Source organism: Thalia democratica, chromosome 3, assembly GCF_965202585.1.
Source record: "Thalia democratica chromosome 3, ktThaDemo2.hap1.1, whole genome shotgun sequence".
In the NCBI taxonomy this organism is placed as follows: domain Eukaryota; kingdom Metazoa; phylum Chordata; class Thaliacea; order Salpida; family Salpidae; genus Thalia; species Thalia democratica.
In genome coordinates, this window is record NC_139167.1 from 18,938,687 (window position 1) to 19,010,775 (window position 72,089).

Here is a 72,089-nt window from a genome sequence, read left to right on the forward strand (position 1 = left end):
ACCTAGAAGAAATATAGGAAATCTGTAAGAAATTTCTCAAAAAAGTTTGACAACCTTAAATATGGCTTGTTTCATTATTTTATTAAACTTAGTATAGTTTAGATATTTTTAAACAACTTAGCGTAGTTTTCAACTTCGGTTTTGTGTTTTGAGTAAGTCCTTATTGTGTTATTCTAATTTATATGATAAAAAAAATTAATAGTTTGCTCATTCTAATTTTTCTTTAATTTCCTAAGTCAGATTAGAGTGATATAACTTAATTTTTGCTCTTTAAGTTGGCTTTTTTCCTTAAAATCTTTCAATCATAATATTACTTTCCTCTTTAATAATGATGAGAAATTTCTTTCAAAAATATATACAAAATGTAACATACAAGTATAAGCTTGAAGTTTTAAATTCAAACAAATAACAGTTTTGCTATTTACTCAGGATACTCATAATATTTTGATTTTTTCTAACTTAAGCTGAATAAGGATAGTTTTTTTTTTTCAAAAATATAAGGGTAGTTTTAAGATTTTTAAAAATTTGACAACAAATCATTTTCAGATTTTGAATGAGATTTAGTTAATTTATTTTTTTTTTTAAAGTTTTTAACCAGTTTTTGTAAGTTTTAACTTAGGTCATTTTGAAAGGTTTAAAAAACATTGTTAGAGTTTAAAAACATCATAATGTGTAAGGATAGTTTTTTTGACTAAAAGAGTGTCAACCCTAAAATATTGATTTTCAAGCATTAAAGCATTACTTAACAGGGTTGCCACTTTACATGTAAATCTGGAAAATCTTATAAAAACCTGGAATTTAGTACAAAAGTTACTTAAAATTAGGAAAAACTGGAATTTTAACTACTTTCACATATTCAGTAGTAAATTTCGATTTGACTCAAAAAATCTATCATATAAATAAAAAAATTTTGTCATTACCAAATTTTGTTTTTTGATAGAAAACATATTTAAAGTAGCTTTACAGTATCTTTCAATTTTTTTATACTTTTCAAAATTTTTTTTTACCTTAAACTTAACTTTGAAGTAAAAATAGACCCAAAGTTGTGTACTTTTAAAAACCTGGAAGAAATTTGGAACACCTGGAAAAAACCTTGAAAAAACGAGTGGCAATCTGCTAAAACAATGAGTTTTATTCTTAAAAAAAAAACCCGTAATCATTTTTGCTCTTATCAAGTCTGTTATAAGTATTTTGTTTTTCTTATTTTAAATGTGAATATAAATGTTTGTTTGCCATTTTATTTCATAATAAACAACTTTCAGCTTTTATGAAAAAATAATGTAATATGCAATTACTTTATTTTTATTATATTTAAAGATTTTGCATATTTTTGTAACTTTTACATTCTTGTTTGTAACAAGAACTTATTGTACTTTCAAGACCAATCAGTCTTACTTTGTACATGCAAAAATATCATTGTATAAAAGTGTACCTTTGTGCATTACAGTCATCTACCAATTTTTGTACTTAGTCTTAGTTTTTTATGTTAAATCCAAAATGTTAGAAATATAAATTATTAAATTATTTTACACAAAATGTAAAAGTATCTGATTGTTCTGTCTATTTCTTTATATGCTTAGAATTTTGGCTATTTTGTTGAGATACTATCATTGGTTAATAAATTGTAATTGTTGATAGTTAATACATAAAGGGTTGCCAAAAACCTGGAATCCTGAATTTGACAATTTAGGATAAAAAAACCTTAAAAAAACAAAAATGTTTATAAAAATGTGTAGTTTTGAACAAAATCACAAAGTAATTTTAACCTGTAATTTTAAACAATTTTTACATGTACAACAATATTTGAATTTGAGACAAAAATTGTATCAAATAGATAACAAATTTTTGAAGTCATTAATTAAAATTATTTATAAAAAACACATTTAATGTAGCTTTACATGTATTTTTAATGATGTTATAGTAAATAAGACAGATTTTTATCTTCAACTTAATTCTAAAATAAAAATAGACCCAAAAATTTGTGAAACCTTGAAAAAACTACTGAAAAACATTTGACAACCCTGTTGATAAAATTTTAAAATAATCATACTTTTAAGTAGGTTGATAACATTTGGTTTGCTGTAACTCACTTAATACAGTTATATTTCTAAAAAAGTTCTACACTACAAAAAACAAGTTTGTTAAAAAGTTATGAATCAAACTTTGACTAAGATTAACAGGATAGTTTTTTTTTTAATTATCTAAAAAAAATTGTTTGAAAGTAATTGATTTTAATTCTAAAAAAATAAATAAAATGCTGAAAAACTGAGAAAGAGATTGTTAATGAAACATTATGTTTTTGCCTTTTTGTTTTGCATTGTCAATAAGGGACCTAATAAAATTAAATTTATTCTTATACATTTTAAAATCATTTTTGGTTAAAACAAAATAAAAGATAACTGTTAATTTTCTTATTATTAAAATAAATGTTTTACTTTAAAAAAAGTCAATAACCCCTTAACCATAGCAGAACAAAAATTTCATTTGTTGTAAATTTCTTTCCATTAAACATATTATTAATTTTTGTAAGTACTCAAAAAGTTTATTTTAAAACTTAATGCTTTTAATACTTTGTGTTAACAAGTCAGTGCCGTTTATTTAGGATTAACAAATTTTTCAACAAAATTTTGTAAACATTCATAAGTATTGATAATTTATTTGCATTAATTAAAAACTTTAGTACTAAACAAGTTACAGATTACTTTATTATGATATATTCTATGAGTAAAATTTGATCCATAAAGTATAGACACATATATAAAACCTTAGAAAATTGTAAGAAAATATATTTCTATTTTGAAGCTAACTAACGTTTTGAAAAAAAAAAAATGAAAAAAAATACAAAAAGCTATTTTCTGGTTTTATAAACTAATGCAAAATTAAGCATTCTTTTAAACCTGTTAAACAAATTTATTTTGAGGATTTTTATATTTTTTCTGATAATTAGTATAAAGTAGACACTAACAACTTAATAACCATTGTAGTTAATTTAATAATTTAATTTAATATGTTTTACATATTTTGTTAACAAATATTGTATTTTAAGAACTCATGCAAGTTTAAAAATTTGTTCAAATCTGTTAATAAAATTTATTAAGGTAATTTGTACAAAGTAGATATTGACAACTTATAACCATAGTAGTAATTTAATGACTAAATGATTAGTTTTTTTCAAGTTCTGTTAAGAAATAATGCTAGTGTATAGGGTACATTTAAGTTAAAATGTTTAAAATTCTAAATAATTTTTATTTTAAGTAAAAAGATTAATTGATAATTTAAAATCGATTAAACAATCAACAAGATCAATAGCTATTTTTTTTAAATACTCAAAAACATATTTTATCAGATAAAAAATAATGCATGCTCCTCAAAGTAAATTACCATTTAGTATTATTTCTGGTAGTATAATTGTTTTAAGGTGCTCAGAAACAATATGATTATAACTATGTAATAAATAAATATATATATATATAAATATGTAAACATATGTTAATTATGATAAAATCTATTTGATTTTAGAAAACCTTAACATAATCCATTATAACTTACAAAATTTACAGTTATATACATTTAAAAAGATAAATTTAAGTTCTTTTAAAGTTTGTTTACTAAAGCTTCAATGTTTTCCTAATTAGGTGATTTTCTATGCTTTAAATTGTCATTTTATATTATAACCTTAAAAAATATGTTAATGTTATCAAGTCACTAAAAATTGTTAACTTCATCAATTGTATACATAATTTTTAGTATATTATCAATTATAGGAGTTTGTTTTTAGTCTTCTTCAACTTACTTTTTGTTTTTAAAGTTACAAAAAAAAACATGTAATGTTTCCAAATAGATTTAAGTGTTTTTTTTAACTTATGCAAAAGTTTGTTTTTAAAACAAAACTAACTTGTTATAAAAGTCCATTGCATTTCACATAAACTAAAATAAATTAAAACAGCTGAATTCCATACATAAATTAAAAAAAATAGTAAAAATATTTTAATTTAAGTTACAGTTTCTTGTTATATTTAGAATAAAGTAAGAGTAAGAAATGATGTGAACTTATTTACATACAATTTTTTTCATTTTCTTTAAAGCTAAAAAATTTTAATTATATAAAGTAAGTTTACATTAACTAAAATAAAAACATATAAAACTATTATAGTAATAATTTTAATTTTAAAAGAAGAAAAAATCAAATAAAACTGCTTTAAAAGCTTATTTTTATTATTATTTTTTTTTAAGAATATTTATTTTGAATTATCCTTTTAGACAAGTTTTCACAATACACCACTTAATTAAGTTTATTTTATATATCATAGAAAATAAATAATTCAATTAAGTATACTTACTTCAAAGTATTTCAATTATATACATCATTTTATGTCTATTTTGTTAAACTCAACTTACACAATGAAAAAAAGCTTAATAAGTAAAATTAAAACCATGAAAAAACTATTGTAAAGTATGCTATTGATTTTTTTAAAGCCAAAAATGTATGTTAAAATTGTAAATAAAAATTTATTAGAATTTTATCTCCACCCAAATTTAAGATAAAATAGTACTATATAGACTTTTTACTAAAATAAAAATAAATGTAGTTGTGCTAATAAAAAATTTCAAAACACTCAGATTAGTATAGTTTTTTTTATAAAAATTGTATAAATTACAATTTTAAAGTTTTTCAATGCGAAATTATTATGTAAAATTTAAAGCTTTAATCTTGGCTTTTTTAAAATAAAAAGTAATTATTCTAAGTTAAGCTTTTTTTTTTAAGTTATGAATATATCATATATGAATAAGCAGAAATAAATGTATTAAGAAACAAAGTATATCTTTTTAAGTATTTTGTATTTAGGGTTTAACGGTTTTTTTTCAATCGCTTTTATTTAAAGTCTGTATTTTAACATATTTATACCATGATAAAAATTAATGTTTTTTTATTTTTACTATAAATCTCAATTACATTGTAAAATAAATTAATGTATTTTAAATTATAGAAAACAAGATTAATTTTTAACTAAAATAAATAACACAAAGTGACTAATCTTGATTATACTTCCAAGGGTTACTGTGTTTTTTGATAAATAAGAATATAATTTTCAATTGAATTTTCTATGTCAACAGATGTAAAATCATTGTTGGTGCCATCAAGTTTTTGCAGATGGTAAGATGAATGCTGAAACTATGAACTATGGAAATTAGAATTATTGATTTTTGTTTAGGCTCAACAACTAACCAGTGGACTTGTTTTTTATTTGCTAAAAGTAAGAAATGTTATATAACAACACTTCAATTAACAAAATTTTACAGAACAACTCATGTTTTTTATCTAAATTCTACACATTTTAAACTTTTTCACTTATTATAAAAAAATTAAAAAATAAGTAGTAAATGACATTGAACAATTTGCAAATTAGATGAAATTTAGTTACTTAAACCTATAAATATAATTAAAAAAAATATATATATTATAACTAGACATAACTGATAACTAATAACTTATTATTTTTGAGAATAAACAATTACTCATTTTCACCGCAGAGCGGATTTTCAAATTGTAAATCTGTAGTAAAATAATAATGTTAAAAATGACAAATAATTAAAAATTGGTTTGAGTTTAGTTTTTAAACAAAAAAAAATAAATAAAGATTAAAAATTGTATTGATCCTAAACAACCTTTAATTTAAAAACTATCAAATTATAGTCTACAAACGGTACAATTAAACCATGGTATACAGTGGGGTATTGATATCTAATGGATATAAAAAGATAAAAACTTTTACAGAGTTAGAAGTTATGGAGTAGTATATACATATTATTAAGCACACGGTTCTATTAATAAATTAATAATGTAATAATGTTCAAAATAAAACCAGAGAGTAAACATTAAAAAAATTTATGAAAGTTTAATCAATTGGGTTATATTAATAATGTTAATGTTTTATGTCTTATTTACGTGGTCTCCAGTAACTTACTGACTGCTATACTTACGAGAAGTAAATAATATACAAACAGTATAAGTTACAAAACTATTTCCTAAGTTATGAATTAAACACACTTTGAATAAATGCAATTTACTTTATTTTCAATAATAATTCTTAGTTCTGAAGAAAGAAACTATTAAATCACGACACAAATAAAATCTATAAAAAGTATCAACAATCGTAAAGTTACATAAATACTAACATCAACTCCGCTATGTAGACGTTTTCTTGATTTCAATAATTGAAGTAAAACGTTACTTGATCGTACCGCGTAATAACTTTGCAACTAACTTTAACGCGTATTTGAAAGACAAAACGCCGATATATACTCGTCGGAATGAAATTAACTCCTTGAAATAATAAAAATGTTTGTTTTTAATACTGGAAGCACGTCACGAAATCTGCGTAAAACAGTTTACAACATCCGCTTTAAAATACGAAAATGAGATGTTAAATATCATTACAAAAGCATTGTTGTTGTTGTTAACGCAGTTATATTATGATGACAAAGGATAAAATGGCTTTTTGTGAAAAATATTAGATAAGCAAAACATAGAATGAGGGTTAGATTTCAGATCTTAATTTTAAAAAATAAGATAAAAAACTAAATATATTTAGTTGAGAGATAATCAAAGAGAGTATAAACTACTAATAATGCAACTCAAAAAATATACTAATTCTCTAATAATTATGACTTACAACAGGAAATGGGTATGTTATAAAGCATGCACAATTTATCTTATATCTTAATGAAATATAGTTAACTAATAAACAGACTTGAAAAAAAGAAAAAAAGGAAAAATAAAATAGTTTTAACAATTTAAGACTGAAAATGGGAATAAAATTATAATACATGTACAAATAATAAAATATCTTAATAAAATTTACACATATGTGAGATATAAACTATAAATATTCGTTTAAGTAATGTGGGCATTGGGTTATCAGTTCATTTCTCTTGTTTAAGGTTTTTCTTTTGTCTGCTAGGTCTATATGGAGTCTTTCTAGGTTACATAAAGTACACATGTTAGTATGGTTTGTGTTAGATTTTACTGATTCTACTATTTTCCATTCAATTGAGTATTTTATATGGTTACTCCATAGATCTCATAGTTGATTTGTAAGTTGGGTACAATTTTTGGGTTTGCTTTTAAAAAGTTTGGGGAAAGAGGTTTTGTGTTCATTATATCTAGCTTTGAATAAAAACTAAATATATTTAATTCTTTATCTTATTTTTTAAATTTAACATCTGAAATCTAACTCTCATTCTATTTTTCGCTTATCTAATGTTTTTCACCAAAAGCTATTTTATCCTTTGTCATCATAATATAACTGTGTTAACAACAACAACAACAATGCTTTCATAAAATTTTGTAATGTTAACTCCCTGGTTTTATTTTGAACATAATTACATTATTAATTTATTATTAGAACTGTGTGCTTAATAATATGTATATACTACTCCATAACTTCTAACTCTGTAAAAGTTTTTATCTTTTTAAATCCATTAGATATCAATACCCCACTGTATACCATGGTTTAATTGTATCGTTTGTAGACTATAATTAGATAGTTTTTGAAATTAAAGGTTGTTTAGCATCAATACAATTTTTAATCTTTATTTATTTTTTTTTGTTTAAAAACTAAACTCAAACCAATTTTTAATTATTTGTCATTTTTAACATTATTATTTTACTTCAGATTTACAATTTCAAAATCCGCTCTGCGGTGAAACTGAGTAATTGTTTATTCTCAAAAATAATAAGTTATTATTTATCAATCTCCTATTAGTGGATAGATTACTGTGTCCTATTTATTTGTTATAAACTCTATAGTTAAATCACAGCTCACTGTAAAGTTGAAGCACTCTCTCAAATAGAATGACAAAAATTGACAAATTAAAATTAATTGACTTTGAAAATTCTCTCAAAAATATTCCTGTATGTAACAAAAAGTATTTCATGACAAAAACTTTTGACCAAACATCCAAATTTATTTATAGACTCAGATGGAAAGCATTTTTTCGATTTACAAGACCCCCATTATTATCTAGACACTCTCACACAAGAAGACATTAACAAATTATTTGCCTCTAGAAGATCAGCCCCTGAAATAAAAGATTTAAAAGCTTTTGAGGATGATTTATTTGACATGATTAAGAATATCAAATTTTATAACTTTAAATCAAAATACCAAATAAAACTGTCAAAGGATATAAAAAAATGTTAAACACTAAAATGGTAATTGTCAAATCCGACAAAACTTCCAACCTGTATTATGCTAGCCCTCAACTTTACAAAAAACTAATTATTAATAATTTAACAAGTGAATACTCAATAAAACCTAATGATCCAACAATTAAAATTAATGAAGAAGCTACTAAAATATTATCCAACTATAATACAAAAAATAGAAAGATTCCCAAGTTCCTCAAAGCTGAAGCATTCATAACTATCAAGGACCACAGACCTAATTTCCACCATAAAATTAGTTGCAGAACAATCAAATTATCAAAATATTTTCTTGGTAAAATTGCTAAAATAAATTTACAAACTCACATTGACAAAATAAGATCAAAATCAAATCTTACCCAATGGTTAAATTCTGAAGAAGTTATAAAGTGGTTCAATAGTTTTAATGACAAATCCCATAAATGCTTCATTAATTTTGATATAAAACAATTTTACCCTTCAATAAAAAAAGAACACCTTACCAAAGCTATTAAATTTGCCGAAAAATACACAACCTTCAACAAAAAAGAAATAGACACCCTTATGCACACTTGCCAAACCATTATATTTTATGACAACAGAATCTGGACCAAAAAAACAAATAACAATAACTTTGATAGAGCTATGGGTTCATTCCAGGGCGCCGAGGTCTGTGATTTTATAGGCTTATACATTCTAAGCAAAATATCCCCAATCACAGGTCCATCAAATATAGGCTTATATAGAGATGATGGTCTTGCAATTATAAAACATTTCTCTGGAACCACCCTTGAAAAAATTAAAAAGTCCCTTTAAAAAAAAATGTATTCAATAGACTTTGAAATAACAATTGATTTTGGCAACACTAGCACAGAATTTCTTGACGTCTCCCTGGACCTATCCCTAAACAACTACCGTCCCTACCGTAAACCTAATTCCAAAACTAGCTACATCAACAACAATTCCAACCATCCTATAAATATATGTAACAATATACCAAAAATGATTGAAAAAAGATTATGCAAACTATCTAAAAATGAAGAAGTTTTTAATAACATCAAATGCTTATACCAAAATGCATTAAACAAAAGTAATTTTAAATATAATTTAACTTACAAACAATTTAATAGTACAAACATTAACAAAATTAGAAAAAGAAATTGCATTTATTACAATCCCCCCTTTTGTAAATCTGTACAGACTTAAATTGGCAAACTTTTCCTGGATTTAGTAGATAAACATTTTAAGAAAGACAGCATCTATCACAAAATAATCAACAGAAATTGTATAAAAATATCATACTGCTGCACACCAAATGTTATAGCCCTTATAAATTCACACAACAAAAAACTCACAAAAAAATCAGATAAAAACAAAAAACTTTGTAATTATTGATCAAAAACAAACTGCCCTGTAGATAACAAGTGTTGCCTAAGTAATGTCATATATCAAGCTAAAGTTTCCACATCCATAAATGACCACAAATTTATATTTGTTCAACCAAAAGAACATTTAAGTCTAGATATAATGAACACAAAACCTCTTACCCCAAACCTTTTAAAAGCAAACCCAAAACTTGTACCCAACTTGCAAATCACCTGTGGGATTTATACAGTAACCATATAAAATACTCAGTTGATGGAAAATAGTAGAATCAGTAAAATCTAACACAAACCATACTAACATGTGCACTTTATGTAACCTAGAAAGACTGCATATAGCCCTAGCAGACAAAAGAAAAACCTTAAACAAGAGAAACGAACTGATAACCCAATGCCTACATTACTTAAACGAATATTTATAGTTTATTTCTCACATATGTATAAATTTTATTGAGATATTTTATTATTTGTACATGTATTATAATATTATTCCCATTCTCAGTCTTAAATTGTTAAAACTATTTTATTTTCATTTTTTCTCTTTTTCAAGTCTGTTTATTAGTTAAATATATTTCATTAAGATATAAGATAAATTGTACATGCATTATAATATACCCATTTCCAGTTGTAAATCATAAATATTGGAGTATAACATCAATAAAATTAGTATATTTTTTTTTGAGTTGGATTATTAGTAGTTTATACTCTTTTTGATTATCTCTCAACTAAATATATTTAATTTTCTATCTTATTGTTTAAATTTAACATCTGAAATCTAACCCTCATTCTATTTTTCGCTTATCTAATATTTTTCACAAAAAGCCATTTTATCCTTGTCATCATAATATAACTGTGTTAACAACAACAACAATGCTTTCATAAAATTTATAATGTTTACTCCCTGGTTTTATTTTGAATATTATTACATTATCAATTTATTATTAGAACTGTGTGCTTAATATTATGTATATACTACTCCATAACTTCTAACTCTGTAAAAGTTTTTATCTTTTTAAATCCATTAGATATCAATACCCCACTGTATACTATGGTTTAATTGTATTGTTTGTAGACTATAATTAGATAGTTTTTAAATTAAAGGTTGTTTAGCATCAATATAACTTTTAATTTATTTATTAATATTTTTTTTTGTTTAAAAACTTAACTCAAATCAATTTTTAACTATTTATCATTTTTAACATTATTATTTTACTACAGATTTACAATTTGAAAATCCGCTCTGCGGTGAAACTGAGTAATTGTTTATTCTCAAAAATAATAAAATATTAAAATAATAACTAGTCATTTGATATCCACAATCAACAACTAAACTATTCAATGTACTAGCTATAGTCTCTTATATTAAAAAATAAGTTTTTAGTTTGTTAATAAATAAGAATATGAAGTTGCTTTTACAACAATTAAAATCATTATCAAAAGCAAAGTTGTTTCCCCAATATATGACCTTAATTTATAAAATTATTCTTTAAAGCAGTATGTACCAATAAAGTATGATTAAATGCAATTTTCTATCCAACAACTGTTTAAGCATGAAATTGAATGAACAAATATTTTTATATAAAATCTAAAATATTTGTTTGTTATCTATAAATGTTACTGCCTGATAAAATTATTTTTAATTAATGTTAATTTTGTTTAGTAATCCTGATACTGTCGAATGAAGTAAAATTTATATTCGAATTTTTTCATTTCTTTTACTATAAAGTTTAATTGAAACTAAAAAATCATAAAAAAGTGTTTGGTTAATTCATCTATATTCATCATGTCTTTATATCACTAGCTTAAATAATTATACTATCACATGAAGAGTTTAAAATAATTACTTATTAAACTGTTGCTTTAACTTCCCAAGATTTATTTTCTAATTTTTATCAATACAACTTAATTAGTTATCCAATTAACTGACAATAGATACAAGTATGATTTTTTAAATACATTTTTTTTCATTTGTTACTAAAATTGTAGCAATGATAATATTTATATACTAAATAGTTAGCTGGCTGGTACAAAAAAAAATATTCCTTCTGCAATTTTATTTTTTGACTTATAGAACTTCTCAGTATGTACTTAAGAATAGAAAAAAAAAAGTTGTAAAAAAAATCAATCTCACTAATATTTATGCAAGTTTATTTCAAAAGTTTACTATTTTCAAAAAGCACAAAAACAAACACCATGTATAAGCACCTAACTTAAATATATCAAATCTTTGTCATTACTTTATTTTAATACAATTGGTTAAAATTTCAAATGTTAGCAGAATGGTAGACTTTACATAAATTATTGTGAAAAAATACTACTTCATAAATCAATTGTTTTAACTAAAATGTTTTGACACATAAACTATAACTTTTCTATAAAATATATAATCAACTAGTAATGTTTAAAAACACTTGAAATTTAAAAGGTTGATAAAAATACCAAATATTTATTCATACAAGCTCTTAATATACTTGTCCATGATAAATTCTTTTATGTACAAATACATGAAGGAATGAACCAACAAAACGCACTGTTGGTAATTGTATGCATAGAAGATGTTCAAAGTAATTGAAATATCTTCTTCCAGGTCACTGATCTTCACATGGTTGGGAAGATTGTGTTCTGTGTGGTTTTCAGAGTGGCGATTCACGTCGGTTGAAATGTTGACCAGTCCGATACCTGAGTATGTAAGGTTTGATTGAAACTAAGTTAAAATAATTACCATGTAGTTACTTATTTTTTAACTTGGTTCTAAAAATAAATTTTGTTAGTTTTTCTGTAACAATGGTTTAATTGCATTATTGACCATTTGATACCTATATTTGAAAGTAAAAGGTTTGTATAAAACTAGATAAAATAGAGTGTCATATTAACTCCCCTGACATATAAGATTAGTTTCAAACTTGTCCCATTAGTTTTATGTAAACATTAGTAGGTTTTATAATTGTTTGAAGTCGGTTTTCAGTTTATAAAAGTATTTTTTTGAAATCGCAGCTTTCAATAAGATTTAGTCCTATTGAATAAACAGTCTGGTTCAAAAATTGATTAGAAACTTAAAATGTTTGCAACAACAAACTAAAATATTCAGCAGACAGCTATACTATTACGTCACAAATTATTTTTGACACTTAATAAAAACATGTTGTGTTGTGTTTTTGGTGTAAAAAAAACATTCATTCTTGATCAATGTAAAAGTCAAATATACTTTTTAAAGGTATAAAGTAAACTATTGTTTAATTTTTATGACGTCATAAAACTAACCAATAGGTATGCAAAGTTGCCTCATATATTGTGTTTTGAATTTTTTGTTGTTTTTTATTATGATAATAAATTATATTACTTATTATAGTGTGTAAAACACCAACCAAAAGGAATGCAAAGTTGTTTCATGTAGTGCGTTTTAATTTCCCCCATTGTAGTTTTTTGACCAACCAGCTCTATTCTTTTCTCCAATTTTAACTGTTGTACCTAATTAAAAAAAAGTCTAATAATTAAAATCAAAATTAATAAAAAAATATTGTTGTAATATTTCTTTACTATTAATATTTTATTATTAATTGATTTCTAGCTAATCTAAAAGCTTTATATGGTAATGTTTTCTAAAGCATTAATTTTTTACTGCATTTAGGGGATTAAATACTTTGTTTAAATCAATCTAGATTGGCTAAACAAAAAACTAATGAACCTATTATTATTTTTATTATTGTTAGAAAAGACTAATTTGTGTTAACTGTTAACTTTTATTTGTTAACAAGTTTGTAATTTTATTGTTAGTTTATACCAGCTTATTAAAAAAAAGTAATTTTTATGTTAATAACTATAATTTTATTTACTAATTCACCAATTAAAGATAACAAAAAAACTAATATTGAAATAAATTGCACTCTATAATATTTGATTTTAGATATAGGGGGTCCACCTTACCTGGAGTTAACTTAAAAAAATTTAAGTGCATTTTTATTAGTACAAATAGTTTATTTAGTTCCTTATAGATTTTTTAATGCTAACATAACTTAAATTGTTATAGTTTATCAAACTTTGAAACTTGTTAAACACATTTCACAATTTTATGCCCATAAATATGTAGACGTAATTAACCAATAATAATTTTGCACAAAACAAAAACTCACTACATTTTGGCTATCAGGACTGTACAGGAGATACTTTATGAAAATTTGCATTTTAATGAAAATTTTTGTGATAAAACCTGTGAATAATAATGAGTTAATGTTTTTGTAATTAAATTTCATGAGTTTATAAACCAATTATAATTAAGTTATATTCAAACCAAGAATAAACCAAAACTGTTTGTATTTTACAAACAGTCAAATTATTTTTTGTTTACATATAAATAAGTATACATACGCTTGAATTATTTTACTAAACTATCAAAACTTTAAGTATTGTTATACGTATCTTTAATATATTTTGCTGCCATATATCTAATTTTTTATAAAATTTTTGTTTTTATTTAATACTACTAAACATAATAAACTAGCACATTTTTACAGGTGTGCCAGTATGTTCGAAGAAAAATAACAGAAATTATCAATGAAAATATATTTTTGAATGTTAGTTTCGAATACATAATTTCAAGTTTGAAATTCTAATTACTACCACAATTTTAAATTTTCTCATTTTTAGTAGAAGCGTTGTTTAAAGATTTTAATTTCTCAAATTTTAATACAATTTAATGCTTTAAAACAAAAAATTTGTTACAATGAAAAACTATTGAAAAGCTTAAAAAACATGCATTATTTTAATGGTTCGAAATTCGTTATCACAACTTTCTTTTTACATTGATTGTGATAACTTACATGCATTTTTTTTACAAATATTATCTCTATTATTTTCATGTCTATATTTAACCGAAATTTTTTCTTTGTATAAGAAAATAAAAACTACTAAAGTTTATTTAAACAGCAGACAATTTATAAAGATTAACTTTCTATTGCATTTATCTTTTAAAAATTTGAAAATAAAACAAAAAAATATTGTTATAACATTTGAGTTTGGCTATGAATATTTTCATTGTTGTTAAAATGTTCCAAACAGTTGTTTTTATAGATTCAAATACTACTTTGTTTTATGTTACATTTCAATCATGAAATTTTACACTAAATGCTTAAAAATTGATTTATTTATAATACAAGTTTAAAATATAAGAAAGCTTAATATTAAACTTAATCTTTTAAATTTATGCACATTTTTTTAATCTTATTTTGACATCACAGCTTTATTGTTACGTTATAGTCAAGTAAAAACACTCAACCGTTATAAGATTTAAGTGAAAAACTTTTTTGTTTTAGTAAAAAAAAATCATTTCGCTTTTTTTCTCTTAAAAAATTACTGAAATTGTCAAAGCTTTGAAATTGTTTTTTAAATTAAAAACTTGATTGTATCTTTTGTAAGCCTGATAATTTTTAAAGCATTGAATTAATTTTTTCACAACTTGTTTGAAGTCTTAAAACAATTTTTTTAATTATTGAGAAATTTTTGTACAATTTAATACTGCAGTTTACATAATACATGTGTAATATCTTTCATAAAATGTTTCTAAAACTAAACATTTATACCTTATTAATATATCGTGTAATAAAATATTATGTTTAAATTTTTATACTACTAAATGAAACAAATTCTTACTTTCTGCTATAATTATTTTACTAAGCTTGTTAAAGGTATCTCTCTATTATTTTCAAACTAAATATTTCTGCATCTAACTTAAATAAATTTTCAAACAAAATTAACTAAGTTTGCTACTAGCTAAAAAAAAATTTGTCACAGAAATCTTTTCAAATCATTTTTAGTGTTTAATAGTATACAAATTAAAACATATAAAACTTAAATTAATTTTAATGTGCATCAAAATGTATTGCTTAATTTATTATAATTAGCCAACTGCTAAATTAACTTGATCAAAATGTTTTTCAGCATTAATAATGTCCATTTAATTAGATAATTTTTTTTTGATAACTGCTTCTTGGAAGTGTTGCTGTAAATGCTATGCTTTTGAATTTAAAAGTAAGATAAAAAAAAATAATTTTTCTTTTACATTTTTGTAAGCGACTTATAAGTTAATTTTTACATTTTGTTGAAAAAAAAAATAAGGTTCTAACTTTTTCATTAACCGATATTTGTAATTCTTAAACTTGTATTTCAAAGCTTTATTTTTAAACTTTTACTTATAAGAGTCTATAAAAATCTGTTTAAATTTTTTTATATAAAAAAAAAGTTTTCAAGCAATAATAGATACTTGCGTATTCATCAACTTATTCATAAACAAGTTGCTACGAAAATAATGTTTAAAATAAAAACTGTTTGAAATTATAGAAATATCCTGAAATTTCCTTTTAGCAATGTTGTTTTAAAAATATGTTTAAAAATCACAACATATTTTAAAATGTCCAAGTTTTTTAACTTAAAACAATACAAACAATTTTCAGCTACAAAAATCTAAGAAAATCTTATAAGTTTTAATAGCATGCATGTATATTGAAACTTCCAAGCCTACTGACTATTCAAACTATTTTTTTGCTTATAAACACACAAAAGTTCAAAAAAAAATCATTTTTAACAGTTTTTAAAATGGTTAAAATATATTTGTAACTTTATGAACATATGTAAGAAGCTTTAAAAGTTTAAAATATTAAGTTTCATCCGCTTAGTTTAAAAGCTAGATTTGGATTAAAATTAAGAAATTGTTTATAATTTAAAACTTTTATAAGAAATGTAACTAGAAAAATTTTAAACTCTGTTAAAAAATACTTTTTACAGAAACTAACATTTTAAGAAGCTGGAATAAGGAAAAAACTTTAAGTTATATTTATGCTTTTTAAAAACAGAGCGTGCTAAATAAAATGCATCTTAGTACAAAATATATAACTAATTACTTGTGCTTATAATACTTTTGTTGTCAAGTAAAAAATGTCTTGAATAACTTTATGCTTTGCCTTGTATTATTTTTCATAAGACCTAGATTTGGTGCTCATAACATTTTAAATGTTTAAAAATATCATAATTTAATTTTTGCATTTTATAATATTTTACTTAGGATAAAGTATATTTTACCAAAAAGACAATTTAATCAAAGTTTTAGTGATTTTATAACGTATAAAAGTTTTCTTTTCTAAAATAAACTTTTTTTTTATCAACTGTTTAAAGCTATTATTAACTATAAAAGTATACATTTTAAAACTGAGTTACCATTTTTATATTCGTAACAGTAAAGTTGTTTCTTTAAAAAACTTTTAATGAAAAATTACTTGAAAAAAGCTAGTTTCTACCCAGTATGGAACTTATATCTTTTATCTAAGCTTGTTTCGCACAACAAACATGATTCGCACGTTTTAAACAAGTCAACTGTTGATTGCAAACAAGTTTTCTTGTTTGGGACAAATTAGTCAAGTTATTTAGTCAGTTCGTTATAAAAATAATTAATTTAATTTAAGTTGTAAAAAAGTTGTGTTTGACTTGAAATAAAACATTTACTTACAAACAAATTATTTTAATTAAACGTCTTTAACATTTATTTTATATCAGTTAATTTTAAAAAATCGAAACAAAAAAAACAGTAAGTGTGATAAAACAAAATATATTTTGCTTTCTCTAAAACTCCTAAAAATTAGTCAGATTTTTTTTTAATATTAAATTTATAAGTTTCTTTTCTATACCAGTGTTCTTTAACTGTCTACTAATGGGTAGCTATCAAATTTGCACGAGCGTACAAAATTGCACGAATATACATTTGCACGAGTTGTATGTTTTATTAAAATAATTTTTATTTATTTTTTATTCTTTTTATTATCACTGTTACTCCTTGCCCTCCGTCGTTAACTTTTTTTTACTATCACTGTTACTCCTATCCCTTACACTGGATTGGTAACTTTTTATTTATTTTATGCTATTACTGTTAATCTTTACCCTCAGTCGGTAGCTTTTTTTTAGTTAATTTTTTTTTTTTATAAAAATTTTTGCTAGTTATTTTTTTTACGTTCACTGTTACCCTAACCATTACCTTCGGTCAGTAATTTTTTTCTCTTTTTTCATTTATAAATATACCTTCGAGTTCTTTTTTTAAAACATTTTACTTCTGTTTTTTTTACTGTCGTGCAAAAATGTATCTCGTGACAAAAGTTTTTCGTACAATTTTGTGCACTTTTTCAATTGAGTCCCTAGTGCAATTAAGTAACCTCATGAATTTTTGTCTTCGTGCAATTTTGACCCGTTCCCCTACCAGTAGCTTCTATAGGCAACTAAAAGTGCAAAAATATCGTATATTATGCTAAAAACATTTTGTTGAAAACTCAAATATTATTTACTTAATTAATTAGTTTATAGAACGACAAAAAAAAACGCTCAAAATATTTGGTACTAGGACCTGGTTCACGTAGAACCTTACGGTTATCGAGTCGCACACCATTTTTAAAGTCTTGTCCAGGACAGTGATGTCTGTTTTGTCATTTTTCAAAAAAAATCTAACTGCAAGATAAATTAATAACAATGCACGTTAAATAAATATTAAGACATTTAAAATGTAAAAAAAGTTCTTGTTTTTTAGAATAAAAGTTTATGTTCGGGTAGTAACAGATTCAATTTTAAATGAATAACTGTGAAAACCTTTGCAGAGGTTGAAGACCGTTGGTCTTGAAAGAAATCGTAAATGTATAACTACATTATTTTTTTGGTAAAATAGCACAAAAAAATGTTTGCTGTTAGATTTTATTTTCTAACCTAAAGCAGGTCTACAAATGTTTTTACCTTAATAAAACTAGTTACTATTTTGAACATCTAAATAGGAGTCTTGACTTTGAAACAAAAACTTACTAAACCAATTATATATTAAAATTTTTTAAGTCTGTTAGTTCTTAAAAGTTTAAAATAAAAGTTATAATAAAGAGGTAAGCTACAAAAACTTAATTTTAGTTTAACTAAGTACATGTCAAATAAAACAGATCATTATTGTTTGATATCAACTTTTTAAGTCTTTGTCTTATAGTTCCTAAAAATTACCTAACTGTTTGTTTAATAAAATCATATAATTATTATTATACTGTTTATTGTGCAATGTTGGACTAAGTCATCAAAACCTGACACTTAAACAGGAGACACAATAAAAGAAAAAGAAAATAAACTTATATTCAACACTTTAAGATAAATTATGTATATATACAAAAACTTAATTTAAATGAAAACACAAGTTAAACACAATATGATATACAAATGAACTAAATTAAAAAATATTCAATTCAAAAAATTAAAAAAATTCGAAAGTTTGTTAAAACCTAAAAGAGTAAGTTATTAAAATTGTTTTAAAAACGTTTAAATGCTAAATTTAATCTTATTTCCTTTCAACCTTTACTTCAACTAGTAGTTAAAGCAAATTTTTGGCAGACATCTTTTATCATCACTGTGAAACTATATCTTTAAAATGTGTACATTACGAACATAACTTCGTTCATTGAAGAAAAAACATACACAATATTTTACAACTATTTTCATCAAAAAATTTGAAAAGTTTGCTAAAAAGTAAAATATTGACAGTGAGTAAAGTTATTTGTATTTGAAAAAATCAATTTTGTTTCTTATATGTGTATTAAAAATATCAACCAATTTATCAAATGTTTTTATTTAAAACTAATACTTTGTTATGTTAAAAAAAATATTGATGTTCTAAGACTCTAAAGGTTAATTATTTAAGCAAATTAGGATTACTACAAATAAATGCTTAAATTATGTAGTAAACAAATATCAGTTCTGTAAAAACTTTAGTACTGGTTTAAATTTATTTCTTTTTTAAGAAGTGTTAAAATAGCTCAGAAAAATCTACTTTAAAAGAAAACTCATACAAAACTTTTCATATGAGTTTTTGTTTCAACACGCAATTAAATGCAAAAAAAGTTAACTCTTGAACTTTGTTAACTATTAACGGTTTTTAAAACATTAAAGTTTATTTCACTATTTTCTTTCCTATTCACTCTTTGTTAGAAGAATAATTTTAAATAAAATAAATTATTACAGTTAAAAAAACACTTAAGCCTTTTATATTTTAGATCGTATAAAAATAAGTGAAAAATGTGAAACAGTTTTTTGAAACACATATTAATACTTATATTTGCTTTGTCTAATGTCTTTATATTTGTTTTCTTGAATTTATTAATATACAAATTAATGATTAACTACTTTTTTTCTTGGTAAAGTACTCACTAAAATTATTAAACTTTAGCAAAAAAACTTAAGTTTAGATTTTTATATTTCCTACATAAGTAAACTTTGATATAAATTTTTGTGTTAAACCAAGTTTTGTAATACTTTTTAATTGTGAAATATGTATTACATTTGAAACAAATTTTGGAAATATTTATATTGTAGATCAACTCTTTAGTTTTGCTTATAAAAGGTTATAATAGTAATTTCGTTTAATTTCTGTTACTAAAAGTTTAAACTGTAAATATCAACGCTTAACTTTAATAAGTTTTAAACAGTTTAGGTATCAATAGATTTAATATAGTTAATTAGATAAAGAATAGTATCAAAAAAATAATATTTTAAACAATACTAGTTTCAGATCTATAGTAAGATTTCTGAATACTAGACTTAATGTTTAAATATCAAATTTGGTTATGTAAATGCTATCAACAGCTTAAAAACCACTTTTTTATAGAAAAAGGTGTTAAGTTTGTACTAAGTACATTTTTTACTTCTTTAAAAACTAGAACTATATTTATTTATTAATAACGTTTAAAATTTTTAAAGACAATTTATTAAAAAAAATCGTAGTTATCGGTAATCTTTTTTACACATGTATAAATAATAAAGTTATCTTAAGAATACCACTGAAAATATACAGCTTGATTTTTTTATAAACTTGAAAAAAACAATACTAAAAGTACGAGTTTAAATAGATTTTTATAAAAGTTTAAAAAAAAATAATATTTTTAGACAGTTTACTAAGACTTTATAAATAAAAAGTATATTGTAAACTGCTGAAATCCAATATAATCTGTGCTTAAAACCCTTAGTTTTTTTATTATTTTAATATTAAGCTTTAATTGGTGTTACAATTGATGACCAAAAGCAACTCCTAGTAATTTTAAAATTTATTCTTAATTTATAATTAGTATTAAAGGTCTACTGTATGACCAAGTTGTTTGGATTATTGGTTGCTACTTATATACAATATTCTTAATAATCTACAAATTTTCACAAAAAATACTTTATATTTGAAAAAACTACTGTTAAGTTTTTAAACTAAATCCAAGTGGTGTACGACTTGATAACCAAAAGGTTACTTTGTACAATAGTTTATTAAATCAAATTGTTTTGGATCTTATTTTTTATTGCTCAATAATAGTTTAGAATTTTCGAATTAAAAATATCCAAGCTTATATATATAAAAGACTAATATGACCTAATAAAGTTTTATTCAGTTCCTTAACAGCTTTGTTTTTTAATTGAAGTGTTACAGCTCATAAATTCTGTTTGAATACACCTATTTATTATAAAATTTGTAGTTGGCACAAAATAATTTTTACAAATAGTTTTTCTAAATTGCAAAGTGAACAAAATCTTTTTTATTCCAGCTATTTACAAAACAGGACATTTTTGTTACTCATGTACAAAACAAGTGTGATTTAATAGAATATTTTATAAAACTTAAGAGCATTTATTATCTAGCATTCTTTAACCATCAACGCTCAATTAACCTTTTGAATGACAAAGTTTCAAAGTTATAGTCCTGCGTAAACCTAACGAAAAAAGAGGAGTTGTATAAACAGAAACATAATATGTTGTAACTTTTACAGTAGCTTTTAAAAAATTCTACGGTAATTTTTTTACCAAGTAATTAATATACATCTTCGTACACAGTTTATATTGTACATTTATTTTTAGTACTACAATGGGTTATTTGATTTTTAAAAATAACTTGAAACTAATTAGTTGTTTGAAAATATGGAAGAAAATTGAAAAAAAAAACTTTGATTTTACATTTTAATCTAACTGTAACAACAAACTATAGTTATCAATTTTGTGTAAGTTTAGACTCATTAACTTACTTTATTTTATATCTTATTCTACGAAAAATGGCATTTAACAGTTTATTGTACAAAATGCATATAAACTTTACATTTTTCAAAAACGTATAAAATATCAAAAACGGTCAATTTTTTATGATTGTAAATTGAAAGACACAAATGAATTTGATCGTAAATAAACTTTAGCAGTAAAACAAAACACTAATTTATAGTAAGCCACAATAAAAATACAAAACAAAATAAATCACTATATAGAAATAAACAGTCAATGTCAGCAATTAATAAAGTGTAAAAAGTTTAACTATTTATTTTACAACAAAAACATTTTTGATAGTTATGGGTACTGAAGTTTATAAAAAGTATGTTACATTAAAATCATAATTTAAATTACATAACTAATGAAATGTTAGAAAATTAAAGAAAGTTTAACTTTTCGAAAATTAAGAGTCGTTTGATAAAAGTTAGTGTATAATAAATCATTAAATAACAAAAAAATTTATATCTTTTTCAAATATGTAAGTTAAATAATATTTTTAATCTTAAACTTGCTTAAAACTTTTTTTTAATAATTACTGTTGAGGTGTTTTATTTAGAAATAAAGCTGCATATGAATTTAAAATCTTTTATAAGGCTTAATTTCTTAAAATTATTTTATTTTGTAAGACAAAAAAAGTGAATACGCTTATTAAAAATATATTAATAAACTGTATTTATACGTCATCCAAACTATTAATAAATTCTAAAACTTTCTTTGAGTTTGGTCTTTCTCTGGCTTCTTAGTTTAGCATTTGACTTATAAATTCGACCTGAATAAATAATATATTTACTCAGTATTTTAAAGAATTATAAACACAGTTGTTAAATAATTTTTTCCACTTTATGTTTTAGTTTCGTGATATTTTTCACAGAACAATATCTACGTAACAACCTCAACTTACTTCATCATAGATATAAAATTTGATTATTAGAATACTCAAAAATGGACAGAGCTTTTTAGAAAATGGTTAAAACAAAATAATGTGTATTTTATTGTGTGCAAGTAAGTATACAGAGTTAAAACTATATTTGAGGAAATTTTGAACTTGTAAGGTATTTTTTAATTAAAAAGATAAATGTATTCAATATAGCCTGCTAAAGTAATAAAAAATCATTCTATTTTATCCTAATTTCAGTGAACTAATAAAACTACAACTTAACAAATCAAATTAAAAATTCTAACCATTTTAGGTTTTTCTTGCTGGAATCCTTCAGGAAATTTCAGGTTTCTGGCATCCTTCAATTTAAGCATTCTTTTCATTCCTGTACTGAATGGGTAACACAACTCGAATAATATCAATCCAAGTGCACAAACGTCTACCGTATCCGTATATCTCTTACTGGTCATCTGGGAATAGAAAAATATATGTTGGATAAATTCAAGTATCATAAGACCTAATACGTACAAAATGCTTAACTTTTAAAACTAACTAAGTGAACATTTACATTCCGATTCAACTTAATGAACAATAAATATAATTTAGACAATATTTATAGTTTTTTTTCAAATAATCTTGCAACAGAATAAGATAAACAAAACAAAAGAGTAAATGTATTCCGAGCGACTCTCATCAGCAGAACACAAGCTAAAAAGATATAAGTTTCTCACTTGTTCGGGAGCCATATACATTCTTGTTCCAACTTGCTGTGTGTGGTTCATATCGGGGGATTTCCGAGGAGTGAAACTCGATACATCAGGGACTTTTTGGTGAGATGACGAAGTGACAAGTCCAAAATCACCAACTTTTACCTTTGATTGATAGTAATGTATTTATAATAATAATTATTATTTAAACTTTGACCTGTTGGGTAATTGTATTATTTTTTAAAATACTTTTTTATTTGCATTTAATACTATTATTACTTATTATACTTATAATTCTTGGTTATTATTGCTTTTATATTTACAATTTAACCTAGTAACTTAATATTATGTTTTATTATTACTTATCATTTACCTGCCCTGTCTGGGTTGAGAAAAATACGTTGGATGGTTTAAGATCGCGATGAATAAGGTTGGATTGGTGGATGTATACTACTGCTGATGTTACCTGAATAAATATTTAAACAAGTAATTATTATGCCCTACTCTATTTATTTTGTTAATTTTATTGTTTGATAAGAGATAGGTTATATAGTGGTTGTATAAGTGAATTGGTATATAGGTTTGATTTTGCAGTCAACAGAATTTAAAGGTTAATTTTTGCGTAGACTTACTTTTTTTTATACTCGTCTTTATTTTTACACGTACTAACTTTGAAAATCAGTTTTACTTCTACTTAATACATATAAAGAAATTATACAATTAATTTGGTAAGAAGAATTCAATACTTTGAAAAATTAAACTAAAAGATTCTGTTGCGTATAATAAATGTTAAAAGTTTTGAAGAACAACTTTAAAATGATACATACCAAGTTAAACTAATGAATATTACAAAAAGATAACATTATTAGCAGTTTTAACTAGTTTTATTTGATAGAGATTTTGTTGTTTATTAGAAAAAAAACTTATTATATCGGTTAAGTTAGTTAAGATTACATAAGTCAAATCAACTTATTTCAATATACCAAGACATTTTTTAGAGCAATAAGTACATCAACTAATTTATTTGATTGAATATAAGACATTATTTGATAATAAAACTTAAATATTTTTTTCTAACTTGTTTGAAAATATCAATACTTTCTTGATAATTTCTCTTTTCAGCTGTATTATTAGTTTCAAGCCAGTTGTGAAGATTGTCATCTCTACAGAGTTGCATCTGTGTGGAAAATTAATACAAATAAGGTTCACTTGTTAATACAGTAAGAAAAATTGAGCAATTAAACATATTATTAGTTACTTCATTACAGTTAAGAGCTTGTGAACTAAAACAGAACATGTACAAAATCAATGCTTTTTTACAAAATTTAAAACAAAAAATTTAGATAAACTATTTAAAGCAAAGTTTTATTACAAAAAATATAACAAATAAAAGTGTAAACATGATAACATAAAGATAATAATACAAGCTAACCAAAGTTAATGAGTAAAATAAAATTAAATATAATTTTTTTTCAATACTAATACAAAATTTTTGAGTATATTCTACAAACCTGTATGTATAGATAAGACTGTCTTGTGAATAGCATTGTTGAACTTTTTCTCTTCAGCATTCTCCTTTGTTGAATTGATTTTTTGGATGTTTCACGTTCAATCTTGAACTTTGAACCTTTGAATTAATCAGAAATTAACAATTTCGAAATTTATAAAAGTCCACATATGTACTTAATTAGTACGATTTAACAACAGCTGTAAGACTAAAAATAGAAAAGTATATTTAAAAGATTATAACTTTTTAAAGACGAATATGAACTCAACTACATGTTTAGATGTTATTTTTACTTATTTAGATCTATTAAAATTTTATCATTAAACAAAACGTAAACCTTTTAATTATTTTTTTAACTTTTATTTCTATTATTTCAACTTACATTCAGATTTGCTTCTTATCCTTTTATTCTCCGAATCTTTGAAACTTTTCTGAAAACCATTTGTCGTTTCATTGAGATCTTCAGTATTCCAACCACCTAAATCCTGATCATTATGGGTATCCTCTTGGTTGTTATGAGTATCCTGGTTGTTATGGGCGCGGGAATCGAAAACGATACCCATGGAACTCGATTCGTCGTCATAATAGTTGAAGTCGGAAAAATTGCTGGAGATAAATAACATTAAGTTAAATATGACTACTTCTACTCATAATGACGAATCTGTTTAGCTTATTACTGTTTTTAGAAAATGCTTTAAAGATAAACCTAACTTTTTTAAATAATATTTTTTTTTTATAAAACCATTATTTTTATTTCCAGATATTAAGAGAAAAAGTTTAAAAAATTTTACAAACTTTTGTTCTCCAGCCCAGCTTTTCGCAGATTCGTCATCATCACTTTTATGAGCGAATATTACGTTACAATCGCTAGAAGCCCAACTTTCAGTGTCGTCATCAGATGCGTTTGAATCAAAAGATTCAGCTGTTAGTATACATTAGATTATTAAACTGCACAAATAAATAAAAAACTAACTATGTATCATAGGAATTGATGTTTTTATTTCAAAGCTATGAGAAAAACTAAGAAACTTTTAAATTAAAAAATTAGAAGTTTGAAAATTTCGATGAAGTACTCAAAGAAGTATAACCTTCTGCCGCCGTTGATTCTTCGAGTTTCATGCAGAAATCCCCGCCACCGTACCTTTGTGACGTCATTAGACCATTTCTGTTCTGTGATGTCATAAAAGGTGACTTTTGAACTATATCTTGACTTTCTCCCAACTTAAAGTTCACGCTTGACTGCCTTCTGTACGCGTGCGTCGTTCTCATTGGTCTGTTCTGGTCTTCATGGCTCAGTGATTTCAGTATGGACCTTTGTGACGTAATGTGAGGTGTCATGCTTTGCAACTGTGACGTCATAGAAGCTAGTTGTGACGTCATATTAGTAGTGGGAGTTGTGAGTTCTGTTGCAGTGAAACTTTCAGAGTTCCAAGCTCTGTTGTGAAGTTTATAATTGAACACATATCAAAAGGAAAAATTGCTTATCTTAGAAAGTTGTGTTTTTTATTATAAAGTTTAATCCACTAAATTAAAATTTTTACAATTTAAACTACAGTGTGTATATGTTAAAATACCAAAGAAAAGTCTGAATATCTTAAAATTTGCGTAGTTTGTACTCATTAGTTAAACAAACAACACTTCTTGATAACTAAACGACAAAACCTGGTTAATTCAAACCATTTATTTATCATATTTATTTATCATATAATTATGAAAAACAAAATTTACCCGCACTGTTTCTGCAGTAGTTCATCTTGAGTTTTCTGCCAGTTTCTAGGTGGAGTTTCATACCAAGCTTGAAAATACCTGACAATATTCGGATGATCTAAGTGTGCTAGTGCTGTCACTTCTCGTTTCACTTTGTCCCTTGATCTGATGCTGTAAAAAGTATAAAATAAAGTTTTTTTATGGTTAATAATTTGTTAATTTTTGTATAAGCATTTCAATTGTTTTTCAAACAATACTCGGGCGATCTAACTGAACTTAGTGCTGTTACTTAACTTTGTCACTTGAACTTATACCATTTTGTGATAAGATGATATGCGAAACAGTGCGAAATAATGTGCTTCAATTGGTTTTTGTTGAACTTTTTGGATGATCAATTTTAATTGATTGGATTATGTTGTAAGACTGATGAACTTATACTTGATTGCTTACACGATTTTTTATACAAACATTGAATTCTATTAGTTACATATTATATACATTTATTATTGCTTACATTACACACTAACCACTTCTCAAACATTTAAAACTATTTAGTTATAATAAGTTGCAGTTATAAAACGAATTTGAATGAAATATTGTTACAGCAAACACATAATTGATTTATCAAACCAAAAAAAGTTTTGGTTGATATCTAAATTAAATTATGTAACTATGCTACCACAAAATCCCATTACAATTCTTTACAGTAAATTAAATAGAATGATTTAACTTGTTGTTTCTGAAGTCATATGTTATAAATTGAAAGATAAGTTATCCAATACTTAAAAACATAACTTTGTTTGTCATTATTGCTATATACAATCATAGTAACCTAAGTTTTAAGTAAAACATGTATAAGTTATGGACAATATTATAGATAACAAATTTAATGACAATTTTTTTATTTAAACTGTTTTAACGTAAAATTACCTTGCTTAAACTTTTGTTATGAGGTTTGTATCGTTACACTTTCTAAATTATATAAGTGTTAATTGAAAATAAACATATAGAACTCGTGAAATAAATTTCCCTTAATTTTCTTACATACTTCAAGGGCTATACATATAAATTTCAAAAAAAAGTTCATTGGCTAATACAACAAAACACATATAATTATATTGTTTATATTACATGTCTTTTATAAGTTATTTATAAAAAGCTTTCAAAACATACACTCTACCTTGGTCAAAAGTATTTTACTTGTTTCTTTTACTTTATAAACTAAAAAAGTTAGTTTAGTAGTAGGAAAAAAAAAATTTTATTTTTTTTTTTGTAAACTTATTTTGATAAGTAAAAGAGTTATTCTAACTTTAAAAAAAATATTTTTTTAAACTAACTTTAACATTAGTTTTAAATTTTACACTTTTTATAAACAAACCTATCAGGCAACAAAATTCTTTTAACAGCGTAAAAACAATCATCCATTTTATTCTGAGCCTTAAAGACAACTCCAAAGCCACCCTGTAATAAAAAATAATTATGTTGAAAAAAATGGAAATAGAAATTCAAATTTGAGCTTTTCCAATAACATTGTTTTAAATACAGCTTAACATATATAACTTTAAACGGCGTTTATGGCTTAAAAAAGAATTATCATTAAAAAAGATTCCATAAGTATTTATTTAAACTTTATTTTGGAAAACACTGAAGCATAATGTAATTTTGAAATAAATTTCTAAAAATTCTAAAAAACTAAGTTAATACTTTTATTTATTTTTGTTAAAACCTTTTTTAAATATTTTTTACAATAAACACAACAAAGTTAACTTTTAATTACTTGAATTAAGTATAAACAACTATTCCAATTCAAGTCATTACTTAAAATAATTTTTGTATAATATAACTTGTAACAATTGATATAGAGATAGACTAACTTTACCGAGGCATTCAACCACGGTGAAATCGGTTTGAAATCTCGATTCAAAATTCTCATCTTCTTTTGTATTTTCATCTTTTGCTTTCAGTATATCTAAAGCAACTTTTTTTTCGTACTCTAAAGTTTCTGTTTCAACTTTATTTGCGGTTGTTGTGTTTTCTTTTGGTTTACCAACACTTTGCTGTTAAAAAAATATAATTTTATAAAAAAAATTAATTTTCATACTTGATTTAAAACAAAAAAAAATAAAAGATCATTAAAAACAAAAATTTGTTTAAGAAATCTGGTAAAATTTAAAGCAGTGTCTAAAAATTTGATTAAATTGTGTAAACTGTTCAAATTCTAAGAAGACTATTTACTTGTAATTTACAAAAATCTATGTTTTTAAGTAAATTATACGAAAGAAATACAAATGATAAACAAAAAAAAGCTACCACAAAACAGTAAAACTAAACTGACTTTCAAATAATCTTTAACTCCATCCAGCAAGAAATAAAAGTTGTACATTATAATAGTAATGATACCAATTAAGATCCATAGAAGTTTTGACAAGTAAGGTATACTTTCATTATCATGACCACAAGTTGCGTTTTGTAATATTGCTGGGTTCCTAGATCTGTATATATAAGATTATTTTGTAAAACGAGAAAATTGAATTCTGTTTTTATACTGTCGTTATATATTATTTATAATAAAATTTCTGTAAAATATAATTTGAGTTTCTAGACCTGTAAAAATTAAAGTTTGTAAACTTATGTGAGTTGAACGATTGATATTAATTTAACTATTAATGTATTGTGTACAAATAAAAGTTTAAATTAAAAAAAATATATATAGGTTAAATATAATTATTCTCAAACTTAAGAAGTTTTTATAGTCATTTTTAATTTTAGATAAACTTCTTATCGGTGTTGAGTTATTTTTGAACGGTATTCAACTTTAAAAGTTACAAATACCTTTTAATAAAAAACTATTTAAAGTATTTATTTTTTTGTGAAAGTTTAGAACTATATTTTTGTTTGTAAATTAAAAATGTATGTCTTTATTTAGTTTGCATTTTTGATATAGCTACAAAACGTTTCTTTCAATGATGCTGTTTCAGTATACATATATACACAAATGTCTTTTTTATTATTTATTATAAGTTTATTATTTTTTTTAATTTAATAAACAAAACACTTTTTTAAAAGCACGTAAAAAAAAAAATAACAAAAGCCACTCAAAACCTTTTAAATCACAAAAACAAAAGCTTTCACAGTTATTTTAAGAACAATGTTTCTAATAATAGACACGTCATCTATATATAATAAGCGAGTTCAGCTTACGTGTACTTTAATCGTATGCTTTTTTAAACTTTAAGGTTTTAATCCATATTTATATAAAACCTCACTATTGATTAATTGATTTAAAAGAATTATTAAATATGTTCTAAAAATAAATAAATAGGATTTCACTGAGTTAAATACTTGGTAACTTTTATATAATATTAATACTTACTTGCTTGTTACTACATTTTGCAACATTTCATTTTCAATCAATAATTATAAACAATAGTACATAACAAAAAGCTTACTGAGAACTGTGCACATTTGAATTTGGCAAATACTTTAGATTGTTATTTGAATTTTCAATTATATCAGTCAGCTGATCGAAATCTCCATACAAAAATTCATCACCTGCGAATATAAACTGAATATAAAATATATTTTCATAGAAAATATAGAATACCTAACTACAAAAACGTTTTAAGTTTTAAATGTTGTAAAATTTGTTTACAAAAACTTTCTGTGCTGTAGAAAAAAGAAGCTTCAATTTTTTTTTGTTTTTCTATAAAACTACTAGTTAAATTATTTTAAAACTACTTCAGAAGTTTTTACATTACTAAATAAAACAAGCAAATTTTCAAATTATTGATTAGTCTTTAATCTAAGTAGGTAAAGGTAAAATTACTTAAAGTTTTTCTCGGTGGACTTGAAATACCACTTTTAAGATAAATTTAAATTAAAAACTTTGACATTGAAGTTAAAACCAGTCAAGTTTACCTAAAACTTATACACATTTTATACAAAAATGATAACAAAAGTATAAGTTTAGTTGTAATAAATTAAAAAATATTGTATTTTATTTTTGAAATACTTTAAACAAAATTAAAATTAAATTAAAAACAAACGTAAAATCTTAGGAACTTTTTAAGGTTTTAAGCGTATTTATATACTTTTAATACTATATTAAAGAAACCGACGTTTATAAGGTTGCAATTGAGTTTCAGTATTAAAAATACTATTATTTTTAAATTTGAAAATGCAAGTAAATAACAAACATCGTTTTTTTCACTAATACCAGTATTATATATAAAAACAAACGTTTAATTTTAGTAGGCTTATAAGGTTGTAATTGAGTCTCTGTATTTATATTATTTTCGTTGTTACCAATAGCTCCAATGGTGCTTTTCGATGGCTTGGTGAACAGTTTCAATTTCGGTCTGAATGTGCTGTAGAAAAAAAGTTAAAGAGTTTATTTGAATTGATCTAAGTTTTAATTTAATATTAAAAATGAAAAATTGTAATCAAAGTCTTAACATTTCAATGATAAATTTATTTTTTTAGTTTACTTGTTAATTTTTTCACAAGCATAATGTATAACTTAGCAAGTGCAAGTTTCAAGTACAGAAAACTAATTTATACTTTTAACAAACAAATTTAAAACAAATAAAATTGAAATCAAACTTTTATAGATATGTTTTATTGTGTTTGCAAAAGAATTTGGTGTAAGTGCAAAATTTTTCTTTTCTTTTGAAATTATTGTTCAAACGTTCCCATAAAAAAATTAGCAAAAAGTTTACCCAAGGGTATTTTTGAAAGAATTTTTTCAAAAATTTCAACTGTAAAAATTTTAGAAAAGTTTCAATCTTTTTTTTTAAGTTTTTCACAAGTATAGTGTACAGTAGCAAACAAAAACTTTAATTACAAAAACCTAGTTTATACTTTGAACAAACAAATTTCGAATAATTAAAACTTTATTGAAATCAATTTTTTATAGATTTTATTTATTTTGTTTGCGAAAGAATTTGGTGTAAGTGCAAAAATTTCCTTACTTTTAAAATTATTGTTCCCATAAAAAATTAGCTTAAAGTTTACCCAAGGGGAATTTTTGTACATATTTTTTCAAAAAATTTCAACTGTAAAATTTTAAAGTGGGACATGTTTTGCAAACTTGCTCTAACACTTTTACAGATGACAATTTTCAAATATTTTGTTTTAAAAATAGAAGCGTACTTATTACTATAGTGTTTTGTCTGCTGTATTGATAAAATGAACTTGAGCTTTATAAATAACAAATAAAACACTTAAACACAAATTACGTTCATTTACTAGCAAGAAATTTAAGTACAATATTAAATAAACAACAAATTAAATAAATATTGTATAAAAATACAAACTTAGGTGAATTCTTTTGCATAGCAATTATTGCATTATAGGCTATTTTTCATAGTAAGTACTTGATAAATATTAATTATTATATTTATAATTAAACAAACTTAGGAGAGTTCTTTTGCAATGCAATTATTGCATTATAAGCTACTTGCATGTCTTCAGATAAATGAACAAATGCTTGTTCATTGAAGTAACCTGAAAATTAATATACAATTAATAAATAAATAAACTATTGGTATAATAACTGTAAGTATACATGAAAAGAATTCGTTATAAATAACAAAATATAAAATGAACAGATGGCTGGTCGTTGAAGGAACCTGTAAATGTGATAAAAGTAATGTTTTTTTATTCATATGTGTTTTAATCAAATTGTAAAAAAATTATAAATTGATTTAATAGTTTAAAAGTATATACTGGTCTAAAATGTCTGATGTAAACATTTGTGGTAGTTAAAAAATGCCATAGCTTGGTTTTATGGCATTAGTAAGAATTGTAATTTATATTAAAATAAATATAATAATAACAATGTAAAAAGTTAAATAATAATTAAACTAACTGTACATAAATAAGCAATTAAGTCAATTAAAAAGATTAAGAATCATTACTGATTTGTAAATAGTGTAAGTTTCAGTATATTATTATAACAAAACTAGAAATTAGAGTGTATTCATGTGATAATAGTAAATAATGTAAATTTTAGAAATGCACATTATAATAATAAAGTACAAATTACTGCATATACTGTACAAACAATACCAAAACAAACAAACTTATAACGTAATTGATTAAAGAGAAATATTTTATTTGTTCTGACAATATTTATTAACAACCACTAAAGTGTTTATTTAATTACGTTATTCATGTGATAATGCAGTTATATTGTAATAAGTTTTACAAGTACCCTACTTAATGGATAGCTGAATTAAATTTTGACTGTGATAGTTTGTCATTATGTGATTATTATCCAATCTAATCTCTTAAATATAGTTTGTAATTACGTAAAATGATGTTTTCAACTATAAAACTCTGATTGGTATAATACAATTAGTTGTTTATGTTGTACTTCAAAAATTCAGGTCAAAGCAAATAGGTTTACCTTCTTTTTATAATTTTTAAACTTTTGTATCAATTCTGAGGACTTTCTTAAGTTTTTGTTGATCTAACTCTGAGGTGTTTAAAGGTAATTCTGACAATAGTTTATAATACAGTAATTTCATAATATGATAGTTAAACATATTTTCCTGTTTAAAATAGGTTTCTAAAAATAGATATCAACAACATTGAGATTTGTTTGTTTAGCAAAAAAAATGATTTAATGCTTCAATTTATAGAAAAACTTTTATTAATATATTCAAGTACCCTCTTAAATGTTTTGTGAACAAATTAAAGAGTTTTTCATAAAAGGATTACATCATTTATTTACTTTACAAAATCTATAGAGAAATTATTTGTAAACTAAAAATAAAACAATTTTTTTCAAACATTTATATAGGGTTTTTTAGGTTGGAAAAATTAAGTATATTTGACCAAAAAAGGTTTTGTATTATGAAACCTCATATTTATTCATTTTTTAAAACTTTTTTATGGTAGCTACAATTGCCTAATAATTGTATATTGGCCACAAAGTAAAAATTGGTTGTTAAAAAATGATGCAGTTTTCTATTTATGGGAAACTATTGTTAATAACATGAAGTACTCTTTTAAATGTTTTGTGGAACAAATTAAAGAGTTTTCATTAAGGGATTACATCATTTATTTACTTTAGAATATCTACATAGAAACTACTAACACGTTTCAAAACCAATATTTATACAGGGTACTTTTAGGTTAAAAAAAGGGTACAGCTGTCTAAAAAAGATATATCCTACAAAGTTGTATTTAAAAAACTATTTTCTTTCAGTTTCTTTAATAACGATTTTGGATCACTTTAGTATACTTTATCTTTTCTTTAAAGTGTGAGTTGAACATAACTTACTGGCTATAACAAGTTTCTATAAATAGATACTAACAAAAAACTGACATTTTTTTGTTTGGCAACCTAAAAGATGATGTAATGCTTCTATTTATAGAAAAACTTTTGTTAATAAACTCAAGTACCCTCTTAAGTTTTGTGGAATAAACTAAAGAGTTTGGAATAAAAGGATTACATCATTTATTTGCAATACGTATAAATAAATTATTTATAAGTTATTAGGTTGGAAAAGATGTGTTCATTTAACTAAAGAAGATATATATCATATAAAGTTGTATTACAAAAGCTTGTATTCAGCTTTTTAATTATGTACTCTGGTCATAAAAACTGTCTAACAACTCTATAACTACCCCAGTTTAAGAATTGATTGCAATAAAAATGATGTAATTTTCTATTTGCAGTAAACTTTTGTTAACAAATTCAAGTACCCTCTTAACGTATTGTTAAAAAATTAGAGAGTTAGTAAAGTTCTTACATCATTTATTTACTGGACTATACTTGTTTAATTTGAAATTGTTATGCTCTTGAAACTAAAATAAGTTTTTACATGTTTTTAATCCCATACTTTCATAGAACTTTTACTACTACAATTTGCACATAAAGTATAGTTAAAAACTTATATAAATATCATTCATAAAATATTTGCAGAGGGTTACCATAATTTTTGCCGGTTCTAATTAATATATGACTACAGAAGAAATAAATTGATGTAATTCTCTATTTATCATTATATATTTACAATAATCTAAAAGAGCCAATTAGTAAAAACCTGAAATAATCAAAGAATTTACTTAAATTTACAAAAAAGGATTACATAATTTGTTTACTTAAAATTATTTACATAAGACTTTCTTAAGTTTGCACAAGCTCTATGTGCATACATTTGATAACAAAAGAACAGTTTATATAACTTCCTGTATTGAATTTAATTTTTTAAGAATCAAACTTTATATCTTTATAAGTAACACAATATTATCATCTAAAATTCATGGGATACCAAACACAAAAAACTAATACTTAGTATTATTTCAGAATGGAGAGCTAAATGACCTCTTACAAAACGTTAATAATTAATACATTTGTTTGTGCAAAGAACATAGGTAGGTTTTAAACTTTAAAAAATCAATTCATCCAAATAGCATTTAAAAACACGTGTGTTAATATAATTAGCTATAATTTTTTTGCTATTAATTATTATTATTTCAACTAAATTACGTATACATTAAAGTGGGCTGACATGATGCTAGTAAGTTTACGTAGATTTTTTATACTTTTTTGTGGGTTTTTGGACTACGTATGAGTACACCCACTTCAAAAGTTTATTGGTAAATAAGTATTGCTATTTAACCTAAAAACGAATTACATCATTTATAATTGAACCTGCTTTAAAATACCAATTAAAAAAAATTAAAGGGCATATAACTAACTGTGTAAGCTAAACTGTACAAAAGTAACATTGTTATTGGAAACATTTATAGTACTCTTTGTTAATTAATAAAGCTTTAGATTAAATATAAATACACCCACATAAATACTTTTATGTGTATTATTGGTAAATAAGATTAATTTAGCCAATAACTAATTACATCACTTATATTGGAGTCTACTATAAGATAGTTTTTAAATAATAATTGCAGGGAGTATAACTAAATGTGTAAATTTTATTGTACAAACGTGGCATTGGTAAATGAAAAATTTCTGTAAAAATTAAACTAATTGCCAAATGTCATAACAAATAGTAGCACATTCATTTCTTTAAAAGCTAATGATTGATTACAATCCCTCCAAAAAATACCACATTTTAAATAAATTATTGAATTTACAGAATAGAGTTATGTTTAAAAATATGTTATGTATGTTATCTTTGTCACTGTAAAGTTATCGTAAACTTTTTACTTTTGTATACAACGTAAATAAAATATTTGCAGAGTGTTACTATAATGTTTGCTGGTTTTTGTTATTATTTGTTCAAGATAACGTTTAAATTAAAATGCTGTAACAATAACATTATCAAAACAAACTCAAGGCCGCAATTTAAAAACAATTAACTTCCTTTTTTGCATAAGTAAATTGCAAGTCATATGACGAATGTTAAGGAAAAAACTAAACAATTTTTAATGAAAGCTTATTAGATTCGGTTAAACATTAAAGAATAGTTAAGTTTGATACTGATTTATTAATATTATTTTTAAATTAATTAGCTACTATTTCATAGCCCATAATAGCTAACAAATTCTAACATATCAGCGCATTATTACCATTAAATAATTTATAAACACTGTTAAATTTTTTGTTTTAAAACTACACCAAATATGATATTGTAATATATGCTTGTACTTCAAAAATTACTTAAACTCATTTTTAGTATAGTAAACCACATAAGTACCCCACAATTTTTTCCCACATTTTTTTAATGTAAGCTTGTTAACTAACCATGAAATATTAAGAATTTAGTGTTAGTTTTGCAATGTACAAGTCTATATATGATCTTAATATATGCGAAGCAAATTTATATTTTAGAACAGTATCTTTTTTCATTTCATAAAACTAAACAAACCAACCATGAAACATTGAGAATTTAGTGTTGGTTTGCTGACCGATTTGATCGTTTCTCAGCTGGGGTACAAATTTTGGGCTGAAAATATCGATTGGTTTGAGCTCACTGTTAGAAAGAAACCAAGCAGAAGCTATGTGGCTACCAAACTGAAGTATTAAAAATTCATAAAAACATTTTAAAAGTATAAATATGATGATAATAATATATGACTTTGAAACTGAAAAATAATTAGAAATAGTTCAAAATAATTATACATATTTACTTATAAAATATCAAATGGTTTTAGTACATTGTTTAATATGAACTATATTCTATGTGGTTTAAAAACTAAAATATATTATATAAAAGATATTATTGAATACTTAGCTATGATTTCTTAAAGTTATTTCATTGAAACTGCTTGTTGCAATTAAACGTTTGCAGAATACTTTTAAAATAAAAACAAACTTTAACTGGTGACTTAGTCTTATGTGTATTTCTGCATATGAAAAAATACAAAATAAAAGCAAATTGTACGTAAAAAGTTTTTAACATTTTAATTTTATCATTGAATATCTCACAAGTTTAACTAAAAATTATTTCATTTACTCATTAACTAAAATAAATCATTTACTGGTTTTAGTTTTCTTTTTCTTATTAAGCGTTATAAGTATTTATATGTTTTACAACTTTTATATGTTGATTAAGTGCTAAATCATGGTTACAGTTTATTTGAATTTAAAATAATAAATTTATTAATAACTAAAACCATTTAATCATAGGTTTGTTAAACAATATTTTTTCATAGTCTATATTGCAATAAAACATTCAAGTACTCTACAAGTATCGAAAGTGTTGCATAATATAACAGTGTTGTAATTGGTTTTAACCCGATTAAACTTTTTTTTGAAATAATACAAAAAAGTTATGTGGATTATAATTGTAACATAAGTATTTGAACTATAATAACAGAATTTCATCATATTCATTCATATAAATAATAAATATTGCAAATATGCCTTATTAACAGACAAAACTATAATGTACAAGTTATGAACTGCTGGTGACAAACTAAACAATAACTATTTAAATAAATTAAAACTCTTAGTAGAACAACTAAATCTTATTATATCTATTTTACTTATAATCTCTTAAAACTAATTTCATATTTAGTTCATAAGCCTTATTTTTATTTTTTGCTTTTGAACTAAAAACAGTTATATACTCAACTGTTTATTAGAAATTTTGAAAATGTCAGTTGAAACAAAATAAATAACAAACAAAATAAAAACATAATGTACCAATCACCAACATAAGCCTACTATAGTTTTTTTACTTATATAAACAACAATCCAATATTTTTTATAAAAGTTTAATATATTTTAATTTAGTATATATATTGTATTTGTTTATATGCTGTTTAAACTAAACGTCTCAATTTATACTATATACTTTGTTTAAAAAATATATCAGTTTTATAATTTTAATAACTTGCTATGTTTTAAACTTATCAAAAAATTATTAAAAATACCTGATGCCGCCATCTAACACTAGTGCCATCAATATATTCAACACTTTTTCTTGAAATATTGAACTTTATTTTGTCGATGTGGTTTTTTGTGAAGATCATATCATCAGTTATTTCCTGTCATTAAAAAAATAGTTAATTCTGTAAAAAAGAATTTAAATAAGTATAAGTTTAGGTTACATCAAACAAACTTAAATTCTAATTTAAACTTTGATAAAAAACTCTTGTTTTAAAACCATTGAAAGGCCACTAATAACATTAATTTCAGGTATTTTAAAAATAAACAAAAAACTTTAAGTCATAACTTAAGCCTAAATTCTGTTTATTTCTTGTTTATATGCTTACATCAATAGATATTAACAAAAGTTAATATAAATTTTAAACATTTTTTAATTTGGTTCTAAAAATTCCATCTTTTTTATAACTATTTTAAATTATACAAACGATAATTTTTTATATATACAATTCAACTTACACCGCTACCAATCAATTTAGAACTGTCAATTTGTTTCCCTTGAGAGAGTTGTAAATTAATTTCACCAACTTTGAAGTTCCACCTGTTTAGAACGATAAAAAATAAATTTATTTAACAAATCCTATTATTATTTTATTTTCAAAAAATACTGTTTTCAGTATGTTTTTGTTAAGCTATTCTTAGTTAGCTACTTACTGTGATACAGTCAAAATTATAAATTTATAAATTATAAATTTCACTTACGAAAGGATAAAAAAAAAAAGAAAAAAAAAAGACTATTTCATTAAAAACATATCTTTTCTTTTAGTTTTCAAGCAATCTATATGAAACTTTTAAGTTTAAATAAATTATATAGCACAAACTTTTATTGATTTTTTTTTGTTTTGAGTAAAAAAAGTTTTGATAAAGAAATTTAAAAAAATTGATAATTTTTTAAACTTTGGTCGTGAAGTGCTTAAATTTTGATTTTTTTAGTATCTTACAATAAGACTTTTTCTATTTATGCAAGGAATATTTCCAGAAAATTTGAGGCTAATTGACCTAAAAATGAGGAAGAAGAAAGATTTTTATCTATCTATTTATATATAAAGTTAATTTTTGAAAATATGGAGAAAGTAGGCAATGAAAAACTTTTTCTCCATACGTTTGTATCGGAATCTTTTCAAACCAATGCTGCTATCTCAAAAATTAATAAACATTTTTTTCTGTGAAAAGTATCTTGTAGTATATGATTATAGCTTTCATACAAGGTCTAAAATTAGTTTTCGTAACAAAAAAATTGTTTGATCCCCCTTATGCCCTTAAAATTATTACAAAAAAATGATTTCTATATCTTTAAATAAGTTGATAATTTTATTTTTTTTATAAAACTAACTTTATTCTAACTACTTATTTTGTTGAATTTTGACTTATTTCCTTTCTTTTTTTCTTTAAATAAATAGTGAAAGAAATGTTTAATATTAGTTGTAAACTAGTAATAATTTTTATAAAACAAAGGATAAAGTATAAATATTGCTGTAAATTTAGAATAAAAAAACTCAAAACTTAATGAATAAAAATTAGATGACAAATATAACTAAAACTAACAGTTCATGGCCATCTCTGCTTTCAACATGTCTGACTGTGAGTTGACTCTTTTTAACAACAAGAACATCTCCATCAATATCTGTTTCAGTTTTCTTTTGTGTATTGCCCAATGTTGCATTGTACAACAAACTAAAATATATTTTTTTTATTAGATGATATTTTATTAACATTTATTTCAGTTTTCTTTTGTGTATTGCCCAATGTTGATTTGTACAACAAACTAAAATATATATTTTTTTATTAGATGATATTTTATTAATATTTGTTTCAGTTTTCTTTTGTGTATTGCCCAATAACTCTTGTTTAAATGATTTTTAAATATTTTTTCAAATGTTTTTCATTGAGGTTAATAAAAAATATGATTTCGCTTACTATAATATTTTTAAATTCTTAATTGCTAAGAAGGATATTTCAATTAATTTGTTACAGTTCTAGTAAGTATTCCCATTAAAATTATAAAAAAAGTAGTAATTTCTATTTGTATGCAAATGAACTTCAAACTACCCAGTTTGTGCATCAATACTGTACCATTCAATACCAAAAGTTCAAAACTTCCCATTATTAAGTTACTAAAATAAAATATAAACTTTTGGTTTATTAAAAGAGCAAAAATTAAAACTCTCAATCTGATTTCAAAAATTTTCTAAATCAACATAATTATTTCAATTTAACTAACTTTTAAAATTAAGCAACATTTAAAACTCTTAATCTGATTTTAAAACTTCTATAAAATAGTATTCCACATAATTATTTCAATTTCACTAACTTTCCAGTCTGTGCATCAATACCAAGTGTGGAAAACTGCCTCCCTCCAACCAAATTCTCCCTCAACTCTGAATTAAAAGAATTCTCAAGTGCTTCTTCTGCTTTGAAGGGAAAAGGCTGAAAAATAATCAAGTTATACATTGTAAAAATTGATAGCATTGGTTGTTATCAAAATAGGATTTTGTTAACAACAGAAATTTAAACCTGCTTAAATGATGTTTCAAATTTAAACAAAACTTGTGTATATTATAGTAAATCATAAATCATAAAAGTACTATATAGAAATAAACCTCTAAATAATCACCATCAAGTTTAAATAATCCTCCGTGAAGTGAAGGAATTATTTCCAAATCTTTGTCAGCCTGAAAATTAAAACTTGTGTTTAAACAAAAATAAAAAATTGTTTTGTAATCAAGTTATGGCACAAATTAAGGCCATAGGGGGGGTAGAAGCCATTTTTCGACCAAAAATAACATATAGACTTATATTATAGTAAACTTCATATTCTTTCAGATGCTTTTTTTAGATTTAAAAAATATTAAGTAACTTTTTTTTTATGACCGGTTATATAAAGGGTTGTCTTTATAAAGGGTATCTAAAGGGTAACTTTAAAGCCGTTTTTCTCGAGTTTTTAAAAACGGACTTTAAAATCTATCTTCTCCTTCATTTTTCAAGCAACCTTCTTCAAATTTTCAGGAAATGTTCCTTACATTATGAGAAAAAAACGTTATTTGTGAATTTTAATAATTTTAAGAAATAAAAATTTTATGACAAAAATTAAAAAAAAAAAGTTATTTTTTATCAAAAAAAAATTTTTTTTTCAAAAAAAATGTATTTTTACTTAAAATTTTTCAAAGTCACAAATAACGTTTTTTTGTTATTGTATAAAGAATAGACTGTAAAAGTTTGAAGAAGACTGCTTAAAAAATGAAGGAGGAGATAGATTTTGAATGCATTAGTCTTTTTTCGCCGTTTTAGTTTTTCCTTCCCCATAAGGAACCTGTTATGCGGCCTGACTTTGGCCGGTCATATCTCAAAAACTAATTCAAATTTTTAAAAACGGTAAAAAGCAACTTGAAGCTTAGTAAAAACTCTATAAAATAAGATCAACTTGTAAAAAACATGGCCTACCCCCCCTATGGCCTTAAATCTATTTTTCTATTAAAGATATGTTTTTTAAGCTAACTTTTTTTCAAATCAAAAAAATCCTTTTAATAGGGTTGCCAAATGTTTTTAGCAAAATATCTCCAGGTTTTATTTCCTCCAGGTTTTTAAAAGTACACATATTTGAGCCTATTTTTAGTTTTTGTTAAGTTTAAGGTAAAAACTGTGTTAAAAAGTAGAAAATCATTTAAAAAATGTGTTTTTAAATTTTGTGATGAGAAAAAATTGTATCTATATGATAAATTTTTTGTGTCGAATCAAAATTTTTTAACTTAACATGAAAAATTTGTTTTAAATTCCAGGTCTTTTAGCCTAAATTGTCAAATTCCAGGTTATCAAGATTTTTAGCAACCCTGTTTTAATGATGTTTTTAAACTAATAAATCTAACTAGTACTTAAACTAAGGTCAAAACTGACACTAACTCATTAAAATGACACGAAGACACATAATAATTAGTTTTCTCAATAAACAAACTAACAAATTTCAGTGTAAGATGTTTCATACTAGCTGACACCAGAGGCGCACTGTCATAATCACGTGACCAAACCACGCGACCATCAGAAGCATCCAATGAGGTCAGTTTGCCATCAACAGTGGATACTATTACTAGTTGCCTGAAAATAAATTTAGATAAAATCATGCTATATCTTGCAAAAGTTGTAAGAGCCTCATTAGAGATGGCATTTTTTGTTTTTTGATAAAAAAAATCCAGAAAACTTACTAAATAGGATAAAAATTACATAAAAATCAAAAATTGCTTTCATTAAAATGTTCTTAAAATTTGTCTTAAATTGTGCACAATGTGTTTTTGTAATAACTGGACACATGTAAAACATTTTCAGCAAAAAATATTAATTTTTTTTTTTTGGTCCCATACAGTTTACATTAGGGTGGTTTTCAAAAAAATCAAAAATAGCCTCTCTATAAAAACGTTTTTAAATTTGCTAAAATTTTGCAGGGGGTGTTTTTGTGTTATTTGCCAAGCAAAAAATTTTCTATCTGAAAACTCAAAGTCACAATATTTATAAGCACTGTAAGTTAGAATAAAATTGTATATTAAAACAATACGATTTAAGTCAATTATATAATTCATAAGCTAACAATATTATAATTGCCTGTTTGAGTTTTTTTTATTTATATAATATAATATTAATTTAACATTAAAATTTTTACATTAATACTTGTTTGTTACAAATTAATATAACAAATGAATTTTGCAGAAGTTAATATTTAATAATTTAAAACAATTTTAAGTTAAACAACTATAAAAGTTTTTATTTGAAGCAAATTTTCATTATTTGGCACAAAACTTTGTTATTTTGTTGTAAAAAACCAAGTAAAGATTAAAACTTTATTGATTGAAGAATTATTTTATAAAGGTCAAAATATTTTATAAAATGTAAATTAATTTTGTATATAATATAAAAAAACTCTTTTATAATCATAAAACTTTTTTAATAAATATAAGATTATGTAGATAGCAAATAAAAATTGTAAAATAGCTTTAAATTATAATTTTTTTTGGCAATAACTCACTTTTTAGGTTGATTAGCTGAGCAGGATTGCAAGATTCCAACGCACATGAGTGCTAAAGTTACATATTTTCTCATTTTTCATTTGATTAATTAAAATCTGAAAACAATAACAATAATAAAATAAGTTCTAAAATTACATATTCTCTCATTTTACATTTGATTAATTAAAATCTGGAAAATATTTATAAAAATATAATTAATATGAGTGCTAAAGTTACATATTTCCTCATTTTTCATTTGATTAATTAAAATCTGGAAATGTTAAATAATAATAAACATAAGTGCTAAAGTTACATATTTTCTCATTTTTCATTTGATTAATTAAAATCTAAAAACAATAATAATAATAAAATAAATTCTACAATTACATATTTTCTCATTTTACATTTGATTAATTAAAATCTGGAAATGTTAAATAATAATAAACATAGGTGCTAAAGTTACATATTTTCTCATTTTTCATTTGATTAATTAAAATCTGTTAATATTAAATATAATAAAAATAAGTGCTAAATTTACATATTTTCTCATTTTTCATTTGATTAATTAAAATCTGGAAATGTTAAATAAAATAAACATAAGCGCTAAAGTTACATATATTCTCATTTTTCATTTGATTAATTAAAATCTGGAAATGTTAAATGAAATAAACATAAGTGCTAAAATTACATATTTTCTCATTTTTCATTTGATTAATTAAAATCTGAAAATGTTGAATAAAATAAACATAAGTGCTAAAGTTACATATTTTCTCATTTTTCATTTGATTAATTAAAATCTGAATAACTTATAAAAGTATAATTAATATGAGTGCTTAAGCTACATTTTTCTCATTTTACATTTGATTAATTAAAATCTGAAAATATACAAAAGTAGTCAATATTAGTTGGTTTTATAAGTGGCTTAAATATTTATCTTTTTCAAACTTGATATATTGAAGTTTTAAAAACAACAAACATTAGTGCTAAAGTTACAAATTTCCTTATTTTACATTTGATTAATTAAAATATGAAAATTGAAAATAATAAAATAGTAACAGAATATCAAGTTACACTTGACCACTGTTTATTAAAATTTATGGAAAGTTTTGAGCTAAAATCATTGTTCATTCAAGCGTTTAAGAGAAAGTTTGCAAAGTCAAGTGTTATAGTTATACTGTTGCAAGATAAGATAAGGAGAAATAAAGAAAAATTTCTGATGTAATGTTGAATGAAGTTAAAAAAACTGCAACATAAACCAGTCAAGGTGAGTGGTGAAGGAGATTCTAGCCACAGCCTGCTGCAATAAACATGCTATTTAAGAAAAGACATTTATATTGTTTTCTTGTATTATTTTAAGTATTTATTTACCAATGTTACTTTTTATATGATGTTTATTTAATTCCTATATAGTTAAATCTTATTTTGTTTTATACATTTTCAAAGTATATTCCTGCTAGATTGATTCTTGTGTAAAAGTTTTGACTACACTCAAAGTATTTTCTAAAGTATGATGTTTTTTAAACAGTTGTTATGTTTGCAATTGTTCTTTATATAAAATATGTCAATTCATGTCATGCCTAGTTTTATATTATGCAGCCCTAAGTATTATTGAGTATCATTATTTAACATAAGTTAAGTTTATTATTTAAATTACCTACATCCATAAATTACAAAACAAGTGCTAATGTTCTTTCTTATATTACACTTGATTAATTAAAAATTGTAAATGTATAAAAATAGTTAGCAATAGGCTTAAATGTTTTCCTATTTAACTTTGATAAATTAAGTCAGAAAAGTTTTAAACACTACAAACATAAGTGCTAAAGTTACATATTTCCTGATTTTTTTATTTGATTAAGGGCATAGGGGGTCTAACATTTTTTAAAAGGATATTGGCTCCTATACAAAAGTTTTAAGTACAAACTACAAGCCAGTTTTTATAAAAGTCAAAAACCATATTTAACTTTCAGATATTTTAATTTTTGTTAAAAGTTTGTGAAACAAACGTATGAAACAAAACAATTTTTCACCAAGTTTCTTGAAATTTTAAAAATAACGAAAAATCTATCTTTTCCTTCATTTTTTGAGCTAAAAGACCTCAAAATTTCAGTAAAGCGTTCATTTTATAGTATAATAGACTTTTAATGTTGCAGTTTTAAAAATATATCAAAAACCCTGCATTAAATCAACTTGAATATTAGAAATGAACTTTAAGTAAAAATTTGAAAAAGTTCAATTAAAAAATTAAAGAAGATAATTGTTTAATAAATAGTTGCTTATTGTGTTTTTGGTTTGAACATTACATTAGGTACCTATTGAGCACACCAATTGTGATAGCTTATACCTCAAAAGTTACTTTGATTTTTTTAAGGGGTTAAAAATTTCTGAAATTTAAATGAAACTCTTCTAATTAAAGTCCCCCTTTTTAAAATTACCCTTGTTATGCCCTAAATTATAATCTAAGAAATTTTATATATGATAAAAAATTTGCTCAATCAACTTATGTACATATTTTTTAGATTTGTTTAATTAAAATCTGTAAAATTATACATACTTAATAAAATGTATAAAGTTTTAATTTTTTTTTTGTGTTAAAAAACCATAAAATTTATCATAAACTATTGGAAAACTCACAAACATATTTATCAAGTCCATAAGTGGGGACAAGTATTTTTCTTCACTTATTTGAACCCAAAAAATATAACTGTGTAATATTTTTAAGAGGAAAATTAGACAAATTCAGTTTAAAAAATGTGTTAAAATTAAATTTTATGGAAAAAAACTTTATGTCCAGTTTTTTACAATAAAAAAAATATTATCCTAGGGACATTAAACTTCCAGAAAAAATCTTGTGTTTTTAAACTAACATTATAAACATATTTTTTTGTTTATAGAAATTTCATACTCAATTGATTTTATAGTAGAGAAATTTACACCACTATTGTTTACTGTGTATCAAAGAACAGACTTAACATTTTGACCATGATTGCTAAAAAGAAGATAAAAAGTTTTAAATAAAATAGTCCTAATTCACTGTTTTAGTTCTTTGTCTCAACATGATCATATTTGCTAGTAAAAACATAAAAACTTTAAATTATTTGGTCTCTTTCTGGTACACTTTCCTAGGCTATAATTTTGTAGGCTATGACATTTGACTTCAACAAAACAATTTTTTGTATAAACAACTAAATTCTAGCAGGCATGTTTTTTCAATTTTTAATCTCAATGAATATCATTTAAACTCTTTTATTTTGGTCTCAACTTATGTAAGCAAACTTTTTAAATAGTCAATCACAGTAACTTAAAAAATGTAGCCCACTAACAAACTAATAATAAAATTTTAAAAAAATTCAAATAACCTAGGAGTCATTTTAATCAAGTCATTATGCACATTTTAAAGCAATTTTGCAACATTAGTTTGACTCCAAACTTTATTTATGTAGGCTTAAATATATCAAAAATATATTTATATCCAGACTTAACAAACAAAAATTTTCTTTAAAAAATTCAAAAGAAAAGGTTGAATTATACTTTTTTTTTTGTTTTTTTTTCAAAACCTTTTTTTATTGTATGAGATGACCACTAGTTTTTTATCTTAGAAGGTTTAACTTAAAGAGTTTTAAATGCTGCTACTCCAAGCCCTTTGGCAAACTTTAATTTATTTTCAAACAATTAACTATCATACTATGGCTTTTTTATTATTTACCATGTTGTGTCATGACCATAAAGAAAATACAAACTAGCTGGTAAAATGTTAAACTTTTTATAAAATGAGAAGGCAGATAACTAAGTTAATTAAGTATCACTACAAGCTTCTGTTTACTTTTTATTTCACTGCAATTCCTGGTGAGTAGACTAAGTCCTAAATACTTTGTTTTTAATTTAAAAATATATATTTTCAAATCGCTATACTATTATTTTATAAATATAGTTTGTAGTATTGTTTATTTATTGTCATAACTGTAACAGAAATTAAAAAAATTCTAAAGCCACTTGGTCAAAATGTCAAAATTTTTTATAAAGTAAAGTTAGCAATAACCATACTCATCAAGTATCACCACAAGCTTTTGATTACTTTTTCACATGACTAAATTATTAAATTAAAATCAATTTTAGTATCTACTGCTTTATTTCATGACCACAAAACAATGTAAACTAACTCAAACCAGTTTTTCAAAAAGTTTACATTTTTTTAATTTTAATCTTTAATGAGCCTTTTGAATGTAATTACTACAAACATTTGTTTACACTTTAGCTCACTGCAATCTATGATAGCATTATGGTGCCATAGTCATGTTTGTATACGTCAACCCACATTGCTTTAACGAAAATGGCTGGAAACATGTTTGGATTATTAGAACATAGCAGATTTTTCAAAGTTTAAAGCATTAGATTGGAGCACTTCAAGCAAAGTTCATAATAATATAAAACACTTTAAAATAGTTTTGAAATTATTAGGATAAAGTAAAACAAAGAACTATAATAACATATAAAAGAACTTCAAAGGGGCTTATCAAAATAAACAATATTACGTAATACCTACACAGTAAATAACTTGAAAAGCAAATTTAGTTTAAAAGAAACAAAACTAACTTATGTCTTTACTAATTCTTTAAAAAACATTACTAATCTATTATAATCTAATTTGAAACAAAAAATTACTTCAGACGTGATGAATGCACAAAAAAGTAACAACAACCAGTAAAAAATATATTATAACTACTTTATAATTTTTTTTAAGTTTTACATTTGAAACAGTTATATTTCATAAGTTTGCACTTTTATAGTTATCAAAACTAAACATGTTTTGAATTGAAGTATGTTTAAAACTAGTTTTTTTTTAATTTAAAGGATTATTTAAACTAAATCACCATTTTCAACAAACATTTATTAATTTTATAAAATAAAATAGTATAATAAATATTATTCAAATTGTTAACAAAAACTTCAGTGAAAGTTTATACAGCCTGAACTTTTGCATGCCCTGAGCTTGTAGTCGAATTTTGTTGATCGAATTTGTATGATTTAACCACATGTAAATATTTAAATTAAGTAATAGGTTAGACCTTTATTATACATTTCTATCTCGGTTTAAAATACAAATAAAAACTATTTTTAAACTAATGATAAGTGTTTACTGTTTGATAAAAACATATTTTAAAACGAAATATTTTTTAATAGTGACAATAGCCTAAAGTGAAATTAGATATTTTAAATTAATATGAGTTTCAAAAAGTAAAAATTAAATGATTTTTAGGTTCATCATTTTAAAAATATAACCAGTAACGAATAAAAGTCATATAAAAGTATTTAACAATTAAAAAACTACATGCCTAAAAAAAAATAAAGCCAAAATCTTTTTGAATGTTTATCTTTTCAAAATCAGTGAAAGTATTTTGTTACACAACACTTAATATATTCTTTTAATAATATCTTTTTAAATATTCATCTGCATTTATTGTTTTACAGCTTATTTGTTTGTTTAAATAATTTTAATAATTACCAAAGTAACCATTATAGGTATAAAAACACTTTACTTTAAACTGCGAATGATCGCGGTACAAATAATGCAAGAGGAACTATGCAACGTCTGTATATTGTATCAAAGACTATTTACAATTTATAATTATATTACAAACTATGTATTGTGGGTAAGTTTATTTACAAAAACGTATCTTCTACAAAATATACTGAAAAAATTTATTTATATTCTAACCTTAGTGTTTTAATTAAGTAAGTTTGCTAAAGTTAACTAAGTAAGCCTTTTAAAACACAAAATAAATTACGTAAGACAATTTTAAGTGTAAACTATCTATAGGTATTTTTTTTGAAAAAGTTTAAGTAAGATTGTCATCTATGATAAAAGTGAGCTAAGTGTAAAGTATTGGCTTAATAATAAATTATTTTTTTTATACATAGTACAAGTTAGCCTTTAAAAAAGTTATCTAAAGTATAATAAAAAAAAATTAAGTAGTAACTTCAGTAAAAATAAAACATTAACTGTAATGTTCTTATAACATAAAGAATAACTATGAAATTAAAAATGTCAAAAAATGTATATAAATAAATTATCATAACCGGTAAAAACTTTATACTGCCCTATCGTCATATTTCTATTTTACAAACAACGCCGTTAATCAATAAAAATGTTGCACGTTTTTTTTATATAAGAAATATAATTTTTAAAACTATCAAACTATTAATAAAAAACTATGTTTTTTAAAAATAAATTAAAAGTGGTAATATGGAAAACTTAACTATAATAAAATGTTTAACTTTAGTTTATGATAAAATGTTCCGTTAAGGTACCTTTTATTTAACTTTTTTTTGACAATAATTTTTTTCATACATTACAAGTCGTTGTAAGTTATAAATTGTAAACTTATTAGACATATTACAGTTAATTATACATTTCAAACAAGTTTTGTTTGTATGAATTTTGTTTTTAATAATTAAAAAAATATTTAAACCTTTTTTCGAGCAGAAAATTGAACTAAAAATTAAACACACTTAATAAAAACTTAATGATAAAAATTAATGTTTGTATGCTTTACACTTAAACTTTTTGATGTTTATAGTGTTCCGACCTATCGCATTAAAAGTAATTCGATTGTTTTGAAAAATAAAATAAAGGTTATTTTAGTTTTTCAGTATTTAGATATACGCTTTTATTTCTTAAAACTAAATATAATTGTGTATGGATAACATTTATACATTAAAGTAGTTTTCTATTGTAAATAATATAACAATTTAAACACTTGAATGCTAGTTTTATCATGTTTATTTCCACTCAATATGAAATTTCTCCTAAAACTAAATGAATTAACACACAAGTGTTAGTTCGAAATACGAATTCTTATTGTAAACAGTTTTTGTTTTTCTAATTGTCAATTGTATGAATGTTTAATATTATTTAGAAGTTCAATTTTTTATTGAGCTAGCTTTTTCTTTAAATAAAAATAAGTAAGGTTTGATGCAAAAAAAATCTTCTTTCTCATTGAAACTTAATCACAGTGAGTAACATTAATTGACAATTTCGAAACTCAGTAGGATCAGTTGTTTTCATAATTTCTAAACAATATTTTATAATATAGAATAGTTTTTTTATTGCTTAAAAATTATTAGTCAACAAATAATTTATTTTTCTTTACTGTAAAAATTTTGATTCAGAACTACAGTTTGATAATCCAATGAAACTTAGTAACTGTCTAAAATAAAAAAAAAAGATTATCACATATTAACTTGATCTTCACTTGAATAAAACAATCACAGCAAAATAACTGAGACAAATAATATAATTTTTTATTTAGACAACTTTCATAAAATTAACTGCTTTTAAACTATGATACTTTTTTATTTTTCTTCCAACATTTCTTAAGTAAGCCTTCTTAGAGCTAAAGTCGAGCAAAAAGTAAGAACTTGTTTACAATACAGCTAAAAAAGTTTAAAGAAACCATAATTAAATTTAAAAGTATATGTTTGTACAACATATATATTTAAAAAACATATGAAAATTAAGTGGTTTTTAAAAAAATTCTATAATAATTAAGTATTAGTGTAGTGTAAATTTGAAAGTAAACTGAAAAAAAAACGCTACAAATTTTTATAAATTTTCAGTTTTAGTAAAAAACTAGTTTTTTTAATCCTAAATAATCTAATCAAATATAATTTTACTTACTTAAAGCAAATTACACACAAGCTTTATATAGCAAAAGGTGTTTAAAAGATTTTATGTACCAATTTATTGCTAATAATAATTTTTTTTTTCATTTTAACGGTTTATTGAGCAATGATTTTAAATTAAACTAATTTCATTTTCAAAGTATTACAAATACTCATAAAAATTAATTAATCAAACAAAATAAGAGTTAACTAAAGAAACAATCAAGATAAAACTAATCAAATTAGTTATAAATACTAAATTAGATAATTAGAACAAAAATGGACTATTTAAAAATGTTAAGTGTATTTCTAGACTAGATCCTTTATCAGGACCTAGTTGATGATTAAGTCTAAAACGAATCTATAAATCACACAAACTTTGCTTTAATATTAAAAATTATAAAGCTAACTTCCAGTTTTGAACTTCATCATATTGTGTTAAAATATTTATTAGTTCTGTCAGTATTCTCAGTTTGTTTTAGATACATTCATAGAGAAATTCATAATTTTCCGTTCTTTTATTTTAATTGACATTTTAAAAAGTATATGTTAGACTTGGTGTTAACAATAAGTGTGTTTTTTATTATCAAATGGTTAATTATCAAATACTTGTTTAAAGAATGTTTTAAAAAACAAAAAATAAAATTTAACACAGTAGAATGATGTTTTTGTGTAAAACTAATTCATACAAAACTTTATATTAAATTACAAATACATATTTCTAAGTTTTTTAAAATAATATAATGTACAACAATCGACAAATTAAATTAAACTGACTATAAAAAACATTCTAATAATTTAATCATACAAGTATACCTATCAAATTATGAGATAAATAGAAATCTATCTTTGTTGTATAAAATGGCAATTATTAAATAAATATATTATAAACTTATTGAAACTTGAAAAAATAAAATTAATACATTAGAAATTTCTGCTTATAGAAAACTAATTCACACAAAAGCTTACATTTAAATAACAAACACATGTGTGTTAGTTTTTGAATATATTATAACATAAACATACGATAGCTGACATTAACAAATAACGAACAGCCAAATAATTATTTTATACTCGAACAAACTATTTAAAACTAACCTTAAATACAAAACATTATTTTATGATAAATTTTAATGATTAATTAATTATTGAGTTTGTTAATTTTAAATTGCATCTAATCAAGTTTTAAGGTTCAATCTTTACACTTGAAAATAATATTTTAAATGTAAATTAAAGCACGAATTTAAATGTAATTTAAAAAGTGTAAAAGCTTGTAGTGAAATAAACTTAACAAGTTCTTATGAAGCTTAACAACGTAAAAATAATTTAAATATAATCTATACAAAAAACACAATTAATATTTAGACTTAAAACTATATAAGTGTAAAACTTTTAAGTATATTGTTTTGCCAGCTACTCACTTTTTTAATTTAATCAATTCTGAAGGTTTATAATATTAAAAAATACTTCACTAATAAAAACGATCAGAATATTAAAAAGCAATTTAAGTTTAAAATAAAACTACATTTTTTGTAATATTAAAGCAGCCTAGCAAATATTCTTACTATTTTTGTCTATTAAATATGTAATTATGGTCAAAAAAAAAACATGTGTTCAAAAAAATGGTTGTTTAATTGACCTCTTTAATTTTTGTTTCATTTTGTTTTTGTTTAGAATAATTTGTTTATTTTTGTTCTCATTCAACAACTAGTTTTAAAATACGACGAAGTTATATAATAATATTGAGGGCTATTATTAATCATAAAAGTAGCTTGGTGGATTTTTTAAAATATGATTTTTCAATTATTTGTCATTTTATAACAAACAACTACTGTGTAAGTATTCAGAAACTTTGTAGTTAAAGCAAATCTGTTTATAAGCACTTTTACATGAAAAATTATGATAGAAAGCTTCCGAAAGCGCAAAATTTTCATTACTTTGATTAATGATGTTAATTAATTTTTTTTCAAGTTTAACAAAAGCACGAATTAGACCATTATAAAGTTTAGTTTCAATAGAAGCCAAATTATTAAATGTTTAAACTGTAAACTATATAATTAGTTTAAATATTTTAAGTTAAAAAAATTAAAAACATTTACAAATAATTACAAGTAAGTTTTGAAGTAGAAAGTTAATTAAGATTTAAAAATTTAATATTTAACCTACAAAAATAAGTTGAAACAGCAATTAAAAATGAAAATTTAAAAAGATTATCAAAATTATTAATTTAACAAGCTGTAAACATAAAAAACAATTTTAGCTTTAAATATTTCTTTTCGTAAAATAAGTTTCGTTAAGATACTTTTTAGAGCATATTTTATTTTCTTAAACGATTTTAAAAGTTTTGATTTATCATTTTTATCAATTTATAAACGTTTAGAAAAAATTTGAATAAAAGTTTGCACCCAATTCTGTTTATATTACTATAAAAAACCTAATTTAAAAACTAGCTCTTTGCAGCAAAAAAAAAAACTTAACAGGTAAAACTTAAATCAACTGATATTTTAGTTCTTGATTAATTCGTTTTTATTCACTTAAATTATAAGTTTATGTTATTTTTAAATTTTGAAGTACTTTCAAATTTATTATCTTGAGAAAAAAAATATAAAACGAAAGTTTTATATTCTTTTTACTTCTACTTAATTTAAAAGTTCAGCTTACGTTTAGCTAACTTACACATAAATGTTTGTTTATAACACAAGTATATAAAAAGGTCAGTTTAAGTTCAATTTACTTACCTAACGAACCTATCGTGAAGAATATTTAGAAGTTCAATTCTTTATTGAGCTAACTTTATCTTATAACTTTTACTAATACACTTAAAGTTAAGTACATAACATACCTAATTTCTCATTAAAAAATAGATCTTAGTAAAATATTTTACTAATTAACCGTTAATAAGATAAGTGCTCAGTTTATACATTTGTATAATAAAAGTTTTTTATACTACTTTATATAGAAATGTTTTTTAAAACTGTAGCTATAAGTTAATTTTTAAATAACTATAATTTACACTTATAAACTCAGTTAAATATTTTTTGCAAACTCTATATAATTAGTTTTAATATTGTTCAAAAAAATTAAAAAAAAATCATAAGATTAAGAAAATCAGTGTATATTATATAATGACTACTACATGTAAAGCGTAAAAAAATTATAGATATATTTTAAGGTTAAATTTCTAAAGAAAACTTTTAGTATAACTAATAACTTAAGTTAGTTTAGTCGTGAGTTTAGAAATTGTTTTTGTAGTTTATACTAAACTAAAAAGAAAGTTTTTTTAAGTTAATTTGTTTTTGATTTAATGATATTATTTTAAATTTTTATTAATTGTAACTTAAATTTAAATTTGAATTAAAAAACTGTATTTATTGTTATTTGTTTTTTTTTTGATACTTAATGATTGTATATTTTTTCTACAATAAATGTCATTGTAAAAAAATTAGTTACATAATTTAAAACAATAATTCTTTTTTTAAGTATAAAAGTTACTTCAGTATTTAAAAATGAGCATAAAATCTCTAGATTAATAATAATTAAACAGGTTTAGTACATTGAAGTAGTTTTTTATTGTTTAGTAAAAAAACAACTAGAACAATTAAAAGCTAGTTTTATTTTATTTACATCCACTCTCTCAAAAACCAACTCACGCACAAACGTTAGTTTAAAGAACAAATATAAAAAATGGTCTGTTTTAAATTTATTTACATACATTATGCTTCGATCGTTTGAATAATTTGGAAGTTTAATTATTTATTGAGCTAATTTTTGCTGAGAGTTAATATTGGTTGAATTATGTATAATGAACATAAATTTATAAATTTTAATTTGTACCTGATTAAAGAAAAAAAAACAGTTGTTACTAAATTAGACAAATATTTAGTTGTTATAAATATTTAGTACAAATTCATTACTTTTAAACTATTCATTGAACAAATTTATGATTTTTTAATGTAAGGATAAAATTTAGTTATAAACGATGTTATATTACAGTAATTTAACAAATTAAGTTAATGTTTTAACATCATGTATTTTAAAAATTGTAATTCATTGCAAAAAAAATGTTGTAAAGTGTGTAATGATAAAGTTTTTAAGTTAAACTTTTGTTAAATAAACTTTTACACTTTTCACTGAAATAACAATCGTTCCACAGATTATATTTTATAGTTCAAAATGCTTTTACTGTACTAATTAGCTTTCGAAAAATCGTATCAATAAAAAAATATTGATAATTTTTTTTATACATTAAGTAATTTATTGAATAACTTTATTTAAGTTTATAATAGTACAGTCTTTAAAAAAGTCTTAATCTTGCATTACATAAGTTAATAAATATACTGTTAAAAACATCATATATACTTTGAAATAAGTGAAAATTTATTTATTTAAATTTAAGAGTAGTCAAATTTAAGGCTTAATAGTTTTACGTTTGATAACACAGATTATATAAACTTTTGCAACTGTAAGTTTACACTAACACTTTATTTAATGAGCGTTAAAGTTTTGAAGTGTTCTTTGAAATTGAACAAATAATAATTTTACTAAACTTTTTCAAAAATTTCTCATAATTTTTGATTGAAATATAAATATTAAAATGTAAACAGCCTGCAAACTAAAATTAAGATTTCTCAAGTCTTTTTAAAACAGTTTTAGAAAACGTTATATTTAATAATTTCAAAATATATATGTATATATTTTTATAATAATTGCGTGTGTTTGAACATAAATGACGTCTTAAAGAAAAGTTTAAATGAAAAAGAAAACATTTCAATTTTGTGCGCTTATTAAGATATTTTTATAGTTCACTTTTAAATTTTTTTTACCAGTGGCGTAGCGTGGTATTTTGGTCATGGGGTGCGCAAATTTTTTTCTCAAGAAATCCTCTAAATTAAAATTTTTGTAATTAGCTATAAAAAAACTTTTTATAAGTAATATAATTGAAATAAATTTATTAAGTAAAATAAGTTAGTTAACTGTTTTAAAAATATTTATATATTACAAAATTAAACAATTAAATAAAAGTATAAATTTTATTAGAATTACTTATACTTGCAAAAATATAAACTTACTAAATAAATTTTTTTAATAATTTATAGTAAACTTTATATCTTTAAAAATTAATATATTCAATAAAACGAAAGTATCTGTTTTATTTACGAAAAAAATATCAATCTCTTTAATACACAATACAACAGTGATAACAACACCTCATTGCACTTAATTTTAGTAAAGTTTCGCAGAAGTTAATTTAGACCAACTTTATAACTGTTATTACAGTTTATTACAACTTTGTAAAATAGTTAAAAGTATACTTTTTAAATTTAATTCATTTGATTGTATTTGTTTAAAATAAAAATCACGAACAAAGTTTATTTCTCATAGGCCGACACGCTTATTTTGTATGTTTACAAAAAAAAAGTTCAGAAAACTAGCAGTAGTCTTAAAAATGTAGCATAAAAAAAATTGCAAAATTGTTTAATTTTTCTTTAAGCATGACGTATTTTTGTAAACTTTTTGTAGAAAAATAATATGCCATAAGGTTATACTACAGCGGTGCGCTATATTAATTGCGTACTTTTTGAATCTAAATTTTTATGAATTTAATGAACTTATAAAATTTTTCCTTATGGAGTTTTTCATCAACATCGGTGCGCATTTGCAATTACGCACCGAATCAGTATATTGAGTAATAACATGTACTTTTCAACTTGTCACTGATTGGTATTTAAAATTTCGTTTAACTTTTTGAATACTAGATAAACATAGTTGAAAAAAGGCAAATTAAGCAGAAAAAATAAACTGTAAAGGATAAAATATATTACATTCTTTTTTTTTACGTTTTTCTTTTTTGGGTGGCACGCATGCGCCAGTGTCCCTCCCCACGCTACGCCCCTGGTATATACTTTTATAATAATTGCGTGTGTTTGAACATAAATAACGTCTTGAAGAAAAGTTTAAATGAAAAGAAAAACATTTCAATTTTGTGCGCTTATTAAGATATTTTTATGGTTAACTTTTAAATTTGTTTTATTAAGTAGTCACTGTATTATCGAACAAAAGAAACAGATAATATGTTTTAGTCTTTTAAAACTGCCAAGAAAAATTAAACAGTATTTTTATTTGAAACCAAGTTTTGACTTATTAAATTAAATTTGTAAATTTAAGGTTAACTTTTTAAATGTGATACGTTATTAATGCATTTTTTAAGAAAAATTTTTCTAATAAATTGTATTAAAAAAAAAAGTTACTAGTTAGGTGTTTAGCCACTATACTAAATTAAATATATTAACTTTTTAAAAATTTACTTGACACTTTACAATAATTAGTTTTTTGTTAAAACAAACTAAATTAAAAGTATTGCAAAAGCTAAAAACGTAATCTAATTGACAAATTTTAGGGAAACCCTGTAATGGATTTGATAAAAAATAATTGTATTATTAAAAACAGAGCATTTATACGTAAACAATGTAAAAAAAAATATCAAAAAATCAAAATCTTGACGATGTATTCACTTGTGCTACATTAGTATCAAATATTTAGAAAGTTTGATTTGTTAAAATTTTACTATAAAAGTTTATAATTTACTTTATAGTATCAATGAACTGTGTATTTTAAAAGACTGTGGTATAAACAGCCGACAAATTCTAAGAACGCAAAATATAGAATGACTATTGAATAATAAGTTGTTTATAATTATATGCAAACAATTTGTACGATTGTTTGAGGGTAAAATTATTACATCACAAAGAAACTTCCGCAAACAAAATTTAACGCAAAACTGTAATATTTTGAACGACTTCTATCAAATTTGTTATTCAATTACAATTGCTGAATACCTTAATTTCATAAAACTTCATATATGTGTTCAAAAATATAGAACACAATTTAAGTATCTGACAAAAGATATTGTATTAAATGAGTAAAGATAATAGTTATTGATATACATTTTCTGTAGTTAAATAATCAAAAAGTTAATTTAATGCGTTTTCACAAGAATATAAAACAATTATTTGCTTTTGAAACCTCGATTAGTAGAAAATATTACTGCTTGTATTACAAGTGTAATACACTTTTATTTGTTTCTTTTTTTTTTCTTCGAGCTTTTTAGTTCGTGTTTTTCTAATTTCTATGATACTCTAAAAAGTCTTAGAATTTACCAACATAATTGTAATAAAAATTTACAAACATTGTTAACTCGAATTTTGAAAAGTATTTATAGTTCTAGGTTGTGAGTTATTTGAGATAACTTAACTTACACAAGTACAAACCTTACCTTAATATGAAATTTCTAAGCTTTCAATTTTAGTTGCAAGCTTAGTCGGTTTCTTGTCGCATTAATGACTACTTTGAAATGCAATAAAAAAACTTTGTTTGCAATATAAAACTGCATAAATTTTATAATTTTGTGAGCAATGATTGATAATGAATTTTCAATTTATTTTTTTATGTATTGTTTAATAACTTGGGGTTAATTTTAAACTTTACTGTTTTTTAAACAAATTTATTAATAAAGAGACTTAATTTTATATCTTAAATTCAAATATTTAATAAATCTACTTCGGTTATATTGATAATTTGTAACAATAGAGCATGTTTTAAGCCGTTTACAACGACTATTTAATATTTACTTAAACTAAAAGAAGGCTAAGTTTTTTAATTGATAATAAAATTAAGGTATAAAGATTAGATAATTCATAAGAAACATATTAATATTATTGAATATTAAAATTAATTATTAGCTAGTTTGTCAACAAATCTTGAATTTGTAAGCTATTAATTACTTACAAGTCATTAATTTGTAAGAATTTTTATAAAAAATAACCATAGATAAAAACAGAAGTGTTTTCTAAAACTATTATAATAATTCTTTGTTAATAACTGTTGTATTTGAATGTATGGTATAATGATTATTTATAAAAATTTTCTACAAATTGTAAGTTCAAAGAAAAATTACGAAGGTTTAGTGTTTGACATAAAATACTGTATTATTTAAGCATTTTTCTCTTAATAAATTTAAAATTAAACTAGAAACGAAAAACTTTTTTTTTACAAAAATGTAACTTTTGGTATATAAAAACATTTGGTTATAATTAAATTTTTAGTTTAACAAAGTGTTATTTATTGAAAATAAATTACACGTGAACTTAAGCTTTATATTGAAACTTTAAGAAAAATTTTTAAGATCGTCATAGTTTGTTATAAATAATTATTTGTTCCGTGAATGTTATATTATAAGAAATATGTCTTAAGTGCATTTAAATAGGTATTACTAAACGGTTAGTTCTTAAATTTGTGTTTTAATAATCTTAAAACTATAAAAAACACAATTTAACATGTGTCAGAATAATGTGCCTGTGTAAAACTAATTCATAAAAAAACTTTTGTTCAAATTACAAATTACAAATACACGTTTCTAAGTCTTTTAGCATAATATATTATATCGATAATTTTAATTAAATTAATCCTGTAAAAATACCAGTCAAATTATTAAACCATTCAAAATTACATAGGAAATAAAAAGCTTGTTTTAAAATCTAGCTTTATTAAATACATAATAGAATTATAAATGAATATTTTATAATTTTTCTAAATTTGAAGAGAAAACAATTTAACACATTTAAAAATTGTTCTTACAGAAAACTGATTTAAACAAAATATTAGTTTAAATAATATTAATGTTTATTATTTTTGAATATGTAATAATTTAAAACATTCGATAACTGACTTTAACAAAAACAAACAGTGAAAAATTTATTTTATGCACAAACAAATAATTTAAATATAAAAAAAATATGAAACATAATTTAATAAAAAACTTAATATTTGATAAGCTGCTTATAGTTTGTTTATTCATTCAAACATTTTTAAAGATTATTATGTTTATATTCGAAACAAACTAGAACATATGTAAATATTTATTTTTAAAAGTTTAATTTTTTTAAATACCTGTCATTTAGGTATACAGACTTAAAATTTCTTTTATATTATTAAACAATTTTAAAGTTTTATCCTACACCTACTAGTTTGAGTATATATATTTGAATTCAGCTTATTTTTAACAAGCTCCACTGAAATTAAATATTAATTAAGTATATTAAACGAAACAACCATATAAACCCACTAAATATGTTAGGCAAAATGTAAATTTTTGTAATTAAGTAAATGTAAAACAGATATATTAAGCCTATCAATACAAAAAGAACTTAGATAGGATACACAGAAAAACAATTAATATTTGGACTTTGACCTATTAAGTATATTGTTTGTTTGCCAGCTACTAACTTAATTGACTTACTTAATTTGAGAAATATTTTACTTAAGAAATTATTTCTTTACAGCGGAAAAGAAGTTTAAACAGGTTAAAATAAAGTTAACATAAACTTTTTTATATATCTAATTTTTAAATATTTACTTTAGTTTTATATCTATAATACTTGTACATTTTATAAGTTTCTGCTGCGAAAAGAAAGAATTAAAAATACATTTTATTTTTTTTTTTACTTCTACTTACTTTAAAACTTCAGCTTACGTTTAGCTAGTTTACACACATAAAACACAAATAAATGATTTTTTTTATATCTAGTTTTCTTTAAAATATTTCGTGAAGATTTTTTACAAGTCAATTTTTTATTGAGCTAAATTTTTTCTAATATTAAGGAACACAACTAAAGTTATTCATCATAAAATCTAAATCATAGTAAAATATTTTTACGTGTTTTTAGCTAATAAAGTAGATTAAATAAACTTTATAACAACTTACTCAAATTTATATGTTTTAAACTTAAACATTAAAATAGCTTGTGAAATATTTAAATAAATAAAAAACCAAAAAAATCAAAAAAACTAAAAGTTAATTTCATTTACAAATAGTTTTAAAAACATTATGGCAAACGTTAATTGAATTTGTGTACAATAGTTTTTAAAATCTAAAATACTTAAAATATGTATTTTTTTTCCTACTCACTAACTTTTGCTTAAAATTATTACTATTTTAAAAAACTTCTACTATTTATTGAGCAACTTTGTTTAATAATAAAATTAAGGGCTTATAAATACAATGCAAATTACTATTAAATATGATATTAGATAAATTTAGGCTTTTAAAAATATCTTCTTTTTCTAAACGACTGAACATTCTTGATATTGTTTTGTTAGTTTTGTTAAAAGATGTAATGTTTAATGTTTAATAAAAGTAAAACACAGAAATTACCCTGACAAAAGTGTATTTATTGTTTAGTTTAAACATAACTTGTTTTAGAATATATAAAAAAATAATCGACTTGTCTGTAATATTAATATGCAACTTAAAAAGAGAAGCTTTTATAAAAATCACTAACGACTAAAAACCTTTTTTGTCAAACCATTAAAATTTTTATAAGAAATAGTTTTGGATAACAATTTATAGTACATAATTTATTATTACTCTTTTATGTGAAATAAAATTTTAAATACAAGTTTATGTAACTTAGCGATTTATGTTTTGCAAAAATAACTTTATGAGAAAAAGTTTGCAGTTTTGGTTTGTTTGTAAGCTATTTTTTATAATCTAAAAATAGTTTTACAAGCTTATTACTTCAATAAAAGAAGTTAATGTCAAATTACTATTAATGTCAAATGATTGTATAAATTTAAACTTTTTAGTTTTGTTAGTTAGATAGCTATGACTTGAAATTTATCTTAGACATTTCCAAAACAACATTTTTTTATAAGCTTTTGTATAATAATTGTTTAATAAAGAAACTCACTTAAAATACTTTTTTAACAACTAATTTCACTTACACTTTTATAAACATTAAATAAAATAAAAAAACAAAAGCGTTTTACATTTAAAATTATAGTAAAAAGTAATGAATAGTCGTAAAAGAAAAGTAATTTGAAAAACTGTTAACATTTAAGTAGATAATAAAATTAGTTTATGGACTTTGGACTTGGTTACACGTTTAGAAAATCATTTTTTATTTTTCATTACTTGAACGTTAACATATATTGGCTGTTGACACCAAAAACTAAAATATACTAAATAAAAGTGAACTGTGTAGTAAACTAGAACTTCCGTACTGTTTAAATTAGCTGTCTTTAACTTGTATATACAGACATTTTGTCTTAACTAGCTTATATAGTAAACACGTAGTTAATTTAAACACGAAACAGTATAATGAATATATATTTTTATTAGTAAGTTTATAAAAGAAATTTTTTGTTTAAACAGAATTTCAAATTATTCTTAAACCTATACGACAACTTTAACAACAAATATGTATTTCAAATATTTATGTGTTTTAGTTTCATATGTTTTTAATTGTAGTTAGCTTAAGTTAATTAAAAAATTAAGAAAAGTTAACTATTATAAAAATAAATAAACCTGATATTAATTAAAAAGAACTGGTTGACATCAAAAATTATTTTTTTTAATTTTAGAATTCCTTTACTTTAATAAATTATTATGCAAGTTGATATTGATAAATTCATCTTTTAAACTTATCTAAAAAATTGTGATACTTCACATTTAATATTAAATCTAAGAACTTAAAGTATCAACAAGTTGGTAGTTTATAATTCATTTCAAAAACAACTTCTGCTTATGAAAAGTTACTAACCTACAAGTACAAGCTTAAATTTTTTTTCTACTACTTCGTAAAAATAAGTGATGAAAGGACCGGTATATAAAAATATTGTGATTTTGGAAGTTCACAATGAGAAATTTTGATAACAAAAATTCACAAATTTTACTAATTTTATATTTTGTTACTGTATAAGTCTGTAAAAATTATTTCAATCTTTGTTATATTATCAATATTGAAAAACAGTACCACATTTAAGTTTAATTGTTTTTACAGTAATAACTAAAGTAAAAACTAATGTGCAATTTCTGTTAAACAGAACATAAGAACATGATTTACCTAAAATGTCACCTGTTGTGATTTATTGTATTTTAAATACCACACTTATTTTCATTGATTTTTTTTTTACTTATTCAAACTGTATAACTATTGACGTTGTTCAACTTTATTTCTTATTTTCTTTTGTTCACTTAAAGTTCCTATTCGAACAAAAAATTAAAATATATCTGTAAAGTAAAACAGTAAAACTTTTTAGTTTGAATTAAAAAGTTCTTTTCACGCTTAAGTAGTTAAAATACAACATTTTTTATTTGTTCTAAGTGTTTAATTAAATGAATTATAAATATGTTAAACAAAAACTACAAATAATTCAAATATTTACTGAGAGTAAACTAAAAACGTGTAAAACTAAGTATTAGTATTGGTTTAAACACTAAAGATAGTTTTGAAGACATTTTTGAAAATTGTTACATTTTTAAGAATTTGAATTTAATTAAAAAATTAAAGGTCGTGTTTTAAACATCAATTGATCTTGTTTTGTAAATCATAAAAAGTTGTAATTAATTAAGGTGTAGTTTTTGTAAACAATCCTTTTATTTAATATAAAAGATTATTTGTTTTTAGCCTCAATTTGTGAAAAAGTTTCTTGATTGTTTCTTTTAAGTACTAATCACAAATAAAGTAAAAACTTTTTAACATAAAAAAGTTTTAACTGTCAGAAAATATAATATAGTGTTATGCACTATATTTATAAGTCGAACACACACAATCCTTAAATGATGTAAAGAAGAAAGAAAACACAAGATTAAGTAGATTCATTCACAAAATAAAGAATAGTAACCCTGATTGGAGAAATATGATAAAATGGGAAATTGTTCATCGCAGTAACCAAAACAAGCCCAGTAAAATTTGCACCCTATGTAACTTAGAAAGACTCGAAATCGCATTTGCGGATAAAAACAAACTTTTAAACTTGAGATCAGAACTGGTGGGAAAATGTAGACATTTTACAAAATTTTATTTAAAGTCTTAATTTGCTAGATTTAAGTTTAATCTACCTTTGTTTTCATTATATAGTTTTGTTTCTATCGTTTGATTTTTGTTATGATTGTATTTACGTTAATTATAATTTATCTTGCTGAATATTACTAAAATTCAATTAGTAAACTAATCAGCTAATCAACTAATTACTTATCTAAAACTATATAAAATGTTTGTCCGTTGCAACTTATTAGTTTGTTTACTTTTACTTGTGATCATCGCACTAGCGTGAAACAATTGTTAAGTAATAAACTTTTTAACAATTTAACTTTTGTCATAATTGTATTCTATATTTATAAGCTTTTAAGCAATAAATAAGTCTTTATTTCATTAATAATAATCGATTTTTATTAAAAAACTATAATGTTAAAAAATAGTATAATGTTAACAAGATAATAAACAACAATATAAGTTTTATTAAATTTTCATAAATGGTACACAAAAACAAGTTAATACTTAAATACTGAAATCGAATAACGTTTTGAGTTAACACGCATCACCAGCTTTACATTAAAAGCTAACTATAAAACTATTTGTTAGTTTTTTGTTTAAACTTTTATTTGTTATTTGTACTGTGAATATTTAAATCTTAGTTAGAAATAAATAATAAAATAAATTAATTGTTATTAACCCGTAAAAGCATTAATAGTAGCAGTAATCATAATAACTAAAGTTGTTTTTGTATATAAAGTTAAAAATCTAAAGTTTTGTTAAAATTACTGGTAACTTACTTACTTAACGGTAAAAACGACTTTTCAAGTTATTTACAATTTATTTTATCAACAAAAGTTTTGTTTGATATACCTTTAGTTTAGTATAAGAGTTATTTTTTTATATTGTAATATATTTAAATTTGTCTTTTTGTGATAAAAATAATTAAAATAAAAATTTATTTCCTGTATTTAAAAGTTAACTACACACAAGTTTTACTTTTCAAAAATAGTAATAGTATACAAAGTATTGGAAGGATTTGACAGTTACAGTAACTACAATTAAATACGTCTTTATTTATTCTTCTGTGAGTAATTACAGTTTTAAATATATAATGTTGATAAAAAATATTTAATAACTAATATGATGTTTTAAGAAATTTAAAGACTATTGAAATTAATAATTATATTTTAAGTAAATAACAATAACAATCTTACTTCTATTGTAACAAAGTTTAACTTTTGCAGTTAATAACAAACATTAATCTTAGATGTTGAACTTTTCTATCAGAACTATATAAATTTAATTATTTATTAACATAGATTATTAACTAACTTGTAAAAAAGAATTCACTTATAGTTGATTTCATGATTAAAAGCTTATCATAAATGAAAACAAATTTTTTTGTATAACTAATATAAAAATACTTTTTTAAATAACTGATGTAGTTAAGTGTAAGCTACTACATTTAACCAACAAAGTTTAAACAACTTGTAAGTTTTTAGATAAACAAATTTATAAAAGTTAAGTGATTGTTATCAAAATGCTGTAGTATTCAAGTATTCCCGTTTAGTTTATTTAAAAATAAACTAAACATAAATCATTGTAAAGTCTTAAAAAAATGTCAGTAATTTTAAATAACAAACTTAGTAAATACTTAAATATTAAAATCAAATTATTAAAAAAATTAAGGTTTTTTCATTTAAACTACACACAAACTTTATCTTTATATTAAAACAAAAGACCTAACTGAAATTTAGATTCTCATAATTTCTTAAATATAACTATTTGTTTAGTTAATATTAACAGTTTGAAAAATATAAAGAAGGCGTTATTAAATAGTTACTTATTGAATTTGTGTTAAAACAGTCTAAAACCTAAAAGTTCAACATAATTTAGAACATAATAAAATTTTGCTTGTGTAAAATTAGTTCATACAAAATCTTGAGCTTAAATTACAAATAAATGTTATAAAGTTATTCAACATAATATAGTCTATAACAATCGATAACTTAAATTAAAGCGACTATAAAAAAATTTATGTAATTTTAGTTATTAGCTGTGTTGAAACCAGCATACAAATTCTAATGAGAAATCTATAAAATTAAAGGAAAAAAAAAATTTAAATTGAAAAAGTTGTATATATACCTTTACTACAAACAAACGTTTGTGGTTAAAATTTCTACGAAAACTTATGTTACTTACAAAATTAAATTTTTGTTTTTAATTTTTTTATTTTATTAATCACTTGTTTAGACTTAAATGAATATATTTTTCTCAAAAAGTTCTATGAAGCTTTAAGTCCGCTTTAACACTAATTGTTATAAACATTTTAACTTGTAATTTATGTTGACCACCAAAAGTAATCGATATTAAGATATATTTCACAAAAAATAATTTAAACAAACATGCAAGTTTCTATTTATAGTTTTTGAACCTGTGTTTAAGTGTGATAAAGTATGAATAAGCTTAGTAAAAATTATGTTTAAAAATTAAAAAAACAATGTATTTTCTCAGACTTTGAAATTGTTTTCATGTAAAGTTTTTGAAAGTACAATATTTTTTTTTTAATCGGTTTATTATTTAATTAGTAACAAGGTTGAAAAACTTCTTTAAAACTAAAAGTAATATAAAACTATTTATTTAAATTAATGATTATTGAAGATAACAAAAAAAACTATTTAAATGATCACATTTGAAATTTATTGGTAAATTATCATTAAATTTTTTAAAAATACTTTTTTAGTTAAAACTTTTTAGTTAAACTTTAAAGTAAAAAACAAAAGTTGAAACTGCAATTAAAATCATGAAATTAAAATTATTATATATAAGATTAATGTAACATTTCATAACATAAAAAAAACATGTTTACTCTTAAATATTACTTTTCGTAAAACAAGTTTTGTCAAGATATTTTTTAAAGCGCATATTTTATTATTAGTTTTTAAAAGTTCTGATCAATATTTTTTATAGTTCAAAAGTTTAGCAAAATACGAACAAAAATTGCACACAATTTTGTTTCTATTACTATATAAACCTATCAAAAAAGTTTAAATCTTTGCAAAAAATAAAACTAAACATGTAAAAACTAAGTCAACAGATATTTTTGTAAATGATTATTATTTTATAAACTTAAACAGTACATTAATATTATTTGTACATTTTGTAGTAGTTTTTAATTAACTATTATGAGAAAAAAATTTATAAAAAGCAATTTTTTTATTATTTCTGTTTAGTTTAAAAGTTCAGCTTAAGTTAAGCTTATTTACACACAAATGTTTGTTTGTAACAAAATTTTATAAAAAGATGTAGATGTAGCATAAACCGATAAACCGGTCAAACGACGTGGAGTAGCACAAGGGTGGAGCGAGCCCCAGCAGCGAAGAAATTTTTTAAACTTTCTACGTTTGTCTGTGATTTTGTAAATCTGTATCATACTTTTATTAATTTTTTGTATTTTAAACTAATTAATAGAATTTTCAAAGTAAAGTAATGCTTTTTAAACTAACGAAATAAAAGTCGGCGGTCATTTTTCGTTCATTTTTCTATATAGGGAGTTTTAAGCATTTTTACAAGTGTTAATGAATAAAAATTAACGTTTTTTTTTTGGAAAGCCAAGAATAAATCTTAAAGTACGAAGGTAAGAAGAGGAAATGTGCCGCTTACGCGGTAATTGTCTCTTTTTTTTTTCTTTTTTTCTCTCAAGCGAGTATAAATTAAGAATATCGCGCGTAAATTGGGGGGGGGGCGTTTAGTTTCTACTGCGTTGCAGCAAACTGAAGTCAGTGCAGCTTTTCGCTGCACTTAAGTTTTAATGGCTTCAATCTTGTTGTCGAGTTTATTTCGATTTTACAACACTTTTTGAGTTTGAATTAAACGTTTAGTTTTTAGTTTCTTTGATTCAAGTATTGTTGTTTTTTAAAAGAATTGATAATTCTATTTATTAGTTTATGTTGTGCAGTATTTTATTATCTTTTCGTTTCGCAATTTCATTGTAAATATAATCTTCATCACAGATTCGAACTAAGTTTAAATTAGTATAAGTAACTGATTTATTAAACCTATAGTAAATAGTAAGTAAGTCATATTAGTTTATTTAAGTCAACTATAATATAAGCGTTATCTTGGAGACTTCTATTATACAAGTTATAGCGCACGTTGCGTTATAAACCACGTAACTTAGAATATATATCGTTTATAGTTTTTTGTACGAAATAGACTATAAGGTATCTATATTATTTTAAAAGGACTATAGTAATTACAAGTAAAGTAATTTTATCCAGTAAATACAATCTTATACTAAACAGACTTATTTTTATGATTTTACCTAAGTGACATACAAAGAAAGTATATAATAGTACATATAAAAAAGTAAAAACATTTCTTGAGAATAAACAACAATTACCTAATGGACTTTGAACTTGTTAAGCGTTTAACCATGTGCTTTAGATTTTGAGTTATTTCTTTAAATTTAAACACTTGAATAATTACTTCTGATGTGTTGATATAAAAGCACTTATTTTAAATTTACTAATTAAAAATTTTAAGTAATGGTTTTATTATAAAACTGTTATGTTGTATATCAATTTATTCATATATTACTTTCAAATATTACTAACTAACTTAATCTATAATTTTTTTTTATGTAACAATACTCTTTGAAAATAAAACTTCATCCGAATTTTGCTTCATAGATATTAAAAAAGTTGTTTGACTTTTCAGCTTATGTGATAGCATAAAACTATTATGGAACACTCCATATATTATTAAGGTATCATAAGTAATATAGTAACAGTTATTGTAAGCTAAAATATGGTTAGATACAATTAAAGTTTAAGCAAAAGAAGAGATTAACACTGTTTTTAATAACTTTGTATTAATAAATTAAATACATTAAGCACAAAATTATGCTGCTCATTAAATAAATACTATAAACTTAATAGTATTAAGAAATTACTTTAGACAATGACTATCAAAAGAATTTCAAGTAAAAAATTTTATAAAAGCAGTATAAATATAACTTTAGATCAATTGTAAGCTTAATGCCTTAAAACTTTAATTGTAAAATAATAAAATGATAAAAAAGCAATTATTTTTCGGACTTTGAACTTGTTTACATGTTTATCTGTGACACTTATTTTTTTTCGCTTAAACTTGAATACTAAGACAACTTACTAATATTTATGAAAAATTTAGAATTTTTTTTCTAATTTAGAATAAAAACAAGTATTATAAAAGTATAGTTTAATGTGTTTACTTCTACTTAGTTAAGAAGTTCAGCTTACCTTAAGCTAATTTACACACAAATGTTTTTTTATAACACAAATATATAAAACGATCTGTTTTTGTTTAAATACGTAATTGATAAATCGTTCGTGAGAATTTTTTGAAAGTTCAATTTTTAATTGAGCTTTTTTTTTTTTAAGACTATTTATTTACGCAGTCTCATTTATCATAATTCTAAATCATAGTAAAATACTTCTATCAATTATTAATTAATACAATAAATAAAAATACTACTTTAAAAATTATTCATATATAAATGTTTTGTACTTAGACATTAAAATATCTTGTGAAGTATAAAAATAACTAAAACAATTAGAAAATATAAAAAACTTTAAAGCTAATTTATTTTTATTTACTTTAACTTGATATAACTATTTGGCATTCGTCTAGAAAATTTATTTACAAAAGTTTGTTTAATTTTTTAATATATAAAGTTAACTGTTTTCATTCAACTAGTTAACATTGCAGAAATACAATTGAACTTTTTAAAAGTTCAGTCTTTGATTGAGTTATTTTCTTAACTAAAAACTAAACGCTTATAAATATAGTTATACTTATTATTAAATATGAAACTTAATCAACTCAAAAACTTAAAAATTGACTATTTTGTTAAACAACTAAAAAATTTTGTTTTGATATTATGATTCATAATTACTTAAGAAATCTATATTATGTCTAATAAAAGTAACACACAAAAATTATCCTGAATTTTTTTTTTTAAATGTTAAGTCTAAGCATAATTTATTTTGAAAACTATAAAGACTAATTAAGTTGTTTGTACTGTGAAAACCACAGTTAAAAAAAACCTTACATAAAAACATATAAACAGCAATCCATTTTTTATAAATTTCTAAAGTAGTTTTGGAAAATACTTTAGAGTTACAACTTATTCTTTAAAATTTTATATGATATTTTAGTAACTTAGCTATTCTTTTTGTTTTGCAATAATAAATGCATAAAAAGACATCTGCTATATTTATATTTTTGTAAAGTATCTTTTTTATTCTAAAAATAGTTTACAAGTTTATTACTTCAATAAAAAAAAAGTATAATTAGTAAACTAAAGTATAAATCCAACTCACTAGTTTCATAAATTTGTTAGTATGTTTTAAATTTAACTTAGAACTTTATAAAACAACAGGATTTTATTATAACCTTTCGTATAATAACTGTTCAAAAATGAAGCAGACTACGCATATATCTTTAACACCTAGTTTTACTTATACTTGTAATAACATTAATAAAAATAACACAACGAAAAAGTTTTACATTTTAAATTTTAGTCACAAGTAATGAATAGTCGTTAAAGAACAATAATTTGAAATACTATACACATCAAAGTAGAAAATACAATTAGTTGTTGGACTTTGGACTTGTTTATTCGTTAATAGTATTTTTTGAAATGTTTCAATTACTTCAACGTTTACAAACATTGGTGTGTTGACACAAAAGGTTTTTTATATATTGAACAAAAGTGAACTATATGGTAAATCTGCAATTTTGTATCATTTAATCAGCTCCTTTTTATTTTGTGAGTTGAGAATACTTTGATTTTAATATTGTGATATATGTTTACATAATATAAACACAATAAAATGAATAAACTTTTCGTAGTTGTAAATTTTTACAATAAAAATGTTGTTTGAAACATAAACTCAAGCTGTTTTTAAATTTATAAAATTAATTTAGCAAAACAGTAAAACTTATGTTTTTTAATATGTACATGTTTTCAATTGTAGTTAGCTGAAGTTTACTAAAGAAATTAAAAAGAAAGATAACTATTGTAAAAATAGTACAGAACAAGTTTAAAAGTTTTTATTCTAAATTATTTAGTAATAGTATTTTTTAATAAATATTAATGTTATCCTTTTAACGCTATCTGAAAAGTTTTAATACCTAAATGAAATAAACAAATCAAAATACATAAAGTATTAATAAGTTGATGCTTTAAAGTAATTTTAAATATAACTTCTGCTGATGTAGAAATCATACACATACAAGTACTAAATTATGATAATAAAATATTTTTATGTCTACCTATTAAATACTTATATTGATTAAAAAACTACAATAATAATAAAAAAATGTTTATCTCGTGAAACATAGGTAATTCTGTTTAAAAATATTTTGGCTGTGAATCTTTACAGTTAAAAAACCCAAGACTATTTTGAAATTAAAGGTTAAGTTTTTAGTTTTGTTATCATAGAAGCCTAGGAAAACTTTAACTTATTTATTTTACTAAAAAATTAAAAAAAAAAACTATTTCTATGAAGTAGTATTCAAGAATTTTTTTTTTCGTAATAAAATTACAAACTATAGTGTACACAATTTATTTAGTTATTATTTAATATTACATTAATTTTGTACTGTTAGATTTTTTATTATACGATAATGATTAAAAGAAATATCAAAAAAACATAACAGCCTATTTTATTTTTGTTTAATTTTTTTTTATACAGTAGAAACTCTAGTTATTTATAAATTAAAAGCTTAAAAATACTAGCAATTAGTTATAAAGTATTTAAATAATTTTATTATTCAAGTTAGTAAATTACGTTCTACATATAGCTTTAAGGTTTGTTTTTATTTACGAAAAAAGTTTGTTTTTAAATGGCAGATCACTGTATAGTTTTAATGTAAAAACATTTAGTATAAAAATTCAGAAAGAGAACCGAAAGTTTTTTTTAATCTTAATCTACTTTTTAGAATTTTTTTCTCTTTATTAAAAGTTTGTAATAAAATGAGCTTAATAAATATATAACAATACTTTTTATTTTGCAGTCTGTGCTGTAAGTTATGACAGTTAAAAAGGTAAATAAATGTTTTACATAAATATAATAATCTTTATTCTTAATAAATAGGATTCTAAAAAGGTTCTCGAATTTAAACATATTTATTCAATTGAACGATATTAAATTTCTCAACTAAATTTATACGTCTTATAAGTTTACAAATATAAAAATTAAATAATAAAATCAAGTTTTAATTAAAACTTTAAAAATATAAATTTTTAAAGATTGAAATTCAATTTAATCAAAGTATGGAAATTAGCTAAAATTTTGCTCAGTTAAAATGAAATACACGCAAACTATAGTTTTAAATTAAAATATATATAAAAAAATTTAAAACTAGATTTGTAGAACATTAAATACCTTGGTATTGAATTATTTTTACTGTGAAAAATCACAAAAAGAAACTATTAAAACAACTAAAAATAATGAAATCACTTACAAAGAGTTAAAAAATAAATTCACAATTTATAGTCTTAATAAAACAAAAGATAGAAGCACACTTCAACACAATATTAATTTGTGATGTGTACAATCAACTCTTATACAATCGCTAACTTAAACTAAATTGACTTTAACAGAAAAAATAGTATAAATTTAACGTAAAAGAAAACAAAAAATAAAAATAAAATTAAAATCTTAGTTTTGCAAAAAATTAAATTACTTATGAGTTCACATAATAACATCTTAAAAAAGTTAAAAATTGTTTCAAATAAATATTTTTGAAGCTTACTTCTTATTCAAAAA

General features: G+C 22.5%; 1 protein-coding gene across 1 annotated transcript; it reads right to left on the reverse strand.

The window, feature by feature from the left end:
* Positions 1-22,063: 22,063 nt before the first annotated feature.
* On the reverse strand, positions 22,064-42,911 carry LOC145831532 (eukaryotic translation initiation factor 2-alpha kinase 3-like). Its single transcript, XM_082938812.1, has 24 exons — positions 42,814-42,911; positions 41,756-41,891; positions 40,403-40,474; positions 40,114-40,229; positions 39,348-39,476; positions 38,262-38,343; positions 37,790-37,903; positions 36,284-36,425; positions 31,852-31,942; positions 30,677-30,804; positions 29,887-29,989; positions 28,773-28,929; positions 28,312-28,494; positions 27,816-27,898; positions 26,459-26,608; positions 25,819-26,165; positions 25,526-25,652; positions 25,113-25,336; positions 24,735-24,850; positions 24,302-24,400; positions 23,597-23,689; positions 23,248-23,388; positions 22,822-22,986; positions 22,064-22,408 (listed from the first exon to the last, which is right to left on the reverse strand). Exons 1-24 carry the CDS (start codon positions 42,885-42,887, stop codon positions 22,379-22,381), a joined length of 3,102 nt encoding a protein of 1,033 aa, XP_082794938.1. The 5' UTR covers positions 42,888-42,911; the 3' UTR covers positions 22,064-22,378.
* Between the last annotated feature and the right edge of the window lie 29,178 nt (positions 42,912-72,089).

Coding starts and splice junctions, on each gene's coding strand:
- LOC145831532 (XM_082938812.1), bottom strand. CDS start 42,887: ATGAGAAAATATGTAACTTTAGCACTCATGTGCGTTGGAATCTTGCAA. Junction 27,899..28,311: donor TGGTTGAATGCCTCGGTAAA/GTTAGTCTATCT, acceptor TTTTTATTACAG/GGTGGCTTTGGAGTTGTCTT. Junction 25,653..25,818: donor AGAATCAACGGCGGCAGAAG/GTTATACTTCTT, acceptor GTATACTAACAG/CTGAATCTTTTGATTCAAAC.